Source organism: Lissotriton helveticus, chromosome 2_1 (genome assembly GCF_964261635.1).
Source record: "Lissotriton helveticus chromosome 2_1, aLisHel1.1, whole genome shotgun sequence".
NCBI classification, from domain to species: Eukaryota; Metazoa; Chordata; class Amphibia; order Caudata; family Salamandridae; genus Lissotriton; species Lissotriton helveticus.
The window spans coordinates 1,492,499,669-1,492,571,757 of NC_136059.1; positions in this window are offsets into that span (position 1 = coordinate 1,492,499,669).

Here is a 72,089-nt window from a genome sequence, read left to right on the forward strand (position 1 = left end):
TTTCTTTGTCACTACAAGTCACACCAAACAGCTTTATACGAAATTTTGCTTATGGGAGATTTTAACATACACCCCTGTGGATGGGATTGTCTCTCCAAACAAATACTGGCACCCCCGGGTGCAAGCAGTCCCCACTTTGAACACACAGTGCAGGGGATGGAGTTGGAAGAATTTCTTGCCGACTCAAATCTGTTTGAACTAGCTGGGCCCGAGGGGGAGAATAGGGCACCGACGTTCATAGGCAGAGATGCGAACACTATTAACGATTACATCTTTATCTCAGCGGGACTAGTCGATGCGGTATCTGCCCTTGAAGTCAAGGCTTCCGCCTTTAGTGACCATAATCCCCTGATTCTGACTTTAAACTTTGGGAGTAACAATGCAACCCAGGTTGAGCGTCTGGGTGGCCGCTGCGATTCCATTGTTCCTAAGGATCGGGGTAGAAGACTAAATTGGTCTAAGGTGGTCCCGGACACTTTTTTGCAGGACCTTAAAGTAAATGTTCATGCAGATCTGTTAATATGCACAGACAGCTTGGCAGCCGATACTGACATTATTAAATCTTTCACTAATATCTGCACGCAAGTTTGCCATGATCTAACACTAAGGAAGAAGCGAGCCGAAAGCGACCGCCCAAGGTGGTTTGATAGGGAATGCTCAAAGGCACATAAGGAGCTAATGGAGGCCCTTAAACAGCAGCCGAGAAATCGGGAGCGGGTGATTCAGTGCAGAAAGCTCTATAGATTAACCATTAATAATCAAAAAATGTCTATAAAAAACGAAGCATGGGACAATCTCACATCAATTAACATCTTGAGAGATAGTTCCAAATTCTGGGCTGTGATCAACCACTCCTATTTCTCTGAGGAGGAGAATTCCATCATGGATTGTGTGATACCTGAGGAAGATTGGGTCGCCCACTTTAGTAAAATATGTGAAGAGCCATTAACACCAGACAGTCTTCACTGGCTCACGGTCTCTGCTGTCCCCCTGCAGTTTAGTGAGCACGAGGTTAGCAGGGCTATCCTGGAGATGACGAAATGTAAGGCCCCGGGCCCAGATGGTGTCCCTGCAGATCTTTATAGGTCACTATTAGACATGTGGGCTAGAATACTTACCAACGTTTTTAATTCCTCCTGCTCAGCTGGGTTTCCCAAATCATGGTCTTCTTCAACCATCATTCCCATCTATAAGAAAGGTCCCGAACAGATCCGGCCTGTTACAGGCCAATATCATTGATTGACTCTGCCGTTAAAATTCTAGGCAGAGTCATACTATAGAGATTGGGGGATTTCATAAAGGAGAAGGGGGTCCTTTCAGACCTGCAGTATGGGTTTAGGGCCAGGAGAGGAACCATGGACCAGTGCCTAAACCTCCTCATGTTAGTCGGCAAATACACCAAGGCCAAGGAGGGTAATCTATACATGGCCTTCATGGACCTCTCCTCGGCATTTGACTTGGTCAACCGAACCAAGTTATGGCCCATACTGGCCAGCATGGGCATTGACCCATCACTGGTCAACTTCCTTGCGTCACTTCATACAGACTTGACAGCCTCTATTAGAACCAATCGGGAGGGCAGCTGTACTCGGCAATTCCGTTCCAAAAGGGGTGTTAGGCAGGGCCTCTTCTATTCACCCTTTATATTAATTCATTGGGCAAAGATCTGGAGGACTCAACACCCGATATTCCACGCGCGGGGGATTCCCTGGGGCCCGTAATATTATACGCGGACGACGCTGTGCTCTTATCCCGAACAGGGGTAGGGTTGCAGAAACTTCTCGATGCATTTGGAGAGTTCATGGCCTCACTCGATCTGGCGATTAACAACAAAAAATCCCATATAATGGTGGCAGGGAAGCGCTCCAAAACCCAAAAGCTGAAGACGTTTACTTGCACTGGCGAGGGGGTGACTAGGGTACCAGTTTTTACTTATTTGGGTGTTATCTTTGAAGAGGGGGGCTCTTGGACTGCCCAACTAAATGCAAAAAGCCTTGCAGTCAAGAGATCAACCTCAGCTCTAATGAGCTTTGCAAAGCGATTGGGCTCTCGTCCAATGGAGGCTCTCTTGAAAGTGTATAAGACAAAATGCTTGTCCATAGCCATGTATGGTGCTCCCTTGTGGGGCTTTTCGCCACAAGGTAAAATACAAATTGCGGAAAATACCTTCCTCAGAACATTGCTCAGAGTTCCACAATCAACACCAGTTTTCTCCCTGCACACTGAGCTAGGCATAGGCTATGTTACTGATGAGCTACAACTGGCCCCTCTGGTCTACTGGGCAAAAACCTGGTTAAACAATGACATCCCTCTGAACCACTGCATCCTTAAAGACAGCATGGAGTTAGACAAGGCGTCTAAAATCCCTTGGCTAGTATATATCAAGAACACGCTGAATAAATTGGGCAGGCCAGATCTCTACAAATACCCCAACAACATAGTTAAAGGAGACATAATATGGATCAAGGAAAACTTCCTGTCTAGGGCATATCAGGGAATGGAGGAGGAGGAACTAACTAAGCCAAAAGTAAGAGCTAACTTTTTACTCCTAACCACTCCCTCTCTAGAACCCTATTTAAAAATTGTTAGCAAACCTTTCCATCGCCACCTCCTCATTAGATTCAGGTTTAACATCATTCAATACTCCCTGGGTGATTTTCCAGTGTGGGGGGTACCTGATACAGCGAGACCATGTAGCTGTGATAACTTTTCAGAGCAGACTCTCATGCACTTTGTTATGTTCTGTGATCACTTCAAGGAGGGTAGAAGGCGGTTCTTAATTCCAATTCTAAGAGAAGCGGGTGTTTTACAAGTACGCCCAGCTTTCTTTTACTTACAATTATTAGGAACCACAAAAGTAATTTTCGGGGTTGCTAGCTTCCTGGTAGCTGCCATGCGTATTAAGACCAGGAAGCTATCCCCGAACAACCAGGTGGGGTGATTGAATATACTGTGTTCCTTTTTACCGTTTTTTACTGTTTTTTAGCACGCCCATTTTTAATAATTTTTGTATGTACTTATTATCATCACTAATGTTTAATGTTTTTTAAATTGATGAAATGTACCACTATGATTTTATTGCCTGATTCTGCTTTATGATTTTAACAATCGAATAAAGCTTGTTTTGACTTGACTATCTCTCACATCGTTTTTTTTTCTTTTTTACAGTTAAGGACGCCGCTGTGTCCACCGTGTCATATAGAACCTTACCTGAGTTTAAATGGTGAACTCTGTTGGCATAGTGAAGCCTGCTACGAGACGTAAAGCACCCTCTTTTAATCATGCCTATGGCACTAGGTGAGCAAAGAATTTATTTTCCGAAACAACAACAAATTATCTGTGAAAGGAGAGAGTGGGTAGTTTGCAGCAGCTTGACTGTGTAGAAATGTATAATTACTTGCGAGCAGTGACAACAGATAGGTCACAACAGTCTGAGGAACAGATCTACGAGCTTTTTGTGCCACTTTTTTGTTACTTTTAACATGGGAAAAATGGTGCAAGGAGCTTGTAAATCTGCATCTGACTTTTTGAAAAAAACTCTAAACTCCAGACTGTGCGAGTCAATGGGGTGCAAGAGTCTAGGTACGGAATATTAAGAACTCACATTAAATGTCACTCTTGTCAGGCGTTTCGCAACTCACTTCACAGTGATTAATCAAATGTCCTTTTGTTTGCTTCACCAAACATCCTTCAGAAGCAATCATGGCATATCAAGCAACAGCAATGGAATTGTCCGTAACTTATTGAATATACTTTGACGTGTAGAAGCAGAGTTAAATTCAAGTTGTGAACTCTGATGGCCGCAGTGTTTATACATGGTAAGCACAGTGGCCTAGATATACAATGCCTCCAATTAAATGCATTAGAAATAAATCAGCGTATTTACAATACCTTTGTGCCTCTTTTGTGTCAGTAACGCAGTAGGCACTTCCATATAGACACCACTTAAACACGGGACTACAACAGAAGTGAAATGTACCAGGCACACTGCACACGTAAAATCATAGTGTTACCTTGACTTGTAATGTTTCACCTCATTTAGTCACATGTACATAATTTTAAACTCTAATTTTCATTTTTGTTTTGCAGATTACCTATCGTACGTCTTTTGGAGTCCACATCACAATTTGTTTATAATATTGTTTTATTAAAGTTATTTTTCTAGCTGTTTATTATATTGTTATCTTTAAGTTATGTTTACAGTTATTGTTATTTTAATAAAAGTTACTTAAAAAACTATATACGTCTTTTTTTTGTGGGGGTGACGGTCCACAGTAGAAATAATATTTATAATTTGAAGTACTATGGTAAGACGTTTGAGAGTAGGGTTGAAGAGTACTGGCTGTACAATAAGTTTTATTTACTCTGGATGCTCTACAAAACAGAAAGGAAATCAAAGTAAAACAAAACAATGTGTACCAGATTTACAAACCCCTTGTGCCACTTTCGCATGCAAAGCCACCCCCCTACAAAATTAAAACTGTGTGGGCCTCAATGAAGCCCTTCATACCACGGAAACAACGACCCCCCGGAGCTTTCTATATTGTGTGAGGGGGGGCTGCGTGGCCCTTCGCCTGGTGCCCTGGAGTCCACCACCCCCAGACGGTTCCTGCAGTGTCCTGGGGGGGAAATAGCCATTACAACGCAGTCAAAACCACACGTGACCGTCACCACGAAGCCATTAGCACGCTTATGGCTTTACCACGCCTGCTTTTACGACTATGCTTTTACCACGCATGATAAAGGCATAAGCGTGGTAATGGTTTTGTGGTGACAATCATGCGTTGTAATGGCTGTGGATTATGTGCTTCAAATTAGTTTTTAGGTATTCATGTGACCAAGTCTGTTAAGATCGGAGGCCAAGGACAAACACTGTGGTGTCTATGGTAGGAAATCTCATGGCTCACAGAGAAGGTAGGCGAGGGGTTAAATAAAAATAAAAGTGGCAGGTATAAAAAAAATTACGGAGGAAAACTACTAAAATGGTGGAGGACAGAGTATGTAATCAAGGTTTGGCGCCCCAGGCAATACGTTTCAAATAAATATAGATGGAATATGATTATTAATATATTAGAAAAGTGTAGCAGCGGATGAGGCACACGGCCCCGGAGAAGAAAGCGGCAATGTAATACCTGAAATGAGGAGAGGTTTGCTTGGCGAACTTGAAGAAAAAGAAATAAACAGGGTCTCGGTATTTTCAACCTGCCGGACCGATAATCTTTTGAAGGGGGCCCTTGTCCTTGGCCCATGGAGTATACTATGCATAATCATTGGACTCGGGGGAAACCCCCCCCCAAAAAAAAACATGGAGCCATTATCTCCACTGAACCAACAAGTCCCAAAAGGCCAAATTTCTTTTATTGCCAGGTCTAGCGAGGTCCATTTTAGATGTTTCATATAGCGATGTTAACCATCCCGAGTGTGAAGGGGCCGTATTCTCCACCCAAACTTTACAGATTTGCCTCCTGGCCAGCAAAATCGCATAGAACAAAAAGGACCTTGCCTGGCCGGTTATACCTGCCTCGAAGCCAAAGATGATTAATGGCAACGTAAAAGACAACAAGATGTTTAAAATGGAATCCAAAGTCCTTTTTACTTTATCCCAGAAACTGGCAATGTATGGACAGTCTTAGGGGTGAGAGGTAGGCCCGATGTACCGCGAAGAGATGGTTTCGCCTAAGCCAGGCTGGTTTCACGATTTTATAAAGGAGGGTGAAAGAATTTACCCAAATCTCCTCACATGGGAACACTATCTCTTCCCCCCACAATTCGTCGGGAAGAACTAGGTCTCCATCAGCCTCTTTCAACAGACTCCAATACCATAGGGCCACCTCCTTGCCCCCCCTGGCCGATCTACCAACTGCTGTTCCAGGCTACAGGTCTTTCCCAATGGAACCCCTTTCCTACTCAACACTCTGGCCCAGCTTTCTAGTTGTAGGTATTTAAATTTAGAAAATCCCGGGCCGACCAATTCTCGTAATTCCTCCCAGGCCCTCAGCCTCCCACCAGCCACTAGCTCCCCCCACCTTACAAGCCCAGCATCTCTCACCGGGATAGACAGTCTATCTTGTAAGCATAATGGTAACCCAGGGGAGTCCCATATCAGTGCATAGTTAGAATAATAGGCCAGCCCTATTCTCTTCCTAATCTGAGACCAGACTATGACCAAGGATGATAAGATTTTTAATTTAACCTTTTTAAAAAACTTCTGGTCCCCAAATTTAAATCGGAATCCATCAGTTGACATGTCCGCTCCTATCAGCATAGCTTTAAATATCGTCCCAGAAGATGTACCAACTGGTGTTTTTAAAAGCATTCTTATATGGGACAGCTGAAAAGCCCATGCATAAAACTGCAGGTCCGGCAAAGCAAGCCCCCCTTTCTCCCTCCTCCTCCTCAACTTTTTCAATGCTAGTCGGGTGGATTTATAATTCCATACAAAGGAGTTAATTTCTCGCTGGCTTTTGTCCAGTGATTTGACGTCAAAGGCCAGAGGGATGGAGTTGAAAATAAAAATAAATTTAGGCAGGATAGACATCTTGATCAGGTTGACCCTTCCCAAGATTGTAAGTGGGAGGTGAGTCCATGATTTCCTTAACTTGTTGCACTCATTGTGTATACACTCCAAATTAATTCGAGCTATGTCCCTTATGTCTTGAACCACCCGTATGCCGAGGTACCTCATGGAAGTTGTCACCCCAAGATGTAAGTTGGGAATATTCCACGCCATGATCTCTGTTTTGAAGGCGTTAATCTCGTACCCCGATATACGCCCGAACTCCTCCGCCCTCTTAATTACGACAGGAAATGCTTCTTCTGGATCCGATGTAAAGATAAGGATGTCGTCCGCATATAATGTGACCCACCTCTCCCACTCCCCAAATTTAAACAATGGGATATTTTGATCTCCCCGCAGAATCTGAGCGAAAGATTTGATGTACAAATCGAAGAGGAGGGGAGTAAGCGGGCACCCCTGCCTCGTTCCCCTCGTAATTTTAAAAGGTTCGGTCACAACTCCATTTATCAACAACCTTGCCGATGGAGCGATATACATCAGAGAAATGACACGACAAAAGCCCTCGCCAAAGCCAAACTTCTTCAGAACCGCCTCCAGGTATAGCCAATCGACCCTGTCAAAGGCTTTTGTCGCGTCTAAAGTGAGTGTAGCCAGGGGGAGAGAAAAGGTTGTAGCAATATCTATAGACCCTACCAAATCATATGTTAAATCAGATAACTGCCTCCCTTTAATGAACCCCTTCTGATCTTGCTGTATGATTTCTCCAATTACAGCACCCAATCTTGCAGACATAATGAACGCAAAGATCTTCTAGTCGCTGTTTAAAAGAGAAATTGGTCTATAAGATCTGCATTCTGTTAAATCCTTCCCTGGCTTGGGGATTAGAACTATAGTCGCCTCCCCCCAAGATTTTGGGGGGCTTCCCCCTTCCTAAGTATTCTATTGAATAGGGTCATCAGGGTTGGAATGTTGGCACCACCCAGGTCTCAATATAACTCACCTGGCAGTCCATCAGGACCAGCAGCCTTCCCTTTCTTTAGTTACCCGATGGCCTTACTCACTTCAGCTTCTGTAATGGTAAACTCCAGACAACTACTCTGGACTGTTGAAAGAGTAGGCAAAGGAATGTTGCCTAGCCATGTGTCCCTTTTGGCCACGTCATTCGGGGTATCCTCCCTATAGATCGCCTCAAAGAACTCGAAGAATGCTCGCCCTATCTCCTGCTTAGAGGTCCTTGCGAGGGACTCTCCCTCCATTTTTATCTCTCTGTTATAGTTCTTGGGTGGTTCCGCTTTAACTTTCCGAGCCAGTATCCGTCCCGCCTCCTCTCCAAATTCAAAGTGCAAGATCTTACTGGCCTCCCATCTCTTCATCACCCTTTCCTGAAGTATATTCTCCAGCTGACTTTTCATTGCTCCTAATTGCTTTTGCACCTCCAGGGACCCAATAGAGTCCCCCAACTTATTCTCAAAGAGCCTCATCTCCACCTCGAGCCTATTTATCATTTCCTGATATTTTTTCCACCTATAAGAGGCTCTATTTGTGATACATCCTCTGAGAAAAGCTTTTAAAGTTTCCCAGACTGTTGCTACTGCTGAAGAGTCTAGGTTTATCTCCAGAAAATATGTTGTTTCAGATACTAAGAAACCCACTTCCTCCTCCTCCAACAGTGTAGTGCGGTCAAACAACCAGGAAGGATATTTTGCCTGAGGCTCTATTTTGAGAATAAACATTAGGGCTGAATGGTCTGACAGGTGGGACGGGAGATATTCAATGATGGTTAGTATGTCCTTAAGACTGTAACTAAATAAAGTATAATCTATTCTTGATTTGTGCTTATATTTTAAGTTATGAAAGGAAACCCCTAGTTTGTTACCGGCTCTTTCCCGACACAAATCTGCCAGGCCAAGTTGAGTCATGGCTGCGAACAGGGTCTTTCTTGATTTGGAGGGTACACTGGGTCTAGAGCTAGATGTTTTGTCTAATTTAGTGTTGAGCACGATATTGAAATCACCCAGCCAAACTACGGGATCTAGAGAAGGGATCAGATGATTACTGATGGCATCGAGGAAAGATGTATCATCCGAGTTAGGACCGTAATACCCAACCATTGTACAGATCCATCCATCCACTGAGATTCTCAGCAGTAGCCATCTCCCGCTTTGGTCCTCCTTGGAGTCCAAGATCTGAACTTTCGCAGATTTTTTAAAAATAAAAAGGATTACTCTTATGTTAGCGTTATGATCCGTGCAGTGGAATCTGTCTATCCATCTGTGCTTTTTCAATAGCCCATTCACCTCTGCCTTCAAAAGATGTGTCTCCTGCAACACAATGATCTGCGGGGGAGTCCCTAAGATATTGCATTATTCGATCTCTTCTGCTCCTCACGCGCAGACCATTGACATTCCAGGACAAGAACTGGACTGACATCAGCATTTAAATATACACCTCCACTCCATATTCCCTCCTGACTAATGTTCTGAGCAAAAATTGAGTAGCTACCCAGCTAAAATGCCAACCATTCTTGTGGAGAGCAACCTTATGAGGATTTTTTATCATTTTCCCCCTGACCCCAACCCACCCCCCACCCCTGGAAAACCCGCCCATACTTACTCCGACTGGATGTGAAGCCGTATTTGCGTCCACCGACAACTCCCCCTCTCCGCACCCCCTCATGCTGTTGAACCAAGCGGCTGACCAAAAATCCAGATGTCGGGAGACATTACCTTGTCCTACCCCGGTGCTAAAGACAGAAAAAAGCTCCCTATATCCCTCGTGTTTTAGTAACTTTGTACGTATTCATTTCCCCTTTTTTTTTTTTTTTTTGCTAACATATGTTCCCCTCCCCCCCGTACTGTGCTCAAACCTTTTCCGATTTATATATATATATAAATATATATATACTTTTTTTTCCCTTTTAGTTTTTAAACCTTGATTTTCCTTGATTTTCTATTTTTTTTCTCCCCCCTCCTTCCCACCTCCTTAATAGGGCCACATTTCGACCCTGAATACAAACATTTGTTAACGGAGGGAATAACTTTATTAATCCTCTCCCACCTTCTCTAGTATTCCACGGTTTTGTTTTGCCTTATATTCAAAATCCCAAAATCCTGAAAAAAGAGGAAGAGAGGGAAAAAGAGAAGAAATACATTGACCATGCTTAGCCTGATACTCTGCTACGTAGGCTACTACCTAGGCTGTCATTCTACCAATAGGAACAGGGTGGAGCATAAAAAATTAAGGTAGAAAATTCTAGGCTAAATCCCTCCCTGAGAGTGAATGTGATTGTTAATGGATTCCAAAAGCTCATCGGCCTCCGCTGGTGATCGAATGTTGTGCATTTTATGATTGTACATCACGCTTATGATGTTCCGTGATTTTCGACTCCGCTTCGTAGTCAGCCACCATTTTGTGGCATTCGCAATTTTGTATTGCCCTCACTCAGGCGACACTGCGAACATAGTGTTTTTGCCTTTTTCAGCTGCTCGCCTCTTCTGTTAAAGAATAACCTTTTTGTCCTTGTCTAAGAAACCGATGTCAGGGTCTGGCCGAGTTAGGTAATCCATGTCTAGACTGATTAATCCTTGTCTAACTCCACTGTTTGGGTCCCACCATTCTTCTTTACTACATTTTATTTGACTGACCTTCGCTATTCTCTCCGTGTATTCTCTTATTACATAAACTATCCTTTGAAGCATTCAAACATGTTCTACCACCTGCAAATTGAATTACGGACAGTGTTGATTAACTTGAGGGGAGGAGAGCACAAGGGGTCTGAAAGGAGGGTGTGTTTTGACATTCGATAACTTGTTTTCGAACTATTCCTATTTGTCAGTCTTGTATGTTTTGGGAGTGGGTATTGTAAATATGTATGGTATAAAAGTCTGTGCGCCACGGAATGAAGTGGCAGTCTCCTGAGAACTAACCATTGGTGTACTTCTAGGACCACTGTGCTTAGCTGCAGCTAATAAACCTGATTTTCTACGCCGAACAGAGTGTCTCGTGTCTCTGTCTGATAAGGCAGGTGAACCCGGAGATTTCAGGCGTGCCCTGCGCCGCTAGGCCCATAAGGCCAAGTTCTCCAATTGGCGTCCCAACGTGGGGCGACTTCAGTGGTAGCGGTTCAGCCCGAAGATTGTGAGGAGCTTCGCAAGAAAATTCTGGAGGATTCGCGAACCACGAGAGCGACCCCTGTATGTCGAAGTGGACCGAAGGTCTTTTTCAGCGTGGCTAATCCTTTCCAACGGCTGCTGACGACTGCTGCCCTGACTGTCACCCTGCCCTGGCCCCTGGTGATGATTGGTATCGTGAGACGTTAGACGAACACCTGTTGGCGTGAGAAAATACTTAGTTAAGTGTACGTGGGTAGCTCCCACTCTTTTTGTTTTGGGTTTTTATTCGACAAATGCATTAGTCGAAGCCGAGGGGTAAGTACGTTTGTGCTGTAATAATTGTCTTAAACCCCTTGAAGTCTGAGAATAGTCCAGTTCGTTACGAAATGCCTGGACTTAGTAAATTTAGGAAATTTTGTTGTTTTAGTTGTAATAGGGATTCCTAGCTCGAGGACTCTTGTCCAATTTCTCCGGTTGGAACTCCCACTTATGAGCTCTATTCCAAACATGGTCTTGGTCCTATTATTTTTAATGATACATGGATTCGGTATACAAAGAAAGATGGTGTTTTGCAGTGGCCACAAAATGGTAGTTTTGAGCCTAACATATTAGACAATTTAGAATCGATTTTGTTCAAAAGAAAAGCCCGGCCGGCAATGACTCTTTCCGCCTCTGGCGTAAGTAAGCCAAACAGAAAGAAATTAAACAAGCGAAAAAGGATAAGAAAGCACAGGATATGACGATCTTACAGGCTGCGCAACAGTTTAAAAATGATGAAGTTGATCAGATGTTTGACGTTTCGGAACGGCAGCATCGTATGGGAATAGATAGATGTTATCCAGTATTGACCCCTCCCATGAAAAGTAAAGATCTTGATGAAGATCCTTTTATGTCTCAGCTGTTGCGATCACCTCCACCTTATGTATTAGGTGCTAATGCACCTCCATTACAACCTATTGTTCAGCAACCTATTGCCCAACCAGTTATTCCAGTTCCTCCGCAATTGCCTCTTCCAATAATTCAGCCTCCACTTCCTTTGCCACCGACTTCTGTACCTTTGTCTCCTTCACCGCCAGTTTCTTTTACTATCAATAGTTCTTCTCCTGTCGTGCTTAATACGATGTCTCCAGTTTTACTGTCTGATTCTCCTACCGCTCGTCGACGATTAGTGGGAGACCGTTTCCGGTCTTTTGTCGCCTTTCTTCAGTGCTCTTAATTTGACTCCTGCTTCGTCCAGAAGACAATCTCGTAGTCAAATTCCAGATACTGATGAACTAGCTAGGTTAGATTCTCTTGCCCGTAATTGGATCATGAGTGGTCCGCTGTATACTGTTCAGGTTTTTTCAGGTTTTTAATGTCTTTATTTCGATAATAAAATCATAAAAGACAAATTTAAAAAACAAATACGAAACATTTCAATCATAATAGAATACATTGGGAGAAAAAAACATTAAACATGTTATTACACTGAAATCACAGCTAAAACAAGTTATTAAACCATCGGGATATACAAAGACATAATTAAACCTGGACCTAAAAATAAACTAAGTTTGCACATTTCAAAGTACCAAATTAGTAAGCTCTTGCCTAGAGCAGTTTAATGAGAGTTCCTTCTTGCCCTTATTGCCCACGCCCGGCCCAGAAATGTAGCCAAGCATACCACAACGGTTTCCGAGGTATTAGTTTTCAAAACCCATATTGCTTCTGAGGACCTTTTACAAGATAGGCGCTGGAACAGAGGTTTTAGCCATGTAATGCGAGGTTCTAAGTACTGCGGGCAAGCAAACAATAGATGACCCTCTGTTTCCTTTTGACCTGGGCACCAACAACAAGAACTTGAGGATGTTTTTCCCCAAGATGATGTAAATGAATTCAATGGTAGGGCACCTACTCGAAACTGGTGATATAGTTTCTTGTCCAGTGATCGGGTGATGATATCCCAATAAGTCTCCCGGGAAGAGTCCTGCTTAAAGCTTAGGAATCTTCCTGTTAGGCTACCAGAACTGGAAGCGATTACCAAAGATTGACGACTTGAGGCCCAAAATAGTTATTTGAATTCTTTTTTAGAGGGGAATGTGTTGGTACCTGGGGAAGCCCACAGATGATTTAGCCCCATATCTTGTAATTCTTTTTCACTGAATGAAGCCATGGGATTCTTTCTGAACCCCCCATCGCCCTCACCTCTGCTAACTCTTTTGCAAATAATGTAAGATCCGGGGAGGTCCACAAACGCCTCCAGAGAGCCACTACTCTGAATTTTGCCATATCGTTAATAGGAAGGCTTCCCATGTCATGGCAAAGGGGTATCGATGGAGAGGATTGTGGTAACCCTACCAAGTTCCGAAGGAATTTACACTGAAATTTATAGAGACTTGACAGGTCCATAAATCCCCATAAGTCAGCCCCGTAAAGTATAGCTGCATTTATTTTGGTATCATAAATTTTCATGGCAGGGATAACCCGTTTAGTTATTGATCTCTTCTGCTCACGCAAAAGACAGCCTGTCAATTGAGCAAATTTTAGCTGTTGGGCCGCGATTTGCTCTTTCCATGACAAACGGCGATCCAAAGTGACCCCCAAATAAGTCATGGTTTCAACCTGTTCCAGGTTGACCCCACTCATTTTTACGTTCCTACGTACAATGTTATTCCTGGTTAAAACCATGAACTTGGTTTTACCCACGTTTATCTGGAGATCATTATTTACACAAAACTCCTCAAAACGGTTCAAGGCCCGCTGTAGGCCTGACCGTGTCTTAGATAGGAGTAAGGTGTCGTCCGCGAAGATAAGCATGGGGAATTTAGTCCCTGCCAGAGATGGGGCATCAGTGTGGGTATCCGAGAAAAAGTTTACTACCTGATCTATAAAGAGCAGGAAGAGAGCGGGCGCGAGGACACAACCCTGGCGAACTCCACGGGTTACCAGGAAATAATCTGTATGTTGTCCTTGTCCTCCCCACCTTACCCTTGCATGGTTCTCTTCATGCATTCTAATAATTAACTCTAGTAGTTCTACCGGTAGCCCCAAATCCCTCAATACCTGCCACAATTTGCCTCTAGGTACCAAATCAAAGGCTGATTTCAGGTCAATAAATGCAGCGAAAATGGTACCACCGCCGAGCGTAACCACCTTCCAGAAGATCATACAAAATCGAAACACCTGGTCGATGGTGCTCGTCCCAGATCTAAAACCTGCCTGCATTGGAGACAATATATTTTCTGAGTCCATCCATCCCTGCACTCTGGCCAAGATCATTCGGGCAAAAACTTTTTGGAGACAGTCAATTAAGATAATCGGGCGATAGTTGCCCGGATCAGACCTGTCTCCTTTTTTATATATAGGGATGATCTCAGCCCCCTTCCTTGTTTTAGGGATGCATGCACCCTTTGCTAATGCGTTGGCTATGTTAGTTATGTATGGCACCCAGAGATCTGTGTTTGATTTAAACAAATCCGCTGGTATTTGGTCCAACCCTGGGGCTTTCCCCCGCTGAGTCAGGCCGAGGGCAAACTCTGTCTCAGTGTTAGTAAAGGTCAGAGTTTCTCCACAAGAGGGCGTTACATACAGCTTGTTCAATGTGGGAAGGGGATCAGTGCCCACCATGCAAAATAGGGACGAATAGTGTGTTATCCAGGCTTCTGGGGACACATGATTAGTTGGGGTGCGGGAATCAACATCCTTCCCCCATTTAACTATATCCCAGAATCTAGCCTGGTTGTTTGACTTAGTGGCATCTAGCAGATCGGCCCAATAACCATCCTCCCACGTCCTTTTAGCCTCCCACTGAACTCTTTTATACCGTTTCCTGGCCTCCTTTACATCACACATATTCCTAGATTTAACTTTATCGACTAGGTTACTGTGAGCCACCCTGCATTCCTTATTGTACCACTTTGCCCGAATAGCGAGTGGTCGTCCAGCTCCATTCTGACAAGGTTTTGAGAGAAGTAACTTAAGCTCATCAAAACATTGTTCATGTATGTCCAGGATTTTGTTTGGTTCTAAGGTACCCTTCCCAGTGTCATCTGTAAGCATTTTGTTTAGTGCAAGCATAACCACTTTCTCTATATTAGTCTGAAGGGATTCATCCCCTGATATGTTGGACCATTTCAGCCTTCTACGGTCATTCGATAGAATTACAACCCCTTGCCCCGTGGGAACTGGATCTTCCGTTCTTACCAAACCATCCATCCTTAATTTCAATGACAGCGGGTTATGGTCGCTCTCTGGGCGGGGGACGACTTCCATATCCACCATCAGTGACCAAAATTCCATTTTTAAAAGAATATAGTCTATACGGCTTTTCCTTAGTCCGTTGTCAAAAGTAAAATTGGCACCAAGGTCAGAGGGAGAACGTCCATTTACTGCCCTTAGCCCCCAAGTAAGACATAGTGCAGTCCAGTTCAGAGCAGCCTCCGTTGCTTTCACAGGTTTACTAGTCAGTAGGTCCGGTATATTCCATGTTACATCCTCCGCGGACCCCCAACTGTCCCCTGCAACGTAGAGCGGCTCTATGGTACAGTTCAAGTCGCCAGCTAGAAGGATTAAGGATCCTTTATTCCATCCCGCTAATTGTCTATCCAGAACATCCACAATCGGGGGACACCGACCACCAGGGAGGCCACGGGAATAGATGTTACAGATGAGCATATCTTGACAACCTTCCTTGCTCAGCTTAATGGCCAATAGGTCGGGGTTGTCCTCATAGAGTTCTGTGATTTTAAATCCCCATGCCTGTTTGACCCATGTTGACAATCCCCCTGATGCTCGCCCTTTGCTACTTTTAATTGCTGGTTTAAAAAAATTTATAAAACCAATTATATGTACAGGTTCGGTTGCCCATGTCTCTTGTAATAGCACAACATCATATTTAGTGATAAAGTCCAGCCAATCCTCCGAAACCATGCGAGCTTTTACTCCCGCAACATTCCAGGACACAATATTAAATGTTGTTGTAGATTCTGCAATATTGTTACATGGATTGGGCGAAAAGGGGGCATTTGTTGGGGTAGGCCTAGTGGGCAGGTTTCTATCCCCTATTGCTTCTACATTACTTTTTTGCAAGCATTCCCCCTGTACCATAGCCACTATTTCTGCTATTTTGTCTGGTGCGATCTTATCACCTATTTCAGATGTCAATGGAATTTGGTGTGGAGTTTGTACTTCCCTCTCATCAACAACAATAGGGCCACTCGTCAAACCGGGAGAACACCGTCAATCTACCAGCTCCAGGTCAGACAATGGTCCAAAGTGGTTGAAGAGTAGGGGGTACTGAGATGGGTGAGGTGTTCTAGGTCCTTTGTACCTCCCGTCTCTCACTCTCCACTGGCTTGGACCTGTAGGGCGATTACTATTTGTATGAGGGTAAAAATAGGAAAGGTCTAGGGATTGGACATCGGCCTGATGGGCAAATCTAGCTTTCCGTCGTATGAGATCCACAACCCATGGGTCTTTGAATGAGATCAAAATACAGTCCCCTTCCAAGTCTTTGGTACCATAACCCACCCAGTCTACTCTTCTCACATATAGAATTTCTGTTGGTGAAGATGGTGGTAGGGGACGGTTTTTATTTAACCAATATATTGCTTTGTTGCGCAATTCCCCTTGCGTCTCCTTAATACCGTCTCTTAAGGGAGCTACACCAGTTAAGACTATGGTATATTGGGCCGCTTCTGGGGGCAAATTTACTCGGGGTGTTGGGTGCATCTTTTGTTTACCCTCCAACGGTGTCCTAGAGGACTGAGGATTGGGTTTTCCCCTACTCAATGTCTGGGCTGGGGTACTGTCAGATTGCTTTGGCCTGCTATCTAACATGGGCGGATTCACTTTGTCTGGGTGAAATTTGGGTGGGTATTTTTTCCCTAGTACGTTGGTTGAGGTACCTCCATTAGCAGTGGTAGCAGTGTTGGTGGTCCTAGCACCAGCTATCAGTTTATTAATAGCTACCCCTGATGGTACGGGCTTGATTGCCTGATTCACAATTGGATTACTAGCTATTTGTGTTTTGCCTAATGTCGAATTACATGCCCCCACCACAGGACTAGGTGTGGATAGTTTTTGCAGAATGCCCATGTTGGTGTTAACCACTGTTTCCATTGCGTCAATTTTGGAGGTCATCAGCCTTGATCTCTCCAAAACTGGAAGCAGAATGGTTTTTAACATAGCCTCAATCTTGACCAACAAAATGTCGTCACTATCGAGGCAGGTTGGACAAGTATTAGAAGGCCCCAGAGAAGTGTATGATGGACAAAACACATTTGGAAAACCATGGGGTGATTGTGGGGCTGGTATTGTCCCGCTGCAATTATCGTTCAGTTTGGGCTGTTTTTGATCTTTTTCCCCCTGGGGGCTCGAAACATGTTTCCTCTTTCGGGATATCAATTTTGGGCTCATTTGAATCACCTCCGTTAAATTAGGTGGGGTAAAGTCGATGAGTTGAGGTGGGATAACCAAGTTATATTCGTCTTCCCCTGTTTTTGGGCAATCATCCCCATCCCTTGACAGATTTACACTAAGTTTCTGGACCCCGCAATCTAATGGTGAAGGTGGCATCACCCCTTCTCCATCTACATGGACTATTGCCTCTGTCTCGATGGAATAAATGCAGTTAGATGCAGCATGAGAAACAGGGCTTTTCACTAATGCTAGTCCACCTATGGAAGAGCGCTTTCCAGAAACTAAATCTAGCGACAGCCTTTTTTCTACCATTTCAATTTCTTTTTCAAGGATCCCAGTGGCTCTGGTAATGAAAGCATCTAGGGGGCCTGAAACTACACCCTTTGATGTTTGCAGCTGAACTAGACGTTCTTTCCCTGATCTCAATGTCATGATGAAATACTAATTAGAATTTTCTTCCGTGCTTTGCAAAACTATCTATAACCTTCCCCTAAGATAACAGTCAATGATAATATACCTTTAGGTCCTGCACTAGTAATGTACAATCGTGTCAGGAGGTGTTTTTAGCAGGGGTCCTGGCCCAACCCAACCTCGTTCGACCACGGACGGCCACAGACGGTCCCGCCCTTGTCCCGGGCTTCTCCCGGCGCGCTCCCGCTCGCTCCCGCGCAGCGGTGGCACTGGATACCTTTAAACAGTATTACGGCTAGCTCATGGGCTGATAGGCGGGTAGGCGTGGCCAGCGGGGAGAGCAGCCCAGGTGTGACAGATTGGGCGCGCAGGGACTCCTGGACACTGGAGTCCCTGCCTGTGCTCGCAGCCCCGCCGACGCTATCGCCTACCCCGCGCTCCTCACAAAAACAGTTCCCAGGCAGTCAGCAGCTTCTCCAGGCAAAGAGCGCTGCGGGACCACGTATACTGTTCATGATATCTTGGACACTTTCCTTCAGTGCAATGCGCCCACGCAGAGATATGTTTTTAATGTTATGTGTAATACCCTGATTAAAGGATGGGGTGATATCGGCTTAGATTTACCTCCTCAGGGTCTATCTGACATACAAGCTACCTTCGATAAAGGTCTTATTGTAGGTCCCGATGTCGAGGATACTGTTAGAACACTTATCACTTTTAGGTCTTCCTTTTTCTCTCAAACTTCTCTTGAACCGGATCCTGCGGTACGACATAAAGTGAAACATTATCCTATGCGAGAAGTTCCCCCTATCTGGAGAGAAGCAGTTCCACAAACAGGTAATGTTCCAGGTGTTCCTGCTCATTTCCAGCGTATATGGGTACATGACCCTTGGAAAAGATCTGAAGTCTTAGCGCTTAAACAGTCTCTACCGGACCCTCGTAAGAATCCTGCTGGGTATTATAAGGAGTGTTCCCAGACTGTTGATGCGTGCGTTATGAATTTGGCGGAGATTGATTTATTGATGGGTAATGTAGTTCCTCCAGCAATATGGGTTCGAATTCATAAGGAAGATCATGACCAAGCTTTGGGTGGTGATTGGGCAGCTTTAACTGGCACAGATGCGCTGCAAGTAGGTGGTGCTAAGCCCGATGCTTTGATCACTGCATTGCCTGGTAGAATAATAACTTTAATGAAAACGATGATGCCTGCCCTCTGAGTTAATTGGGACAAGTTAGCTGCGTGTAAACAGAAGAAAGATGAGAGTGTCTCTGATTTCTTTACTCATTTTGAAGAAACATTCATCGACCATAGTGGTCAGGATTTGAGTACGGAGGGTGGACAGCGATTATTTGTGGATAAATTTGTATTCAATCTACTCCCTGAATTATCGCATAAATTGAAAGATTCTGAGAGTTCGTGGGCCGTTTCTTCATCTGTCCAGATATTAGCTACTGCTCAATACTATGAGAATAGGGATAAGGAAGAAAAGGAAGAAAAGGAAAAAGCAGAGAAAAAGACTAAAGAATTGAAAATGAAGGTTCTTTTGCAGCAGGCTTATCCCCCTCGTTCTCTTCAGAATGAATTACAACAGCCTCCACAGTTTCGAAATTGTTACAGAAACCTACCTCGTTTTTCCACGAGCTTTGTTGGGTCCTAATCAATGTGCCTATTGTAAAGAGGAAGGTAATTTCAAGAATAGTTGTCCGTTTTAATTGCAGCGTAATGGTGGACTAACAGTGCCACGAGGTCATGGTGGTTTTCAGTCAGCACCCAGAGGTAGAGGGTGTGGTGTGCCATCTCAAGGACAGCGTTCCTTACCCCCACAGAATACTATGAATTATTTTGATCAGCAGAATTCTCAGTCTGCACAGTATTACAATGACGATTATTGTATTGAGAATGACAATTCTAACTTTTCCACTAGCTAGGACAGCCGTAGACAAAGCAAGGGAGTGGTATCAGTTCCAGTGGATCAGGATGGGCCTTATGTTAACGTTGTTGCATTGGGTGTTTCAGAGCCGTTTCTTTTGGATACTGGTGCAATTAGAAGTTCTATTATTCACTCCAAACTCCCTGGGGCACCTTTGTCTGGCTTAACGAATGTTTCTGTAGGATTCTCTGGCGCCCCAGTAAGCAACGTGAACAATCAGTGGCCTGCCCCTGAATAATATGAGGTCTACGACCCCAAGTGAATACTAAATATATTTAGTCAAACAGAGGGTACTCTACGGCCTTCTGTCTGTATGTGCTCATTGCTGTCACTACCTTTGGTACTAAAAACTTAAAAACCGTATATGTGTATGCATATGACCCCACGCTAATCCTATCACCTCACTAGACCTTTCTACTGTGAAAAAGGGGGAGGGAGGGTTGGCAGAGCCTCACGGGAGCAACACCCGGGGAAGGATATGACAGGCTGGTACTCGCCTGAATCCTCACTTCTCATCATCAGCTACTGCCAACCAGGAAAGAAAAGGGGATAAAGGCTGTGCAAAGAAAACAAAAAACATTGTGTGTTACAAGTGTTTAGTGTCCCAATGCGGTGTGTCAGACCTCATATACTCGAGACCTAGACCAACCCCTGTAAAAAGAGCTGAGCTAAACTGGCAGCTACAACTTTATTCTGTGCTGTTTGCCCACTCTAGTAAAAACAACTGACATGTTTCATCACCGACATTTACTTTACCGGCGACTTCATCAGGGTTTTTTTTGGGTCAGCGTGAGTCTTGCACGTCTTGATTCTCCCTTTATTGTACCTGTTGTTACACATGGAATACAAACACACATATACATATATTTACTCACTATGTCTCGGTGGAAGTACCGATTAAAAAATGAAGCTTAAAAAATTGCCATCTCTACAATTGGTTCTGATAGTGTTCATCATACCAGGTGGCCCCTTTGGTTGAGCCTACCAGGCCCCCGTAGAAGAATCTGGGACTGTCGGACCCTATTAAACCGTTAATGGGTTCCGTGTACCGCCTATAGGTCGGTATCTGTAAAGACAAACGGAAAAAGGATATGCAGTGCCTTATCAATTCGTCATTTGCAAGTCACCCTCAGGGGCCGTTCTCCCTGAACATTGTGGACTCTATGTTTATATCTTAAGGGCTGTTAGATGTCTCTGGATATAGTCTGCTCTTCGTATAAGGCATAGTCGGTCATTCTCTACTCTTGCTTTTGTTGGATTCCAGATAATGAGAGTTTGTGACCTTAAACTGTTATTTCATGCCTGACTGTCCCTGTTGCTAGTAGTGCGCGGTGACCCCCTGTCTGGTTTGGGAAGTCGCTGATGGGAACATATCATGACTGTGTCCCTCAACCCGAAGAACAACAGAACGCCCGGGTCCCATGGCGCCTGTTATTCAGGGGTTGTTTTTACTGCCTGGTTTACCCGGGCACCCCAGATGAGCACCCAGCTACTAGTTAGTATCCTCCTTACCATAAACGCACATTCGTATGGCCTCCGCTCACCCTGCGTCTGGCCCGATTCTCCCGGTGTGCGAGTTTCAAGCCTGTGCGTCTTGGTCATGTGATGGTGGCGTTCTACGCTACGTCTGCATGACGTGATTAGCGTGTACGATGTACTTGGCGGCCATCTTCGAACGGGGTGTTTTTCATCATAGTTTGTGCATATTGTTTGATTGTAACTATATTATGCATTACTCGATAATGATTACGGCCCTTGCCGATTGTATTACTACATGATGGTGATTATTATAAATTTCGACCTGCACGTAGGTTTATTACTGGAAGACCACATGGTTACACAAGGGATATTTTATGTACTTATGTTTTATGTTCTCTGTATGTGTATCTACATCACTCTCCCTGCTCGTTCTGATTATCTCATTGACTGAAGGAACCAAGGCTTCGCTATGATCAATGTCCAGGTGCCCATGATTTTGTAGCCACTGTAGGGTGTAGTGATGGACTCTTTTATTATTATGTATTGTTTCCTGTTATGGCCTGACACTGTTATATATCCTCACTAAAGCTGTTGAGTATCCTGTCCATCTGTACTAGAAATTAAATGGTTCTACAGTGGGGACCCCTACATGGCTGATATCCTATTCCATTCAATAATATCGTTCAGGCCCTGCTGGTCTGTGGCCTCTTCAAAGATCCAGCGTGCCTCTTTCCTAAGTAGTCTGCTCTCCATGTTGAACTGGTCACCCATCACTCTTTCAATCACTAGCCAACGCAGGTCCCTGGGTTGATGTTTTTGGCTAGTGAAATGTTGCACCAGTTTAGTAGTGAGTTTGGCTTCTTTAAGGGTACTAAGATGTTCCTGGATTCTGACTTTGATATTTCTAGTCGTTAGTCCAAGTAGTATAGTCCACAGGGGCACGATAGCCTGTAAATCACATTGCAGGTGTTGCAGTTACTAAACCTATTTAAATGCCAGATCTTACCATTGGCTCTGGTGATCGACTTTGTTTTCGTGGTGAGGGCACTGGTTGCACATCCCCCACATGGGTAATTACCCGGCGGAATGCTCGAGTCTGTCACCCTTACTTGTGGACGTGTGTGGACCAACCGGTCCTTCAGACTGGAAGATCGCTTGAAAGCGAATCTCGGTTGTGGCATTTGCATAGAGTTGGTACTCAGTAAATGCCAGTGTTTTCTAATTATTTGGCGGATCTTTGTTGAGTGGGGCCCAAAGGTGGTAACTACCGGGATACACTCCTGCTGTTCTTTGATCTGTCGGTCAAGGAGGGCTTCCCTCTGGGTGTTAAGTGCCCGCTTTTTGGCTTGCTTCACTATTTTTTGTGGGTAGGCTCTTACGGTAAGTTTGTTCGCCAGTTCTTCAGTCTGCTCCAGGAAACTTTCTGCTGATGTGCAGTTTCTCCGGTATCTCATAAATTGCCCCACCGGGAGATTATCCCGCAGGGCCCTGGGATGAAACGACTTGTAGTGCAACAGAGAGTTTTTGTCCGTAGATTTCTGATGGACTGTTGTTATAAGTTTGTTATCACTGGCCTGTATGTCCAGGTCTAGATATGTTGCTTTTTGCCGGTCTACATTCCATGTGAATCTAAGGCACCGGTCGAGACTGTTCAACCATATGAGAAACTGGTCCAGCACATCTGCGGGGCCCCTCCAGATACACAGAATGTCATCTATATACCTCTTCCAGAGGACAATGTTCCCCTGGAAGAGATTAGATGCATGGTAGATGTAGTTAGTCTCGAATTGGCCGACATAGATGCATGCCAGGCTGGGGGCAAAAGTAGCCCCCATCGAGGTCCCTGAGGTCTGCAGGTACAGCTGGTCTTTGTAAGCAAAGAAATTGCATGTCAGTGCAATCTCAATGCACTGCAACACAAAAATCAGTGCAGTGTCATAAAACCACTCACATTCCTCCAGTGCGCGAGCTGCAGCCACCAGCGTCGCCTCCTGGGGTATGCTCGTGTATAATGACTCGATGTCAATCGTCACTAAAAATTGCTCTTCAGGGTCATATGTTACTGTTTGTAGGTGCCTCAGAATGTCGGTGGTATCCTGCACATAGGATGGTTGTGTAACCACACACTCACGTAGGAAGAAATCTGAAAACTGCGAGAGCGGCTCAAGTATAGAATTAAAGCCTGAAACTATCGGCCGTCCAGGAGAGGGCCGTTGTGCTTTGTGAATTTTAGGCACAATGTAAAATGCTGGTACCCTGGGTGATGGATTTATCAGGAACTCAGCTTCCTTTGCTGTTAGCCATTTCATTTCCCTAGCAGTTGCTACCATGGTTTGAATAATGGTTTGCAGCTCCGCTGTGGGATCTCTGGTGAGTGGATTGTAATGTTCTCTGACTCCTAAGAGTCTGTGTATCTCATTCTCATAATCAGTGGTGTTCATCACCACCACCGCCCCGCCCTTGTCGGCCGGTTTGATGGTGATGGAACTATTATCCTGTAAGGATTTGACAGCCGTCCAGTCAGCTTTAGACATATTGCTATGTTTCGGGGTATGTTGTTTTTGTTCCAGGTCTGCGATGTCTTTCAAGACTTTTTGCTCAAACACCGCCACTTCCGGACCCACTTGCTGGTTAAGGGGCGTGAAGTTGGACGGTCGCCGTAAATCTGTACAGAAAGCCATGTCGGTAAATGTCTTTTCTTTCCCTTCGAAGAATTTCCGAAGTTTTATTTTCCGCATTACGCCATTGAGCTCACCCCTTAGTTGGAAACTATCATGTTTGGGTGTGGGAACATAGCCCAGGCCTTTATTCAGTACTGCATTTTCTTCGGCGTGAGTGGGTAATCTGATAGATTCACCACAATGTTGTGATTTGAATTTATATTGGCGTTCGTCCCATGCTTCGGGTGATTCTAGGGGAATACATTTGTTGATTTGCATTGGGGATGTGGCGAGCCCGACCCTTGCCCCTGCCTCTCGTGTTGGCCCCTCTCCGGTCTGGTTGATGTTGACCTAAAAAAGCCCCGAAGAGCGCTCCCAGGTCCTGATCTGAATTGCCTTGGGGGTTCAACCTAACTCGGGCATTCCCTTGTGGGGGTTGTGCATTTTGTTCATCCTCCTCACTACTTGTGTTGTCAAACACCCAATTGTTTGGCGTTCTCCTGGCTGGGTATATCCCGCCCCTCCCACGTTGGGGCGCTGGGTTTTGATTGCCTGTCTATGGTAATATTGATCCTCTGTGTATGGGAATGCCCACTCATGGCTGAATTTATCAAGGTTGCGTCTTAAACCCTTTATCTTCTGGTTTACCATATATGTTTGGTATTCTCCCAAGTCATTTTGGATCTTAGATAATTGCCCCAGTTAGCAACCCCGTTTCATGTCCCTTACCCATTTCTATTGGTCCGATTTGGAAGCCCATCTCATTTTAACGACTGGTTGCGGTGAGAATTTGTTCGGCTTGGATTTATTGAAACGTCTTTATGCAACATTGTATTGTTCCCCTTCTGGTGTACATCTTACAATGGGAGATACATTAATTTCTCCTATGTATTTGTCTAAAGATCAACTACCACTTGAATTGCGTTCACTTCCTGCTACGCTTTGGGCTACGGGTCCGAATGATGTTGGTTTGCTCAGAATACCACCTTACGTGATTACTGTCAAGCTAAATGTTCAGTTGCCAAGTATTCCTCAATACAAGATTTCTAGCGATGGTGAAAGAGCTCTGTTGGCTATTGTGCATGATTTAGTTCAGAAAGGTGTAATTGAAGAAACTATATGAAAAGTTTGCAACAGTCCTGTTTTGCCTGTTCTTAAACGTACCGATCCTTCTACGCCACCTGTGTATCGTTTTGTGATTGATCTTCTCGAGGTCAACGAAATTGTTGTCCCTCAGTTTCCTGTTGTCCCTGACATTACTGCTTTGCTCACAATGGTACCTGCTTCGGCTGCCTGGTTTTCAGTTATCGATCTTAAGAACGCTTTCTTTAGTATTCCTATTGCTGTGGAAAGTAGAGCCAGCTACCACAAGTTCACGTACAAGTAATTTCTTTCACAAGCACAAGAGAAAAAAAGAAGAAGACTGGTGTACTCTCTGACTCTCTGACTATGAAGTGAGTCCATAGTGCTCCTAGTAGAATTCCTGAAACTTCCACTTATGTTACAGGCCTACAAAGATGGTGGAAAGATACATGCCAAAATGTTATACTGTGCTTGCAAGTTGCTAGTGTTACTGTGAGACAACTTTCTGTTGAATTTTTTTGTGTTAATGTTAAGGAGTATTGGTTACAGTATTTTTCTTTCTTTCTTCATATAGATGCTCCACAAAAGCTCACCAGGAAGGAGATGGCTGTCCGGGCCAGGGCCCGGACGCGGGAGGCCATTTGTGCTGAATATCAGTGGCCGTGAGCTCAAGAGCAGGAGGAGGAGGCGGCAACAACTGCATCCTCCTCCAGTGCCCCCGGGGCCACCAGCCAGCAGCCTCCCGTTGTACGGTGCCGTGTTCCGACAGCCTCCCGCCTCCGCTGCGCAGCAGCAAGTAAAACACCAGATGCCCCCCTCCAGAGCCTGGATGGCACGTCAGCGCCATCTACACAGGAGAGTGCACTACCTGGAGCGCACGGTGGAGAAGCTGAAGCGCCAGCTCCAGGACCTCCGCAAAGAGATGCGGGACCACCTGTCCACAGGACACCGCCGGAAGTGACAGTCACTTGCCCCTTTTTTAAAGACTGTTGGGGGTGGGAATTGGGCATTGGTACTTTTTGAGGGACATTCATATGGTCATTTGTTGGGGTTAGGGAGGGGGTGTGTTGGGTCTTTTGAATAGTTTATTTTTGTTAGGGAAAATATAATTATTTATTTTACATACTTCAACATAGTGTACGCATTCATATTATTTTGTGGGGTGGTGGGCGGGGGTTACTACACGTTTGGTTTCCGTAAACTTACCAGCATGAATTATCTAAAATGTCCAAAAATGTACAAAAGTGCAACTATCAGAGTTAGTGAATTCAATTGGCCTACTAGTACTTTACTAGTACTACTGTCAGTGTCTCCTCTCCTCCGAGTCCTACCCCATTATTTTACCTCCCCAAAATGCTTATCTTACCTGTGATTTGTGTTTGAGAATAGAGCTAGGCACAGCGCTGGCTGCATGGCAAATGGTGATTACGATTGCCCATGAAATCCATCCAGGACAGAAATTCCATTGTTGTGGTGGTAATAGGAGTGGTACCACCCTAGCAGTAGCAGCAGATGAAAGAAAAAGGAAATGAGACATTGAGTGGCCTGAGAGGAGTATTAGAAGGAACAGTATATTTCTAGCCTAAGCAATGCTGAAGATAAGTATGGAAAAAAAATATTAGCATGGATGATTATGGCTACAACAAGAACAGTGACACAGCAGCGTAACATTTCTTGACATGTAGGAGGATGCTGTTGACGATGGATCCAATCGATGGTGGGCATGAGATTCAGAATTGATTTAAAATACTCATTGGTGTTTTTGTAAGCAGAATTACAATATCCTAGGATTCATCTAGCTGCCTTAAAATTGATTTGAGGAGGTTGCTTGCACCTTATCCTCCCCAGCAAGTGTGTGGAATTATTATTGTCATTTAGTCACACCTCAATGAAAACCACACAGCCCGGGGGAAGAGGGTTAGGGTTTGAAAATTGGATGGGAATGTTTTTTTTGGGGAAAGTTTTAATTCGGTAATTTTGGCCGTTACCGACCGGTATTGGGCGACCAACATCTAGCCCTTAGTTTTTAACAATTTTCGCAGTAAAAGTCTTAGTTTTCTTACCAGAACTTTGTTTCTTTTTATTAACACATTGTTCTTCAGGTAAATCTTGTAGATGACTTCTCTTTAAATAAACTGCTTTCTTGCGTTATTTCCTCTTTTCAGTTTTTGTACTCATGATGACTTTTTTCAATGTTGATCAAAAGAATCTATTATAAAAAATATATATCACTTTAGAAAAATAAATATATAAAATACACTATTATATTGCTTATAAGAAGAGAGGGGAGAGTATCACAACAAACGTGGGAGTATGCAAATAAAAGGAGTTACAACAAGAGAAAGAGGACTATGAGACAACGAGAAATTTAAATAGAAAAAAGAATATTAGCAAACACTGAAGTATAAGGGGATAAAGAGACTATGAAAAGACTGGAAAGTATGAAGAGATAAGAAGGAGTATGAGGAGAAAGGTGGCAGTATGACGAGAGAAGGTAGAGTATAAGAAGAAAGAGACAGACTGTGAGGAGACAGGGGAGTAGTATAATAAGAGAGACAAGGACTATATACAGAAAACAAGGAATATGTGGAAACAGGCACTAGTATAGGGACAAAAAAAATATAAGGAAAGAGGGGTGAATATAACAAGAGACAGAAGAGTACCAGAAGAGAGCAGGGATAATGTGAGAAAAAGTGGTGCATAAGAAGAAAAAGGGTGTACAAAAACAGAGGATACACTATGAGGAGAAAAGAAGGAGTATAAACAGATGGTAGATTATGAAGAGTGAAAAGAGTATGACGAAAGAGGGAAGAGTATGACGAAAGAGGGAAGAGTATGACAAGACAAACAAATATAAAGAGAGAGGTCAGTATGAAAAGACGGGAGTATGAGGAAAGTGCTGCAAAGTATACACAGGGAGTCAAGGAGGAGTAAGAGAAGAGAACAGGCAATATGAACAGAAACGAGAAGTATAAAGAGAGACAAGACAAAATGAAAACAGAAAAAAAATATGAAGAGAGACAGGAGAAGACGAACACAAAGAGAAGGAGTATAGGACAAAAGGGAATTTAAGTAAAAGGGAATAGTATGAGGAGACAGGGAGAAGTAAGAGAAAAGAGGGAGTATAATGACAGGAGTGAGAATGATGAGAGGAATATGACAATAAGAAAAGAGAAGAATATCAGGACAGAGATGGGAGTCTAAGAAAAGAGAGGAGAAGTGTGAGCAGAGAGAGGAGAGTATGAGAAGAGAAACAAAAATAAGAGAAAAGAATGTGAAGTATGTGCAAAGAAGAGCGAGAATAAGAAGAAAGGGAGAATATACGGAAAAAAGAGTAAAGAAGGAATATAAAGAGAGAGAGAGAGAGACAAAAATGTGGAGAAAAGAGAAATATAAGAGAAGACTGAGTGTATAAGGAGAGAGAGTGTACTATGAGGAGACAGTAAAAACTATGATGACAGGGATGAATATTAAGACAGGAGAGATTATGAAGAGTAGGGGAACTATGCAAAAAGAAAGGCAAATATGAAGAGATAAGAGAAGTATAAGAAGAGAGGGAAATATAAGAAAAAGGAGGTAGTATGATAAGAGAGGAAGGAGTAAGAGGATAGAAGAGGGAGTATGATAAGTGAGTTTAGAAAATATGAAAAAAGGGGCAAATATAATTCCTTAATGTACACAGAGACACAGTGTGATATTAGACAAAAAATTATGACACCATGCATAATACTATTTACTACTATATCCTAGGGAGGATTAAGAAGACATAGGAGGGAGTATAAAAAGAAGGGGACAATTAGGAGACAGAGGAGACAATGAGGACAGAGGGGGACTGAGAGGACAGGAGGAACTATGAGAACAAGCAGCACTATGAGGAAAGACAAGTGAAAATAAGGAAAGAGGGGAAATATCAGAAGAGAGAGGACAGTATAGGCAGAGAGAGTTAGACTGTGAGGAGAGACAGGGGAGATTATGGAAAAAGGTGCAAATATAATTCCTTAATTTACACAGATGCGCAGTGTGATTCTAGACAAAAAAGTTAAAACCATACGTTTTACCAAAACACATTTACCATACTAAAACATTTAAGTGACTGAACACATTCCATGTATATAATCACTACATTTCACTTGACAATCCTGACTTATTTTGCAAATACATTTCCAATTTGCTACATTATTTTTTTGCCAACATTGCATCCAAAAATGAGACACAATAGAACAAGAAAGAGGCCCAAGGGGCTTGTAAACCTGCCCAAAAGTGTATGCAGCCGTCTATGTATACTGACTACAAAATTGTAGATTTGAAACACAAGCCTAATTCTAAACAAGGAACACTATTAAGTATTCAACAACTAAAAAAGTGACTGCACACATTCTACATTTTTTAGCACTGCACTTTATTGCACAAAGGTGACTAACTAAGCACATTAACTTACCAAATGATTTCATCACAATAGTTATCCAAATGCAGACAAACTCAGAATATGATTCTACAAACCTTACAAGGATAAACACATTACTCTTACTAAAAATAAAATGCACCACATACAGTTCCTTACAAGTTATCAACTCACCTTTGAAACTGATTGGTAGATTAAGAAGAATGCCACTCACACAGCAGATAGTCTTACAGAGAATCTCTCTGCTTCAGTGCTTGCAGCAGAACCAAGAAATGGCACATTTTCCCTCTCAATTTACACATATATACACATTAATACCAAATCAAATTCCTTCACACAATAATTCAAAACCAAACCCACATTTCTATTGGTTCAACATTTCAAACATTTCAAACTGACATAACTTTCCACCCTACCCCCAACAGATCATGCAAAGGTCAACTTCTCCTCAATAACTTTAGACTATGGATAAGTACTTACTTATAAGTACTAATAAAGAGAAAAGGTTTCATTAGAACCAACCAACACATAAACACATAAACTTGATTGATATCTGTAAAATATATTTTTTTTAATTGATGTTTTCTTTCTTAGGTACGCTTACTGGAAGACTTACAGACTTTTCACCGTATGTCATACGTACGTGCATGGTATGCGCACGGTGAATCTATCGTAGAAAAAAAATATTTGTCATGAGTGATGTAATATGTGACGTCATCAGCAGTGCATTGCACGCGCAAGTTATAGTGAGTCCAACTAACTATAACGTGGGAATTTCAATGGTTTTATGCGAGTAAAATTTCCAGCTGACTATAACTGGTGTGAAACCTATGGTTTTTTCAGTGAATTTAATAGGTTTTTTAAATGCTAATTCCTAACTATAACTGGTGTGAAACCTATGATTTTTTCAGTGAATTTCATAGGTTTTTTAAATGCTAATTCCTAACTATAAATGGTGTGAAACCTATGGTTTTTTCAGTGAATTTCAAAGGTTTTGTAAATGCTAATTCCTAACTATATATAGGGCCTCAAACCTATGAAATGTAATATTTTTTATAATGAATACTATATTGTATATTTATATAATACTATATATTTTTTTTTTGCCGTGGAGCGCTCCCGGGGCGCGTACCGTGGAACGTCCCTTTACCGCTATTGCCGCGAACGAAAACATCCTTGTGACGTATCCCGTATCCGCGTCCGCGTGATACGTACGGCGTAAGCGCGCCCGGAAGCACCCACGCGCATACGAACGCGCTACGTAAGCGCCCTGGGACGCGCCCCGGGGCGCGCCCAAACATCATCGTGACGTATCGCATAGCCGCGTCCGCGTGATATGCACGGCGTAAGCGCACCCGGAAGCACTCGAGCGCATACGATCGCGCAACGTAAGCATCCGACGCGCTTACGCGACGCGTAGCGTAAGCGCGTCGGGTCATGTGACCTGAAAATAACACTTTTTATTGGTGCAGAACAGTTTTAGTTTCCAAATGATGAAAGCCCGGGTCATGTGACCTGAAAATAACACTTTTTATTGGTCCAGGACATTTTATTTTTCCAAATGATGAAAGCCCCCACCTTTTTTCCCTATTCTGACTTTGTCCTTTGACTGAGGAAGACCTGTTTGGAGATCTGTGACTAATATTTTGTACTTTAAAATGGCTACAGTAGCAGCAGCAGCTGGAGCATCTGCACCACCACCACCACCACCAAGAGGACCACCACAACATCACATTGGTGGTCAAGAAGAAGAAGAGGAGGAGGAGGAGGAGGAGGGGAGTAGGACATTCCTGCCAGAAGACAATACCCCATATAGGCCAAAGCAGCACATTGTATGGGAGTTTTTTTTCATCCCACAGGGCAAGAAGAAAGTGAAAGCGCCAAAGGTGACTTGCCAAATCTGTGGCTCTGAACTTTCAAGGGGGAAACCTAATAAGAAATATTCATTTGGCAATAACACCATGATTCGGCACATGCAGCGCAAGCATCCCAACAACTATGCTGCGGCAGAGGTGAGAGAACTGGCTATTAACCCTCCCCAATCTTGACCCAGCACCTCCAAAAGAAAGCAACCCACTCCATCGGGACCAGAGACAAGGGAGATGGTCCCAAACATACAACCACAGTTTGGTGAATTCAAGATCACTTGTATTTTTTGTGGTAAGACCATCACCTATGGTGAGCAGAGCATAAAGATCATCAACCGTGCTGGTGACAACCACAATTGCCCCAAAAAAACATATTTTTTTCCTTATTTGTTTTTCTCCAGTTGAGCCGTTTACAGTTTCCTGTTTTTTGTTTCTCCCCATAAAAATAACCATAAAAATATAAAATAATTCATAAAAGCCAAAACAAGTACAAAATGTTCAAAAAGACATTTAAAAAAATATAAAACAACAAAAAGAAGAATAAAAACAGTTCTTTTTAGAACTACCTCCAATTTATAAAAAAAGGCTACATTTTTTAAAAAATCTGTCATTCTTTTTTCCCCATGGTATGCTCCCCGGTACGCTCCTCGGTGCGCGTACCGGTCGCTCCCCCCGCGCAATCGAAAAAAAAATGTATTTTTGTCCCGCGGGGCCCTTTTATAGCCCCTACATCAAACCTAGGGGGTCAGGGGGAGTCTACTCTGCCCCCTTATGGTCATTTCCCCCTTCATTTTTGCAACCTCTAGTGTCTCGATCCTACCGAGACACAAGATGGCAGCCGCTCCGGACTGTTTGGAATGTTTACAGACACCCGAGAGCCAATCAGCTTTCCGCACCCGAACTCACGTAGCGCGCTGGTACGCGCCCCGGTGCGCGTACCGGGGAGCGCTTATAGATATATATATTTTTTTGAACCAAATTTATTCAAAATCCTCTGGAGCACATATCTTGAGACATAGCAAAGGCACATCGGGCTACCAGTCCCTACAATTTTGCCAAGTTTCGTGGCATTCCATTCAGCCGTTCGGGCTAAAAGTGAGTCCAACCGCCCTATGGAAATTAACATGGGGAAAACACGTTTTGGGACCCCCCCTTTTATCTCAGCCTCCGCTTGACGAATCCCCCCCAAACTTTCAGGGAAGGAGCGGAGCTGGCCATTTTCTTGGAGAAATTCAGCCAATTCCGTCCATCAACGCCAACGTTATTCCCAATAGAATGTTGCAGATTTCCTATGGAAAGTAGATCCTAACTATAACTACCTACTGGCGACCGGTGAAATTCTGCCATTATAGTGTAACTTGCGCCCCTGCAGAGCACTGCTGATGACGTCACATATTACAACATTCGTGACATTGTCAGTGACATCACTGATGACATCACTGATGACATCTTAAATGACATCACTGATTACATCAATGATGAAGCAACAGAAGTGCAAGAAGTGCAAGAAGAGGGAAGAGGGGTGGAGAGAGAGGCACGAGGTGTACAGAGAAAAGCAAGTCAGGAGCAGAAAGAAACAAAGAAGTGAAGAAGGATGGAACAGAGGTGCAGAACGGAGCCAAAAAGGTGCAGAAAGACATAAGAGGGGTACAGACAAAGGCAGGAGAGGGGCAGAAAGAAAGAAGGAAAGGTGCAGAAAGAAGCAAATGATATGCAGAAAGAGGCATCAGACATGCAGAAAGAGGCAAGGGAGATGCTGAACATAGAAGAGATTTTCAAAAGGGGCAAGAAAAGTGCAGAGAAAGAAAGAAATGTGCAGAAAGAATCAACAGCAATGCAGAAAAATGCAAGAGAGGCTCAGAGAGAGAGAGCGCAGACGGAAAGAAGAGTGACTTGCACACCATTAGTACAAACTTAACACCCACATTTAGCAATAAGTAACAGGTGACCATTCTAGGTTTGCAAAGGGCCTTCCAACACGTTGTAACACTTGTCGCTGCATTTTTGGTAACGTTTGAGCCATTGGAATTAGAAACAAGGTTTTTTTGTTCAAATCTACAGATTAGGGAGCAGATGATATTAGGTGGCTAATGTGGAAAATGTATATTTATGCGAAAGTCGGTGCAGACAAACAGTTGCATTATTCCAGCGGCCCTGCTCATACCTCTGACTAGGTCCAGAATTTCTCCTAAGTGATTCCTTCTTTTTTTTGTATCATTGAGTTCATAGTTGAGCTTCTATGGAAATGAGGAAGACTAAACCTGGCATTATCACTCCACAACACAGACAACCATACAACATAATTGCTCTCCATAACACATCACCCCACTCTACATAATTCCTATAAAATAAATTCCACATACTTTCTATCCACATAATTTCACTGCACAACTGACCACATAATTCCACAACACACAACGTACATTCCTTACACTCCGAAAAACATCAAAAAAGTTTACATTTACATTGCCAATAGCTCTTTTTTTCAGTTTAAGAAAGTTTTTTATTTAGTTTAAACAAAGTTCAATACAAAGATAATAAAATAGTACATTAGAACCAAGTGAAACACATGTGAGGCAAAGAAAAGCTATAAAATAACGGTTCATCTGTAAAAGAAGAAATGAAATGATAGAGATATAAATGAGAAAAGGAAAAGAAGCGGAGAGATGGGAAAGAAGAGAGGAAGAAAAACCAGAGGACATAAAGGCCCAGCATTCAGACAGAAGGGGATGATGAAAGATAGTTGGAAAAGGGGAGCCAAAGAAGATCATATTTAACTTTAGAGGAGACAGAAGAGGAGGAAGCAATAGCAATCCTATGTTCATCACATATGAAGTTCCACCAAGTAAGAACAGATAATTTGGAATTATCCTTCCAACAAGATAAAATTACTTTAAACGCAATAGCAATGAATAGATCCAGTAATCTAGCACTAGAAGGAGCAATATCAATATCAACTGAATCAGATCCTAAAAACACATTCAAGAATGATAAGGGAACATAACAATGAAATATGCGCATGCAAATATCCCAAACAGAGTTCCAAAAAGCTAAAACAGAGGGACATTCATATAATTGATGTTTGAGTGTACCTGTGAGTGAAGAACATGACCAACACAGAGGAGTAGATGAGGGTGAAAACTTGGCAATGCTAAGAGGAGTGAGAATAGATCTATGATAAATAAAATATAATGATTGAGTAATGCGGGCTGCAACAGATGTCTTAAACAATTTGCTCCATATACAATTCCATTCATCAACAGAAAGGGAAACGGACAAATCAGATTCCCAAGCAAGCTCAGTAGCTGACTTAGACCGTTCCAGAACATTTCCAGTACTTGTAGTAGAAAGATCTGCCCTTATATTTGAGGAATTTGTTGTACCAGACACAAGATGACAAAAAACATTGGAGTGGAGATAAATCTTTAGCGAATATGTCATGCAATCGAGTTTGTGAATATTTTGAAACCGTATGCTTAGATAAAAACGAACAGTTTGACATAAAAACAGTGTGTTGAAATGAAAAACCTTGTAACAATGATCGTTCAAAGGTAATCCATTTAGGAATCGGGGAATTATGAAAGTCAAACGCTAAAGAAAAGGATTGCTTAATGAGGATGGCAGAGTGGTAGAGCTTAAAATGAGGGAAACGAACCCCGCCTTCCATTTTAGGACGAATGAGTTTATGTAAGGCAATGCGAGGGTGTTTGTTGTTCCACAAAAATTTGGAGCAAATGGAGTTTAAACGAGTAAAATAAACATTCGAAATTTTCATGGGGAGCATTGATACAGTATATAATATGTGAGGCGTAATCATCATTTTGATAGTATGGAGTCTACCCCACCAAGATAAAAATAAGGGGGACCAACTTTGAAGGAGGGATTGAATTTTCTGAGTGAGGGATGCAAATGTAGCTTTGAGAGTTTCAAAAAGGGATGATGAAAAACAAATGCCAAGGTATTTGATTTTGGAGGGACACCATGCAAAGTCAGTGGAGGCAAACATGTATTGGTAGCAAGTAGAGTTTAACGGTAGCACTTCAGTTTTAGATAAGTTGAGTTTATACCAAGAGACTGAGGAGTAAAGGAGGACTTCGGTCAGAAAATGGGGGAGTGACGTAACAGGATTAGTTATGTAGACTAAGATGTCATCTGCATAAGCAGATAATTTAGTTTCAACAGAGGAAAGTTTGAAGCCAGTTATTTGGGGATTAGAACGGATTCGTTCAAGAAAGGGTTCAAGGCAAAGTATAAACAATAACGGGGATAAGGGGAAACCTTGTCTCGTTCCTCTACATAGGGGAAAGAACCTAGAAAATTGGTTATTAACAAAAATACTGGCACAGGGAGCTGAGTACAGGAGTTTAACCAAGGAGATAAAAGAGGGACCAAAACCAAACCACTGCAAGGTGTGGAACATAAATTGCCAATTAATACGGTCAAAAGCTTTCTCCGCATCTAGGGATAAGGCAGCTAGAGGTGCTTTGAAGTGTTTACTATGGGAAATGACATTAGCGAACATACGGGCATTGTCAGCAGCAAGTCTGCCTTTACCAAAACCAACTTGGTCCGTTTTAATTAAAAGTGGGATAATAGAATCAAGACGGGAGGCGAGGATTTTAGCAAAACTTTTACAGTCATAATTGATCAAGGAAATAGGGCGGTAGTTTTTACATTGGGAATGATCCTTACCAGGTTTGGGAATTATGACGATGAGTGCATCCAAGAAAGATCCTGAGGCCTTAGCGTCAGCAATGAAGGAATTAAATAGTTGTAGTAATTTAAGCACAAAAGTAGCATGGAGGGCAGAGTAAAACTCAATTGGCAAACCATCAGGACCTGGAGCTTTTGATTTTTTTAGGGAGTTGATGGCCAGAAGTATCTCTTGAGAGGTAATATCCGTTTCTAATTGACCAAATTCATCAGGGAGTGTAGGAGGAGGGGGGAGACTCTAAAAAAAAGAGGATACATTTTGATCAGTGGGGTGTGTATAATCAGTATAAAGATTGTGATAGTAGGTATGAAAAACCTCTGCAATATCTTCATCGGAGGTAATTAGTGCGTTTGTAGAATCATTCAGGATAGGGCCCACAGTTTTACATTCAGATTTAATTTTTAGGTAATTTGCCAACATTTTACCAGCCTTATTCTGACCTCCATGAAACTTAGATTTGATTTTCAACAAAGTATTACATGCTTCAGTTGTAGCTATTTTATTCAGTTCAGATTTCACTTTAACTAGATTAAGGAGGGCATCAGAGTCTTTAGATAAGAAGTACAAATGCTCCAGTTTTTTAATGGAAGTGAGTTGCTCCTTATATTTAGATGTATTAAGTTTCTTTTTTTTAGAGCCATACGAGATTGTGAAAGCCCTCAGGGTAGCTTTGAAGGCATCCCAATTATTAGGAACCGATGTGTCCGTCGGAACATTAAAAGTGAAGAATTTGGCTATAAAATTATGAACCTCCTTCATATAGGCAGCATCTGACAGAAGGAACGTGTTTCCAGCGACTAAATTTGGAAGAGGTGAGGGTAAGGTCAAGGGTTGCAAAGACGGGGGCATGGTCCGAGATAAAAATAGAACCAATTTCAGATTTGTGCAGTGCGGGGAGGAGAGACTTACTAACTAAAATATAATCAATCCTAGATCTAGTATGGTGTACATTCGAATAAAACGTATATTCCAAAGTATCAGGATTACAAGTTTTCCATACATCGTATAGAGGACGGGAAGAGATAGCAGATTGGAAACATTTATGAGTTTTGTCAGGACGAAATTTAGTTGAAGAGAGTCTGTCAGAAAAGGGATCCAACCATTGGTTAAAGTCACCAGAAATGACAATATTGGGACAGTCAATAGAGGAAGTAAGAACTTTAACATCATTCCAAAATTCAGGAGCAGGGCGGGTAGGACCATAAATGTTCAGAAAAACTAGCGTTTTGTTTTGGATCACAACTTTAGCCATAACCCATCGACCTTCAGTATCAACCTTTGAGGAGAGAATTTGGACACATAAACCTTTGTGAAATAGAATTGCAACACCCCCCTTGTTGTTGACAGCAGGAGAATACACAACTTGACCCACCCATTGTCTCTTGAATTTAGAAGATTCTGAATAAAAACAACCTGTGAATTAAGCTTGGATAAATGTGACAATACCTTCTGACATTTGACAGGGTGACCCAAACCACGAACGTTCCACGTAACAAGATTACACATGATGGGAGGTGAGGAAGGAGATGAACATCTGGGGCGAACACATTGCAGGAGAACTACTAAAATAAAAGAGATAAGCAACACAAATATTACAAATACAAATAATGTCCGAGAAAAGCACAGTGACGTGAAAAAATATGCCAAAAAGCATCAAGGACGAACTAGCAAGGAACAGAAAACTGAGATCAAGAAATATAACAGTCAAAAAAGAATGAAAAGGGAAAGAGAAGATGGAAAAAAATAAGTATTGGTAGAACAGGAAAAGAGAGACTAGGAGGAGGAAAGAAAAGAGATAGAAGAAAGAAGAGGAATAAGTACACAAATCAAGGCAAGAATGCCAGATCTGAGAGGAAAGAGAACACCAAGACATCTGGAGCGAGGAGACGCCGAGGGAGAAACAGACCCCCCCAAAACGTCAGGAGAGAAGTAGAGAGAAACCAAGAACAGCACTACATAGAGAAGAAAAACATGTTGAGGCTAGAAACAGCACAATAATTCAGCAGAGGATGGGACGAAAAAGAGAAATAACAGAAGCAGAAGGTAGGCCCCCCACATTCAATTAGCTAAGCCCAGGGAGCTGGCAGTCCCCAAGCGCCCCCAAGACGTCCAAGTCTGTCCAAATCCTCTGCAAAGGATTTGGATGGACTTAGACCACAATCCTTTGATGTGAGTTTAAGGTGTCGGCTGACACCTCCAGGAATAAGGACATACTAAATCAATGTGATACATCTATTAATTTGCATATATAAAAGTATAATTAAAAAAGGAATTTCCTTTCTGAAATAAGTTGTTATTCTCCCTCGGTGTGTTGTTTTACTATATGATGAATAAAATAATTTTTTGAAACGTATTAAGCACGGTACATCTATAATACTTGTTTCCCGACAGAACCATTGTTTTTTTCCTTAGCATACCTACCCAGGTTCTGATGGTTACTGTGTTACCCCATTATCCTTAATGTTTTTTTTTTAAATAGGGCCAGCGGATTAGGCTCCCTTGAGCCAGTAATGGCCAAAGGAAGGGGGGGCCATGCGGCCCCCTTCCTGTACTTACAACTTTATTTATAAATATAATGAGCCCAGGCCCTGGGAGATAGGGTCCACTGGGGCTAGAAGTGGCCCAGGGAAGAAGGGCCATGAGGCCCCCCTCCCATAACATAAATAAAATTAAAAATTAAAAAACAGGCCATGCCCCAGAGGATATAGTTCCCGGGGCTGAAATCGACTTCGGTAGGGGAACCGCGAGGCACCTTTCATGTTTTTTTTAAAGTTAAAAAAATAGCTCAAGCCCTGGGGGATGCCTTCCCATGGCCCAACAAATACTAAAAGAAGGGAGGCCACACAGCCCCCCTTCTAAAAATATTTTAAAAAAGGATAAGCCGGTAGCTCACAGGAGGTCCTGCCCCTCCATGCTCCACTCTGCAAACTCGCCTCCTGGCTCGTTCTAAGTTGGGGTATGAAGTCACAAAGATCCTTAGGGGTCAACTAACCCACCAGCTACCTACAGTAATCCCCACACAGCTAGATTGCTGAGAGGTGGTTTGAGGCCACGCCGCTTTTTACACCAATCTACAAATGCTCCTCTTGGATCACTGCTGGTGGGGCGATGAGATCCTCTTGTGTCCTGAGTACCTCAGGACTAAAGTGGTCTTCATCCTCCGAGCAGCAGTGTGCCAGGAGGTGAGTTTGCAGAGTGGTGTAAAAAGGGGGCATGGCCTTGGACCACCTCTCAGCAATTCAGCTGTGTGGGGTCTACTAGAGATAACAGGAGTGCTAGTTGGCTCACAGGGACCCTCAGGAGGCAAGGGACTTCATCCCCAACAAAGAGTGTGCCAGGAGGTGTGTTTGCAGAGTGTTGGAGAAAGGGGGCATGGCCTGTGTCCACCTCTCACCAATCCCACTATGTGGGGCTTTGTGGAAGTAAGAGCTAGGCTAATTGGCCCCTAGGGACCTCCAGCAGTGAAGGGCACTTCAATTCCCATCCAAGAGCATGCCAGGGAGCCCGTTTGCAGAGTGGTGGTCAAAGGGGGCATGGCCTGCTATGAGAACTCAGCAATTCCGCTGTGTGGGACTTACTGGAGGTAATAGGCGGGCTAGTTGGCCCCAAGGATGTCCTTGGGGGCCAACTACCCCTCTTGTTACCTCCAGCAAGACTTCCTGGCAGACTTTGGGAAGGGGGATTATGTTCACTTTACTCCTGAGGGACTTTGGGATCCAAGAAGCCCTCCTGGTCCCTCCTGTAAGTCCTACACAGCGGAATTCCTGAGCGCTGGTCGGAAGCCCAGGACCCTTTCTCCACCACTCTGCAAACGTGACTACTAGTTCAAGAAGCTTTTGCAATGTAATAGGTTTCGCATTTGCAAGAATTAGAGCTATTCGGTGTTTTAAATGTAAACGTTTTACTAATGTTTTTTAGAGTGGAGTGGATGTACGTTATGTGTAGTGGAATTATGTGATATGTTGTGCAGTGAAATTATGTGGATAGAAAGTATTTGATATTTACTGTATACGAATTATGTAGAGTGGGATTATGTGTTATGGAGAGTAATTATGTAGTATAGTCGTCTGTGTTGTGAAATGGTAACCTTAGGTTTAGTCTTCCTCGTTTCCATAGAAGCTAAACTATGAACTCAGTGAGACAAAAGAAGAAGGAATCACTGAGGAGCATTTGTGGACCTAGTAGGAATTATGAACAGGGACTGTTTGGCTGCACCGACTTTCGCACAATTATACATTTTCTGCATTTGCCACATAATCCATTATCTGCTCCCTAATCTGCCGATTTGAACAAAAAAAGCCTTGTTTCTCGCTCAAACGTTACCAAAAATGCTGCAACAAGTGTTACAGCAGGGCGGAATGCCCTTTTCAAACCTAGAATGGTATTGTAAATATGGGTGTGAAATTGGTACTGATGGTGTGCAAGCATCTCTTGCTTCTTTCTGAGCCCCTCTTTCCTCTTTCTGCATTTCTGTTGCTTCTTTCTGCATATTTCTTTCTTTTTCTGCACATCTTTTCTACCTTCTGCGTCTCTCTTGCCTCCTTCTGCACCTGTGTTGCCACTGTCTGCACCTCACTTGCTTCTTTCTGTACCCTTCTTGCATCTTTCTGCACCCATCTTCCCACTTTCTGCACCTCTCATGCCTCTTTCTGAACTCATTTTACCTTTTTCTGCACCCCTTTTGCCTCTTTCTGTATCTCTGTTCCTTCTATCCACACATCTTTTGTTTCTTTCTGCACCTCTCTTGGTTTTTTCTGTACCCCTCTTGCCTCTTTCTCCACCACTCTTCCCCCTTTCTGCATGGCTGTTGCTTCTTTCTGCACTTCTCTTGCCTCTTTCTCTACCCCTTTACCCTATTTTTGCACTTCTGTTGCTTCTGTCTGCACTTATCTTGCTTCTTTCTGCACCTCACTTGCCTCTTTCTGCACCCCAGTTGCTTCTTTCTGCACCCAGTTTGCCTGTTTATGCACTCCTTGTCCCTCTTTGTGCAACTCTCCTGCCTTTTTACACACCTCTCTTCCCACTTTCTGCACCACTCCTGCCTCTTTCTGTTCCCCCTTCCTTCTTTGTGTACCTCTCTTACCCCTTTCTGCACCCCCTTGCCTCTTTTGACACCTCTGTTGGATGTTTCTGCACCTCTTTTGCTTCATTCTGCACTTAACTTGCCACTTTCTGCTACTCTGTTGGTTCTTTCTTCACTGTTCTTGCTTCTTTCTGCACCTCTGTTCCAAATGTCTGCATTCCTCTTCACTTTTACTGCATCCCTTTCCCTCTTTCTGTACCTCTCTTGCCTTAGACTGCCCACCTGGTCCCTCTTTCTGCTCCCATTTTGCCTATTTCTGTAACCCTCTTGCCTCTTTCTGCAGTTCTCTTGCCTCCTTCTGCACCTCACGTGCCTCTATTTGCATCTCTGATGTTTCTTTTGCACTGTTCTTGTTTCATTCTGCACCTCTCTAGGATATTTCTGCACCCCTCTAACCTCTTTCTGCACCCTTGTTACCTGTTTCTGCACCTCTCTCACCTTTATCTGTACCCCTGTTCCCTTTTTTGCCTGTTTCTGCAACTCTCTTACCTCTTTCTGCAGTGCTCTTCCCTCCTTCTGCACCTCTGTTGCTACTTTCTGCACTTCTCTTGCCTCTTTCTGCACTCCTGTTGCTTCATTTTGCACTTCCCATGCTTCTTTATGCCATGTCTTGCTTCTTTCTGAACCCCTGTTGTTTCTTTCTGCACTGATCTTCCTTCTTTCTGCACCTCTCAAGCCTCTTTCTGTACCTCTCTTGCCTCTTTCTGTACCTCACTTGCTTCTTTCTGTCTCCCTCTTGACTCTTTCTGTACCTGTCTTGCCACTTTCTTAATCTCTCTTGCCTCTTTCTACTCCTCACTTGCTTCTGCAACCCTCTTGCTTCTTTTTACACCTCTGTTGCTTCTTTCAGCAATTCTCCTGCTTCTTTCTGCACTTCTCTTCCTTCTTTTTGCCCCCTCCCGCTTCTTTCTGCATCCTTTGTACCTCTTTCAGCACTCCTGTTGCTTCTTTCAGCACTTCTCTTCCTTCTTTCTGCACCTTCATGCCTCTTTCTGCACCTTTCTTCCATTTTCCTGCACATCTCTTGGGTCTTTCTGCACTGCTCTTGCCTCTTTCTGCACCCCTCTTGCCTCTTTCTGCACCCCTCTAGCCTCTTTCTGCACCTCTCTTTTCTCTTTCTGTACCTCTCTTGTCTCTTTCTGTACCCCGTTCCCTCTTTCTGCACCTTTCCTGCTGGTTTCTGTACCTCTCTGGCCTCTTTCCTACCTCTGTTGCTTTTTTCTGCACTTCTCCTGCTCTTTCTGTACCGTTAGCGCCTCTTTCAGCACTTCTGTTGCTTCTTTCTGCACTTCTCTTCCTTTGCTATGCATCCCTCCTGCCTCTTAATGTAGTTCTCTTGCCTCTTTGTGCACTTCTCTGACCTTTTTCTGCACCCATTGCTTCTTTTTGCACCTTTGTTAGTTCTTTCTGCACTGCTCTTGCTTCTTTCCTCACCTCGCTTGCCTCTTTCTGCACTTCTTTTGCTTCTTTCTACACCTCGTTGCTTCTTTCAGCAAATCTATTGCCTCTTTCTGCACTTCTCTTCCTTCTTTCTGCAACCCTCCTGTACTTTCTCTACCTCTCTTGCTTCTTTGTGTACCTCTCTTGCATCTTTTAGCACCTCACTTGCTTCTTTCTGCACCTCCCTTGCCTCTTTAAGCACCTCTGTTGCTTCTTTCTGCACTTCTCTTGCCGAGTACTTCCTATAAAAAGTAAGCAGGATCTGTGCATTTAGACAACATACACTGTAGGATTGATGTCAGACGAACTCTGATCACCCCCATCGGGTACGTTGGCCTTCTTATACCAACTAGCTTACAGTGCCACTAGAATCTCCTCTTACCATGGAGAGAATATTTCTTGGCTACCATTGAACATGACAACTCTGATCCCATGACCAAGAATCCCTCTAGGAATTAGTCAACCCCATATCTGAAGTGAGAGACTGTGCCCCCCATCCTGGTCTCGAGTTGGACACCCCGAGAAGGATGTTAGACCACTGTGAGATGGAGTGTCTGCATGCAGGAATCTTAGCCTCTGTGGTCAATGTGTTGGCCGGGAAGTCTCGGTCTCCTCTGTTTTATCTTAGCAAGATGTGATGTATATATATACCCATTGGTCTCCCCTGGGGTCCTTACTTGCTGTATTACTGGGTCGGCCTAAAGATGACGTTGGGCATGAACTTTGTACATAGATTTTATACAGGAGATGGTAGGGTCCTGCTGTGCTTCTAAAAATCCTCATGCATGATTTCAAACTAGGGAAAACCTGCGTTCTGACTGCAGTGTAATATCTAGGTAAAAGGCCAGTCCCTGTAAACCGTGACAAGTGTAATGTATGTAGAGAATATAGGTGAGGGGTAATGAGATTACCAAGGCCTATGTTATGATACATATATGGACTATAACACTCTTGCCTCTTTTTGCACCTCTGAGTTAGAGGTAATTTTAATCCTCCGGCCCTATTATGTACTAGGGCCTTACAGGGGAGGTAATGCGAATCAAAGGGTACCCAAACCCATAGTGTATCCTAGTGTATGTATGCATTTTCACTGTATTCTAAGTGTCTTTCAGCATGGCACCTGCTCCGGACCTGGTTAGTCAAAGTCAGGTAACACCAGTACCAGTCAGCAAAAAGTTGGAGGCATAGGATGACAACCTCTTTCTGCACTTCTGTTGGTTTTTTATACATATGTCTTGCCTCTTTCTGTACTTTTCTTCATATTTCTAGACTTCTGTTGCCTTTTTCTGCATTTCTCTTGCTTCTTTCTGCGTCTTTCTTCCTCTTTCTGCACATGTCCTACCTCTGTAGGCATAGTTAGAAATTAGCATTTAAAAAACCTTTGAAATTCACTGAAAAAAAACATAGGTTTCAGGGACGTTATAGTTAGAAATTAGCATTTAAAAAACCTTTAAAATTCACTGAAAAATCCATAGGATTCAGGGACATTATAGATTGAACATAGTATTTAAAAACCATAGAAATTCCCTGAAAAAACAACTGGTTTCAGGGACGTTGTAGTTAGCTTGCCATTTCACTTGTACAAAACCAGAGAAGGTTGTCTGTTATAGTTAGTTGAGCTGAGTATAACTCGCGCCCCCACAATGCAGTGCTGATGAAATCACATATTACATCACTCAGGGCATAGTCGGTGACATCACTCCTGACATCACTGATGGCACCTCAAATGACATCACGCATGACATCACTGATTACATTATCCATGTGATCCTCTGCTGCACCTCCTTACAGCCTAATATAACCATTGATATACCCACTGTCAAATACAGACTGCCATTCTCGAAACCATGGACACACCAATGCCAGTTACTACATACCCACTCACTGTCTCCTAGGTCTACACACACATCCACTCACCTACTGATACAGTCACTCATACATGCAATCACTCATCAATACAGCCACTATCATATGCACTCATACAACTATACAGACACTGACACACTGCCACTCACCCATAGAGTTACCTACACAGTTAGTTGGTCATACAAAGAATCAATCACACTCCCATTTACTCACCTATACAGTTATACATACACCACCTCATTTATTCACACAGATACTAACACATACTTACTCTCTTATACAATCACTGACTCAAACACACACTCATCCACACAGCTACTCTCACAATCACTCACTCTCACACATATACTGTCGGCCAGGATATATTCACATGGGGTATATCCATCAGGAAACCATCTGAAGAGGTTTATAAACAGACCCTTTAAAAGGATTCAACAGTGCATCCTTTGGTGTAGATGTATCAAGAGACATGGGTATACATACCCAAAAACAACAATTGATGGACAGAATGCAGAACAATGTCATACATTCACCCCAGTACAGAGATCTGGGCCTAAATCCATCATTTTTTTGGGCACTCCACACCACCCCACGTCAGACATGGCCATATGCAAATCAGCCTTGACCCTGTGCCTCATGGGAACAGTCCAGCCCGAACTGCCAAGCCATGTCTTTCCTGGACCGGAATCAAGCATCCAAGGACCGGTTTCGGGCTATCAGCCTTCATCAGCCTGGATAGCTTGACTCCAGTGGTGTGGAGAGCATGGGACTCACGTCTGAGCGTACCCTTCCCACTCGGGGTGACAAATGCAAAAACAACAATTGATGGACAGAATGCAGAACAATGTCATACATTCACCCCAGTACAGAGATCTGGGCCTAAATCCATCGTTTTCTTGCACTCCACACCACTCCAGGTCAGACATGGCCATATGCAAATCAGCCTTGACCCTGTGCCTCATGGGAACAGTCCAGCCCGAACTGCCAAGCCATGTCTTTCCTGGACCGGAATCAAGCATCCAAGGACCGGTTTCTGGCTATCAGCCTTCATCAGCCTGGATAGCTTGACTCTAGTGGTGTGGAGAGCATGGGACTCACGTCTGAGCATACCCATCCCACTCGGGGTGACAAATGCAAAAACAACAATTGATGGACTGAATGCAGAACAATGTCATACATTCACCCCTGTACAGAGATCTGGGCTTAAATCCATTGTTTTTTTGCACTCCACACCACCCCAGGTCAGACATGGCCATATGCAAATCAGCCTTGACCCTGTGCCTCATGGGAACAGTCCAGCCCGAACTGCCAAGCCAGGTCTTTCCTGGACCGGAATCAAGCATCCAAGGACCGGTTTCTGGCTATCAGCCTTCATCAGAGTGGATAGCTTGACTCCAGTGGTGTGGAGAGCATGGGACTCACGTCTGAGCATACCCATCCCACTCGGGGTGACAAATGCAAAAACAACAATTGATGGACAGAATGCAGAACAATGTCATACATTCACCCCAGTACAGAGATCTGGGCCTAAATCCATAGTTTTTTTGCACTCCACACCACCCCAGGTCAGACATGGCCATATGCAAATCAGCCTTGACCCTATGCCTCATGGGAACAGTCCAGCCCGAACTGCCAAGCCATGTCTTTCCTGGACCAGAATCAAGCATCCAAGGACCGGTTTCTGGCTATCAGCCTTCATAAGCCTGGATAGCTTGACTCCAGTGGTGTGGAGAGCATGGGACTCATGTCTGAGCATACCCATCCCACTCGGGGTGACAAATGCCAAAACAACAATTGATGGACAGAATGCAGAACAATGTCATACATTCACCCCAGTACAGAGATCTGGGCCAAAATCCCTTGTTTTTTCGCACTCCACACCACCCCAGGTCAAACATGGCCATATGCAAATCAGTCATGACCCTGTGCCTCATGGGAACAGTCCAGCCCGAACTGCCAAGCTATGTCTTTCCTGGACCGGAACCAAGCATCCAAGGACCGGTTTCTGGCTATCAATCTTCATCAGCCTGGATAGCTTGACTCCAGTGGTGTGGAGAGCATGGGACTCACATCTGAGCAAACCCATCCCACTCGGGGTGACAAATGCAAAAACAACAATTGATAGACAGAATGCAGAACAATGTCATACATTCACCCCAGTACAGAGATCTGGGCCAAAATCCATCTTTTTTTGCACTCCACACCACCCCAGGTCAGACATGGCCATATGCAAATCAGCCATGACCCTGTGCCTCATGGGAACAGTCCAGCCCGAACTGCCAAGCCATGTCTTTCCTGGACCGGAATCAAGCATCCAAGGACCGGTTTCGGGCTATCAGCCTTCATCAGCCTGGATAGCTTGACTCTAGTGGTGTGGAAAGCATGGGACTCACGTCTGAGCATACCCATACCACTCAGGGTGACAAATGCAAAAACAACAATTGATGGACAGAATGCAGAACAATGTCATACATTCACCCCAGTACAGAGATCTGGGCCTAAATCCATCGTTTTTTTGCACTCCACACCACCCCAGGTCAGACATGGCCATATGCAAATCAGCCTTGACCCTGTGCTTCATGGGAACAGTCCAGCCCGAACTGCCAAGCCATGTCTTTCCTGGACCGGAATCAAGCATCCAAGGACCGGTTTCTGGCTACCAGCCGTCATCAGCCTGGATAGCTTGACTCCAGTGGTGTGGAGAGCATGGGACTCACGTCTGAGCATACCCATACCACTCGGGGTGACAAATGCAAAAACAACAATTGATGGACAGAATGCAGAACAATGTCATACATTCACCCCAGTACAGAGATTTGGGCCTAAATCCATTGTTTTTTTGCACTCCACACCACCCCAGGTCAGACACGGCCATATGCAAATCAGCCTTGACCCTGTGCCTCATGAGAACAGTCCAGCCCGAACTGCCAAGCCATGTCTTTCCTGGACCGGAATCAAGCATCCAAGGACCGGTTTCTGGCTATCAGCCGTCATCAGCCAGGATAGCTTGACTCCAGTGGTGTGGAGAGCATGGGATTCACGTCTGAGCATACCCATACCACTCGGGGTGACAAATGCAAAAACAACAATTGATGGACAGAATGCATAACAATGTCATACATTCACCCCAGTACAGAGCTCTCGAATGGGCACTTTCAAGGGATATCGCCACAGACTTGCGGAGGCATGCATTCACACACACAATTGTGAGGGTTGCAGCACAAAACCCTCTTGGAGAGGTACATCAATAGGCTTTCCAGAGGGATACAGCGTCAGACCCTGTGATGGGAGAGCTCTACAAACCAGGTGAGGTTGTTCATCAACAGGCGGGATATACTGACAAACCCAGGGAAGGGAACATCATAGATCTAAAAAAATACATTACAAAATACACACATTTTTCAGATGCATCCTTGGATGAATAGGTTTAGAGGCACCCGATGTGGGATATATCAAAAGTGGGGGGCTATGAATAGATCGTGCGAATGCAGTCATGCTATGAAGAGATATAGCGACAGACAACCTGTCAAAAGGGAGATTGATTGACACTTTAGATGTAAATCTACAAGCCATGCGAGGGATACAATGACAGCCTGTGTGATATTCCCAGTGAGCGATGCATTTATTTATTTATTTAAAACTTGTAATGCGCAACAGCTACCCGCAGTGGGTTTCCCGGCGCAAGGGATAGACTAAAGAAGAAAAAGAACAACGACACTGCTGAGTATTAACAACAAGAACTGCAAGGGATAATTAAAAATGCAAGGTCTTCAGTTTTTTACGGAAGCAGAGCATGTTAGTCTCAGTCTTCAGGGCAACAGGCAGTGCGTTCCAATATTTGGGGCCTAGATGAGAGAAAGATCTTCCCCCCATCTTCACCAGTTTGAATCTGGGAATGACATAGTCACAATTGGCCGATGATCTTAAGGTACGGCTGGGCCTGTAGGGTTGGACTAGACTCTGGAGGTACAGTGGGGCAGAGCCCTGTTTAATTTTAAAAAGGTAACATAAGGCTTTAAATTTGATACGGCTCGAAACCTTGAGCCAGTGAAGATCACGAAGAGCCTGGGAGGCCGAGGATCTCCTCGGGATGTTGCAGAGGAGGCGGGCTGATGAATTTTGTACGACCTGTAGTTTGTTAATAGTCGCAACATCCGCACCAAGGTAAAGGACGTTACCATAGTCCAGGCGAGATGTTACTAACGCATGGACTACCGTTCTCCTGGTGGCGTGAGGCAGCATCCAAAGAATTTTCTGGAGCCATCTTAGAGTGGTGAAACAGATGGCCGCCACCTTGGTGGCCTGTTGCCTCATAGACAATCTGTCGTCTATGAGGAATCCCAGGTTGCGTACCACCGGGACCGGTTGAGGGATGGGACCCATAGCACTGAGCCAATGTTGCGGACCCCAAAGATCTTTCTGCTTCCCCAGGATGACAATCTCGGTTTTGTCACCGTTTAGCTTGAGGAGATGCCTCTGCATCCACTCAGCCACAAGTGACAGACCGGTTTTCAAACCAGACACATTGTTGGCTTCGGTGCTGGAGAGGGAAAAGACAATTTGCGTGTCATCGGCGTATGAAAAAATGGTCTGCCCGGCGACCTCTGCGATGGTAGCGAGAGGTTTGATGTAAATATTAAACAGCAACGGGATGAGAATGGGCCCCTGAGGGACATCATACGCAGAAGGACAGATCACAGATGCAGCTTTCGGAGAAAAAACCTGGAAAGTGCGCTCACTTAAAAAGGAGGCAAACCAGGCAAGTGCGGGGCCAGCTATTCCAAGGGACCGGAGAGAGTTCAGTAAGATGGAGTGAGACACGGTATCGAACGCCGCGCTCAAATCCAAAAGGATGAGAGCAGAAGTTTCTCCGCGATCGATACCGTGCCGAAGCCTCTCCGTTACCCCTAGTAGTGCAGTCTCTGTGGAATGGTGAGCACGAAAACCGGACTGAGAGGGGTGTAAAAAGCCCTGATTTTCAATTAAATGAGTGAGCTGCGTATTAACTTGCCACTTTCTGCTACTCTGTTGGTTCTTTCTTCACTGTTCTTGCTTCTTTCTGCACCTCTGTTCCAAATGTCTGCATTCCTCTTCACTTTTACTGCATCCCTTTCCCTCTTTCTGTACCTCTCTTGCCTTAGACTGCCCACCTGGTCCCTCTTTCTGCTCCCATTTTGCCTATTTCTGTAACCCTCTTGCCTCTTTCTGCAGTTCTCTTGCCTCCTTCTGCACCTCACGTGCCTCTATTTGCATCTCTGATGTTTCTTTTGCACTGTTCTTGTTTCATTCTGCACCTCTCTAGGATATTTCTGCACCCCTCTAACCTCTTTCTGCACCCTTGTTACCTGTTTCTGCACCTCTCTCACCTTTATCTGTACCCCTGTTCCCTTTTTTGCCTGTTTCTGCAACTCTCTTACTTCTTTCTGCAGTGCTCTTCCCTCCTTCTGCACCTCTGTTGCTACTTTCTGCACTTCTCTTGCCTCTTTCTGCACTCCTGTTGCTTCATTTTGCACTTCCCATGCTTCTTTATGCCATGTCTTGCTTCTTTCTGAACCCCTGTTGTTTCTTTCTGCACTGATCTTCCTTCTTTCTGCACCTCTCACGCCTCTTTCTGTACCTCTCTTGCCTCTTTCTGTACCTCACTTGCTTCTTTCTGTCTCCCTCTTGACTCTTTCTGTACCTGTCTTGCCACTTTCTTAATCTCTCTTGCCTCTTTCTACTCCTCACTTGCTTCTGCAACCCTCTTGCTTCTTTTTACACCTCTGTTGCTTCTTTCAGCAATTCTCCTGCTTCTTTCTGCACTTCTCTTCCTTCTTTTTGCCCCCTCCCGCTTCTTTCTGCATCCTTTGTACCTCTTTCAGCACTCCTGTTGCTTCTTTCAGCACTTCTCTTCCTTCTTTCTGCACCCTCATGCCTCTTTCTGCACCTTTCTTCCATTTTCCTGCACATCTCTTGGGTCTTTCTGCACTGCTCTTGCCTCTTTCTGCACCCCTCTTGCCTCTTTCTGCACCCCTCTAGCCTCTTTCTGCACCTCTCTTTTCTCTTTCTGTACCTCTCTTGTCTCTTTCTGTACCCCGTTCCCTCTGGTTTCTGTACCTCTCTGGCCTCTTTCCTACCTCTGTTGCTTTTTTCTGCACTTCTCCTGCTCTTTCTGTACCGTTAGCGCCTCTTTCAGCACTTCTGTTGCTTCTTTCTGCACTTCTCTTCCTTTGTTATGCATCCCTCCTGCCTCTTAATGTAGTTCTCTTGCCTCTTTGTGCACTTCTCTGACCTTTTTCTGCACCCATTGCTTCTTTTTGCACCTTTGTTAGTTCTTTCTGCACTGCTCTTGCTTCTTTCCTCACCTCGCTTGCCTCTTTCTGCACTTCTTTTGCTTCTTTCTACACCTCGTTGCTTCTTTCAGCAAATCTATTGCCTCTTTCTGCACTTCTCTTCCTTCTTTCTGCAACCCTCCTGTACTTTCTCTACCTCTCTTGCTTCTTTGTGTACCTCTCTTGCATCTTTTAGCACCTCACTTGCTTCTTTCTGCACCTCCCTTGCCTCTTTAAGCACCTCTGTTGCTTCTTTCTGCACTTCTCTTGCCGAGTACTTCCTATAAAAAGTAAGCAGGATCTGTGCATTTAGACAACATACACTGTAGGATTGATGTCAGACGAACTCTGATCACCCCCATCGGGTACGTTGGCCTTCTTATACCAACTAGCTTACAGTGCCACTAGAATCTCCTCTTACCATGGAGAGAATATTTCTTGGCTACCATTGAACATGACAACTCTGATCCCATGACCAAGAATCCCTCTAGGAATTAGTCAACCCCATATCTGAAGTGAGAGACTGTGGCCCCCATCCTGGTCTCGAGTTGGACACCCCGAGAAGGATGTTAGACCACTGTGAGATGGAGTGTCTGCATGCAGGAATCTTAGCCTCTGTGGTCAATGTGTTGGCCGGGAAGTCTCGGTCTCCTCTGTTTTATCTTAGCAAGATGTGATGTATATATATACCCATTGGTCTCCCCAGGGGTCCTTACTTGCTGTATTACTGGGTCGGCCTAAAGATGACGTTGGGCATGAACTTTGTACATAGATTTTATACAGGAGATGGTAGGGTCCTGCTGTGCTTCTAAAAATCCTCATGCATGATTTCAAACTAGGGAAAACCTGCGTTCTGACTGCAGTGTAATATCTAGGTAAAAGGCCAGTCCCTGTAAACCGTGACAAGTGTAATGTATGTAGAGAATATAGGTGAGGGGTAATGAGATTACCAAGGCCTATGTTATGATACATATATGGACTATAACACTCTTGCCTCTTTTTGCACCTCTGAGTTAGAGGTAATTTTAATCCTCCGGCCCTATTATGTACTAGGGCCTTACAGGGGAGGTAATGCGAATCAAAGGGTACCCAAACCCATAGTGTATCCTAGTGTATGTATGCATTTTCACTGTATTCTAAGTGTCTTTCAGCATGGCACCTGCTCCGGACCTGGTTAGTCAAAGTCAGGTAACACCAGTACCAGTCAGCAAAAAGTTGGAGGCATAGGATGACAACCTCTTTCTGCACTTCTGTTGGTTTTTTATACATATGTCTTGCCTCTTTCTGTACTTTTCTTCATATTTCTAGACTTCTGTTGCCTTTTTCTGCATTTCTCTTGCTTCTTTCTGCGTCTTTCTTCCTCTTTCTGCACATGTCCTACCTCTGTAGGCATAGTTAGAAATTAGCATTTAAAAAACCTTTGAAATTCACTGGAAAAAAAACATAGGTTTCTGGAATGTTATAGTTAGAAATTAGCATTTAAAAAACCTTTGAAATTCACTGAAAAAAACATAGGTTTCAGGGACGTTATAGTTAGAAATTAGCATTTAAAAAACCTTTAAAATTCACTGAAAAATCCATAGGATTCAGGGACATTATAGATTGAACATAGTATTTAAAAACCATAGAAATTCCCTGAAAAAACAACTGGTTTCAGGGACGTTGTAGTTAGCTTGCCATTTCACTTGTACAAAACCAGAGAAGGTTGTCTGTTATAGTTAGTTGAGCTGAGTATAACTCGCGCCCCCACAATGCAGTGCTGATGAAATCACATATTACATCACTCAGGGCATAGTCGGTGACATCACTCCTGACATCACTGATGGCACCTCAAATGACATCACGCATGACATCACTGATTACATTATCCATGTGATCCTCTGCTGCACCTCCTTACAGCCTAATATAACCATTGATATACCCACTGTCAAATACAGACTGCCATTCTCGAAACCATGGACACACCAATGCCAGTTACTACATACCCACTCACTGTCTCCTAGGTCTACACACACATCCACTCACCTACTGATACAGTCACTCATACATGCAATCACTCATCAATACAGCCACTATCATATGCACTCATACAACTATACAGACACTGACACACTGCCACTCACCCATAGAGTTACCTACACAGTTAGTTGGTCATACAAAGAATCAATCACACTCCCATTTACTCACCTATACAGTTATACATACACCACCTCATTTATTCACACAGATACTAACACATACTTACTCTCTTATACAATCACTGGCTCAAACACACACTCATCCACACAGCTACTCTCACAATCACTCACTCTCACACATATACTGTCGGCCAGGATATATTCACATGGGGTATATCCATCAGGAAACCATCTGAAGAGGTTTATAAACAGACCCTTTAAAAGGATTCAACAGTGCATCCTTTGGTGTAGATGTATCAAGAGACATGGGTATACATACCCAAAAACAACAATTGATGGACAGAATGCAGAACAATGTCATACGTTCACCCCAGTACAGAGATCTGGGCCTAAATCCATCATTTTTTTGGGCACTCCACACCACCCCACGTCAGACATGGCCATATGCAAATCAGCCTTGACCCTGTGCCTCATGGGAACAGTCCAGCCCGAACTGCCAAGCCATGTCTTTCCTGGACCGGAATCAAGCATCCAAGGACCGGTTTCGGGCTATCAGCCTTCATCAGCCTGGATAGCTTGACTCCAGTGGTGTGGAGAGCATGGGACTCACGTCTGAGCGTACCCTTCCCACTCGGGGTGACAAATGCAAAAACAACAATTGATGGACAGAATGCAGAACAATGTCATACATTCACCCCAGTACAGAGATCTGGGCCTAAATCCATCTTTTTCTTGCACTCCACACCACTCCAGGTCAGACATGGCCATATGCAAATCAGCCTTGACCCTGTGCCTCATGGGAACAGTCCAGCCCGAACTGCCAAGCCATGTCTTTCCTGGACCGGAATCAAGCATCCAAGGACCGGTTTCTGGCTATCAGCCTTCATCAGCCTGGATAGCTTGACTCTAGTGGTGTGGAGAGCATGGGACTCACGTCTGAGCATACCCATCCCACTCGGGGTGACAAATGCAAAAACAACAATTGATGGACTGAATGCAGAACAATGTCATACATTCACCCCTGTACAGAGATCTGGGCTTAAATCCATTGTTTTTTTGCACTCCACACCACCCCAGGTCAGACATGGCCATATGCAAATCAGCCTTGACCCTGTGCCTCATGGGAACAGTCCAGCCCGAACTGCCAAGCCAGGTCTTTCCTGGACCGGAATCAAGCATCCAAGGACCGGTTTCTGGCTATCAGCCTTCATCAGAGTGGATAGCTTGACTCCAGTGGTGTGGAGAGCATGGGACTCACGTCTGAGCATACCCATCCCACTCGGGGTGACAAATGCAAAAACAACAATTGATGGACAGAATGCAGAACAATGTCATACATTCACCCCAGTACAGAGATCTGGGCCTAAATCCATAGTTTTTTTGCACTCCACACCACCCCAGGTCAGACATGGCCATATGCAAATCAGCCTTGACCCTATGCCTCATGGGAACAGTCCAGCCCGAACTGCCAAGCCATGTCTTTCCTGGACCAGAATCAAGCATCCAAGGACCGGTTTCTGGCTATCAGCCTTCATAAGCCTGGATAGCTTGACTCCAGTGGTGTGGAGAGCATGGGACTCATGTCTGAGCATACCCATCCCACTCGGGGTGACAAATGCCAAAACAACAATTGATGGACAGAATGCAGAACAATGTCATACATTCACCCCAGTACAGAGATCTGGGCCAAAATCCCTTGTTTTTTCGCACTCCACACCACCCCAGGTCAAACATGGCCATATGCAAATCAGTCATGACCCTGTGCCTCATGGGAACAGTCCAGCCCGAACTGCCAAGCTATGTCTTTCCTGGACCAGAACCAAGCATCCAAGGACCGGTTTCTGGCTATCATCCTTCATCAGCCTGGATAGCTTGACTCCAGTGGTGTGGAGAGCATGGGACTCACATCTGAGCAAACCCATCCCACTCGGGGTGACAAATGCAAAAACAACAATTGATAGACAGAATGCAGAACAATGTCATACATTCACCCCAGTACAGAGATCTGGGCCAAAATCCATCTTTTTTTGCACTTCACACCACCCCAGGTCAGACATGGCCATATGCAAATCAGCCATGACCCTGTGCCTCGTGGGAACAGTCCAGCCCGAACTGCCAAGCCATGTCTTTCCTGGACCGGAATCAAGCATCCAAGGACCGGTTTCGGGCTATCAGCCTTCATCAGCCTGGATAGCTTGACTCTAGTGGTGTGGAAAGCATGGGACTCACGTCTGAGCATACCCATACCACTCAGGGTGACAAATGCAAAAACAACAATTGATGGACAGAATGCAGAACAATGTCATACATTCACCCCAGTACAGAGATCTGGGCCTAAATCCATCTTTTTTTTGCACTCCACACCACCCCAGGTCAGACATGGCCATATGCAAATCAGCCTTGACCCTGTGCTTCATGGGAACAGTCCAGCCCGAACTGCCAAGCCATGTCTTTCCTGGACCGGAATCAAGCATCCAAGGACCGGTTTCTGGCTACCAGCCGTCATCAGCCTGGATAGCTTGACTCCAGTGGTGTGGAGAGCATGGGACTCACGTCTGAGCATACCCATACCACTCGGGGTGACAAATGCAAAAACAACAATTGATGGACAGAATGCAGAACAATGTCATACATTCACCCCAGTACAGAGATTTGGGCCTAAATCCATTGTTTTTTTGCACTCCACACCACCCCAGGTCAGACACGGCCATATGCAAATCAGCCTTGACCCTGTGCCTCATGAGAACAGTCCAGCCCGAACTGCCAAGCCATGTCTTTCCTGGATCGGAATCAAGCATCCAAGGACCGGTTTCTGGCTATCAGCCGTCATCAGCCAGGATAGCTTGACTCCAGTGGTGTGGAGAGCATGGGATTCACGTCTGAGCATACCCATACCACTCGGGGTGACAAATGCAAAAACAACAATTGATGGACAGAATGCATAACAATGTCATACATTCACCCCAGTACAGAGCTCTCGAATGGGCACTTTCAAGGGATATCGCCACAGACTTGCGGAGGCATGCATTCACACACACAATTGTGAGGGTTGCAGCACAAAACCCTCTTGGAGAGGTACATCAATAGGCTTTCCAGAGGGATACAGCGTCAGACCCTGTGATGGGAGAGCTCTACAAACCAGGTGAGGTTGTTCATCAACAGGCGGGATATACTGACAAACCCAGGAAAGGGAACATCATAGATCTAAAAAAATACATTACAAAATACACACATTTTTCAGATGCATCCTTGGATGAATAGGTTTAGAGGCACCCGATGTGGGATATATCAAAAGTGGGGGGCTATGAATAGATCGTGCGAATGCAGTCATGCTATGAAGAGATATAGCGACAGACAACCTGTCAAAAGGGAGATTGATTGACACTTTAGATGTAAATCTACAAGCCATGCGAGGGATACAATGACAGCCTGTGTGATATTCCCAGTGAGCGATGCATTTATTTATTTATTTAAAACTTGTAATGCGCAACAGCTACCCGCAGTGGGTTTCCCGGCGCAAGGGATAGACTAAAGAAGAAAAAGAACAATGACACTGCTGAGTATTAACAACAAGAACTGCAAGGGATAATTAAAAATGCAAGGTCTTCAGTTTTTTACGGAAGCAGAGCATGTTAGTCTCAGTCTTCAGGGCAACAGGCAGTGCGTTCCAATATTTGGGGCCTAGATGAGAGAAAGATCTTCCCCCCATCTTCACCAGTTTGAATCTGGGAATGACATAGTCACAATTGGCCGATGATCTTAAGGTACGGCTGGGCCTGTAGGGTTGGACTAGACTCTGGAGGTACAGTGGGGCAGAGCCCTGTTTAATTTTAAAAAGGTAACATAAGGCTTTAAATTTGATACGGCTCGAAACCTTGAGCCAGTGAAGATCACGAAGAGCCTGGGAGGCCGAGGATCTCCTCGGGATGTTGCAGAGGAGGCGGGCTGATGAATTTTGTACGACCTGTAGTTTGTTAATAGTCGCAACATCCGCACCAAGGTAAAGGACGTTACCATAGTCCAGGCGAGATGTTACTAACGCATGGACTACCGTTCTCCTGGTGGCGTGAGGCAGCATCCAAAGAATTTTCTGGAGCCATCTTAGAGTGGTGAAACAGATGGCCGCCACCTTGGTGGCCTGTTGCCTCATAGACAATCTGTCGTCTATGAGGAATCCCAGGTTGCGTACCACCGGGACCGGTTGAGGGATGGGACCCATAGCACTGAGCCAATGTTGCGGACCCCAAAGATCTTTCTGCTTCCCCAGGATGACAATCTCGGTTTTGTCACCGTTTAGCTTGAGGAGATGCCTCTGCATCCACTCAGCCACAAGTGACAGACCGGTTTTCAAACCAGACACATTGTTGGCTTCGGTGCTGGAGAGGGAAAAGACAATTTGCGTGTCATCGGCGTATGAAAAAATGGTCTGCCCGGCGACCTCTGCGATGGTAGCGAGAGGTTTGATGTAAATATTAAACAGCAACGGGATGAGAATGGGCCCCTGAGGGACACCATACGCAGAAGGACAGATCACAGATGCAGCTTTCGGAGAAAAAACCTGGAAAGTGCGCTCACTTAAAAAGGAGGCAAACCAGGCAAGTGCGGGGCCAGCTATTCCAAGGGACCGGAGAGAGTTCAGTAAGATGGAGTGAGACACGGTATCGAACGCCACGCTCAAATCCAAAAGGATGAGAGCAGAAGTTTCTCCGCGATCGATACCGTGCCGAAGCCTCTCCGTTACCCCTAGTAGTGCAGTCTCGGTGGAATGGTGAGCACGAAAACCGGACTGAGAGGGGTGTAAAAAGCCCTGATTTTCAATTAAATGAGTGAGCTGCGTATTAACATGCCTCTCCAGTACCTTCGAAAAATTAGGCAGCAAGGAGATAGGTCTGAAATTAGAGAGGTTTGATATGTCCGCACAGGCCTTTTTCAGAAGTGGGACCAGCATCGCGTGTTTCCAGTCCTGCGGCACAAGAGACTCACTCAAAGAAGCGTTTAAGAGTCTCATTAGAGGGCGCCGACATTCAAGGTCAAGCAGTTTTAGGATCTTTGCAGGCACCAGATCACGCGGAGAGCCAGATCTAACACTGTTCAGGCAAGCAAGGAACGAGTCATCATCAAACGGAAGCCAGTTAGTTATCATTGCCTTCGAGAACGGGGGTGCGTTCACAACCGTGTGCCCCGGTTGAGATTGATTTGCTATGATGGGGAGACTCATGGAGTTATTAATACGCTCGACTTTAGCGATGAAGAATTCTGCAATGGAATTGCACTGAGCTTCCTCCAAAACCGGGGGAATCGGTATGGTGTCTGCTCCTGTCAGTTTTTTAACTACTGCAAATAGAGTGCGGGGACAGTTCTGAGCTTATGCCACTGTGTTTACCGTGTACGCAGCTCTTGCATCTTTGTACCTGGAGTGATATTCCTTCAGTGCTTCTTTATAAACGATCTTCCGGGAAGCCGAATAGGTACGCCTCCATTTTCTTTCTAAAGCCTTGCAATTAGTTCTCAGGGCCTTTAGATCGGCCGAGAACCATGGGGCCGGACAACGATGAAATTTAGATAGTCTCGGAGTAGAGGGAAGCACGATATTTACGGCGTTCGTGAGCCAAGATGTTATCGCCATGTTCAATTCTTTGAGTGGGGCCTCATCATTCAGGGGGCGGGTATCGAAGATATACTGGTTAAACTTCGAGATGTCAAGTTTACCCCACCTATGGATTAGTTCACCCTTGCCCTGTCTATTCAGAATAGGTTGTTTAATGTCGGATAGGGCGAAATGGACTGCAAAATGGTCAGTCCACTCCAGAGGACGGGCACTCTGTGAGCAATCAAAGGAAAGGTTGGAAAGAATCGGATCCAATTGACGCCCAGCAGAGTGAGTAGGGCCCGAATTACACAGCATGAGGCTCAAGACCTCTAAGTCGTTTAGAAAACTCTTACTGATGGCGCATGATGGGTCTTCAAGATGTAAATTTAAATCTCCAAGAATTGTGATGTTTGCGGCCCTAAGGAGTAGGGGGGCTAAAGAATCGGCGAGCGAGGATGTCCAGGTGTGAGCATTGCCGGGGGGGGCGATATATTAGGACGCCAGATAAAGTGAATTGGGGATTGATTGCGAGTTTAAAGAGCGCCGCCTCACATCCAGAAAGGGGGAAGGCCTCAAGTATGCAAAAATAGCAAGACTTGAAGATTATTGCAATGCCCCCACCCTTTCCGGGGTCTCTGTCCTGTCTCAATATAACATAGTTATTAGGGACGGCAATCGCAATGTCAGGGCTGGAGCTGCCATGGAGCCAAGTCTCCGTAAGAAACAGGGCGTCTGGCTGCTCAGCGACCAAAAAATCTAAAATATTTGATTTGTGTTTGGGAAGGGACCGACAATTAATACTCCAAAACTGGAGGATAAGGTGTCTAGAGGAAGATATATTTGTCCTTCTTCTTCCTTGCGTTCGAACCGGTTTCATGGCCTTACAGGTAGACATTTTGCCTATGCGAAATTTACAACCTTCGCAGTTGAAGTTGTGGGTCGGTAAGGAACATAAGGCATTGGCAGCCTCTATGAAGAGATATACCAATAGGCCCTGTGAGGGAATGTGTCAACAAGAACTCTGTGAATGGTGATTAACACAAGCTTGATGGAATACGCTATTAGACCCTATAAAGAAACTTTATGATTACACCACCAAACACTGGATGTGTCAACAAAGCCGGTGAATGGCTGTCTCAGTGGACCATGTTGCCTTGCAGAGAGGGGTCTGACAAGGAATGTAGCAGTAATTTGTGCCCACAAATTATTATTTTTCTGATTAATGCGCAGGGTTAGTTACATATATTCAGCATGTTTTGATTAACACTACACGCTCCTCGAACAGTAATACTGGAGGAATTCCTCTAAATATAGCAACACTATATTTTGTTGCAAGACACCAACTGGATAGCTTAAAAAAGGGCATCATGTCAGTTGCAGTTTTGCACATATTTTTTTTCTAATCTCGTCGCGTTGAGGTTTGATGTTTTACTGGATATTTGACTATAATTTATTCTAGCTACTTTTTCTTGCCTACCCGGAAAGATAGCACACAGCGTACCTGTGATTAGCATGTGTGCGTGCAGGTGGGGTCTAACTTCCCCCCCTGAAGTATTATGTGCAGTCTTACATGGTGCTTGTCCAAAATACCCAGCACAATTTCATATTAACAATGTTATGTAAAATTATATTCCTTTATGCTGGTTTCCCCTGAACACCAATTCAATGAATGAGCTGCCCTCTTGTACTTGTGATGGAACATAGGCGCTTATATCAGGAGTTGTGCTATGGGACTTTGATCTGAGAAAGGTAGCTTTAATCCTTATTCTGGCCGACGTACCAAGAATGTTTTACTCTCCACTATGTACTTCTGACTGTAAGAATGCAATTTCGGGTGGATCTGAGGTCACATTGGAGTCAAAGAATGGGTGTATATGTTTTTGATTGCAACTGAAATAGGGAGATGATTTGCCTGCTTTATAAAGAGGGAATAATAGTGGGGGTCAAGTTGTGGGATAACTTGGTTACATGTGAATTTGAACATTGTTTACACATACATTTGCACATTAACTGACTTTAACCTGGATTCTTTTTTACAGAATTTGGTTTTGCTATGTATGTTTTAATTGCCATGTATGTACTTTTATTCATCGGAAATGAAGCTAAACAAGTCTTTGATTCGAACGGTAGTTTCTCTTGTATTTTCTGAACTTTTTTCCAGTAGAGATGATTAGTTTTTGGCAAAGTGAATGGTATATGGAACTTCCCTATGAAATGTCTCTTGATTTGACCCCAACCTGAAACCTTGTACTATTTCCAGAATCTATGCATCTTGTACGAGCGGCTGCATTTGTGAAAACAACCCAGCTAACGTGCCCCTTTGAGCATTACTCCAGTACAAATCATTCTCAAATTAGGTGATATAATTGGATTGTCTGATGAAATATTAGCACCAAAGATATTGCCAAAAAATATAGAGGACACCAATTTCAACTTTAAATACTTTGTCTGAAAAGTAGTCAAAAATACTAACAACCAAAATCAATAGGATCACAATATTGTCAAAAAATGTGTATGTCAAATTTGAAGCATTATGCAACTATATTAACTTTAAAATATATATTAACTCTAAAAATAAAATTGCATTTAAAACGATATACTTTAAAAAATATATAACATAATATACTCACAAACGTTGAGACTTCTTAAATGAAATGGCCCCCAAACAATTGACCCTGAGAGGTAGCACCTACATTGTTCAGCACAAGTTCCCCCAAATTGACATCCATCTTTAACGGGAACTCTGTTCTCCTCTCTGCCATAATAGTGCATTTTGCATTGCTCAAAAACAGACTGCTCTTTGGAACCCATCTTTTTGAGACCTCAGGGTTGATTAGGTGTACTGACACTTTAGCTTCTTTCACAAAGTCTAGTATCTAGTATCTTTACTGGCAGCCCACAAAAGTAGGAGTATCCTTAAATTAAGGAATTTCTATGTTAGCTTTCCATTAGTTTCTCACAAAATACAGTTTTCACAGACAAAAGCCCAATAACGCTCTTTAATGATTCTAGCTTCGGACTTTTGATTGCGAATAACGTTATGCCAAATATTTTCAATGCTGAGCTTCAGAAGCCAATTGCGTACAAAGTTAAACCAAGAGGATCGTTGAACATTACTAAGGATTATAAGGGGCATATTTACAAGACCTTAAAGCCGCCGTAACGTCCCTTTTTTGGATGTTATGGCAGCTTTTTTTTATTGCCTTATTCAAAAAGGGCCGCTAACTGCAGTTATTGGCATTTTTCCATCGTAAACATTAATTTTCACAACCACCACTTCTGTTAGCGGGACTTAACAAAAATGAGATGCAAGGTGGGCGTTCCCATGCAAAAACTGCCACTAACCCCACTTTGCTATATTTACAATGAATTTTACGTTTGGCGATAATCCCTCAAAACTCCTGCTAAGACCATTTAGGTGCAGTTTTTTAAGACCAGAGAATAGCTGTTCTTGAAATTCAAAGGTTTTGGTGATGGACAGCGCTGCAAGAAATGTTGCTGCGCTGCCCTGCTACAGAACAAGGGGCAGGAATGTGCACTATCAATAAGATAAGGTGCATTCCAGGGCCCCATTCATGAAAAGTGTTGCATTGCTGTGACAAAAAAAGCGCGGCAGCACTTTTCACCGCGCCCTTCTTACAACACCAAGGATGCGCCGTATTCACTGTTCGGCGCTCCATGTCGCAATTAATGACAGATACATCTGGATTCCTGATGTATCTGTCAGCGCTAAAGTCACGCATTGCTGCTGTAGTGTCACAAGCGTGATGCAACTCCAGCAATGCATGGGGCCAGCCTATCCCTGTGGCACTGCATCACCCTTACACCTGCTTTGAGGTACGTGTAAGGTTCTGACGCAGTGGCATCCTAGAATTGTCGCAGTCAAATCTGATGAATTTCACTCCGCCACTCCTATGAGGCTTTGTTGCGTTGGAACACCTACCCTGCTTAATAATCATACCAAGGTCAAGCACATGCACAGATGCATCACTTTGCACATATGACTCTATATGGTGCAAGATTTACGATGTAAGTATGTCACAAATATGACACACCAGCGGGGTCAAACTGTCAGAAGGGGCTCATGAATAAGCCTCCCTGTCTTTTTCCTCTATGCTGCAACACAATGGCTGCCGTGCACCAACACAAGCACCCTTGTGCCATAAGGGTGACTGTGTTGTGGATTCGATTGATGTTGTAGCTCCATCTCTTCTCAAGATATCTGCCGGTGGAGCTGGACTAGTGGAGGGTGGAAGAGAACCAGTTGGCAATTTTTGAGTGTGGTTTGCCTGATCTTTCCTTCAGGGCTGCCAGGGTATCGGAGCAGTTGGAGATCCATCGGTGGAGGTTTTTGCACTTCTGTAATGGCATCTGTAAGTGGTGGTGGAATGGTGGTGCTGAGAGAGATGACGAGAAGTTCTTCAGTAGCCTTGATCCAGCTGAGTCGGGGGGGGGGGAAATTATGGCGATAGTGTATAGTGGGAATGGTGAATGCGTGATGTTAACAGTGACGATTGTCCGGGAGAGTTCTGTGGTCTGGCTGTAGTTGAAGTTTCCGTTGGTGGAGAAGATGGGCTCGAGTGTGTGTCAGGCTATTTTGGTTGGTGTGGTTACTAGCTACTTCAGTCTAATGCTGGTGAGATTCCCGCTGGTGTTCTGATTGCCGGGGTTTTCCAGCTGGAAGTTGAGGTCTCCTAGTAGGATGTAGTCATTGGATGGGAGAGCCTGGGGTGCAATGAGGTCTACAATGGCTTCGATGAATTTGAGTTTATTGCCCGGGGGAACAATAGATGAAGTTGCCATAGAGGGTGGTGTTGGGGTCGGTCCAGATCTGGAAGTGGAGGTGTTCCATGTTCACCGTTGGGTCATTACAGTGCGTGGTCAGCCAAAGTGTGCCTTTATAGACGACAGCAATGCCTCCTCCTGGGCGGTCGGGGGGTACTAGCGAGTGATTTTTTTAGCCGTTGTGGATGGTGTTTTCGATGTCTGGCCTGGAGTAGAGGTTGGTCCAGGTTTCCATGAAGAAGGCGATGTCTGAAGAGGTGACATTGACGAGGTCCCAGATGTCTGTAGTGTGTTTGTGGAGGGACAGCATGTTGAGGAGGATGGCGAGCACTTGATGTGCACAAACTCTGCAACCTTTGTTACCTTGTTCATCCCCTGCCGCTGCCAGTCTCCCTCCCGCCGCCGCCTTCCATTCGCGACCGCTGTGTGGAGGGGGACCACAATCCCCAGCATCCAGTGTGGCGGAAGCAGGAGCCGCTAACGAGATTCTCGTGCCTGAAGGCGCTTAAAGCCAATCACACCTCCGGTGGAGCGGGCGAGCACTTGTTGGGCACAAACTCTGCAACCTTTGTTACCTTGTTCCTCCCCTGCCGCTGCCAGTCTCCCCCCCGCCGCCGCCTTCCATCCGCGGCCGCTGTGTGGAGGGGGACCACAATCCCCAGCATCCAGTGCCGCAGAAGCCGGAGCCGCTAACGGGATTCTCACGCCTGGAGGCACTTAAAGCCAATCACAACTCAGATGGAGCAGGCGACCACTTGTTGGGCACAAACTCTGCAACCTTTGTTACCATGTTCCTTACCTGCCGCTGCCAGTCTCCACCCCGCCTCCGCCTTCCATCCGCGGCCGCTGTGTGGAGGGGGACCACAATCCCCAGCATCCAGTGCAGCGGAAGCGGGAGCCGCTAATGGGATTCTCGCGCCTGGAGGCGCTTAAAGCCAATCACACCTCCAGTGGAGCGGGCGAGCACTTGTTGGGCACAAACTCTGCAACCTTTGTTACCTTGTTCCTCCCCTGCCGCTGCCAGTCTCCCTCCCGCCGCCGCCTTCCATCCGTGGCAGCTGTGTGGAGGGGGACCACAATCCCCAGCATCCAGTGCTGCGGAAGCGGGAGCCGCTAACAGGATTTTCGTGCCTGGAGGCGCTTAAAGCCAATCACACCTCCGGTGGAGCGGGCGAGCACTTGTTGGGCACAAACTCTGCAACCTTTGTTACCTTGTTCCTCCCCTGCCGCTGCCAGTCTCACTCCCATCGCCGCCTTCCATCCGTGGCTGCTGTGTGGAGGGGGACCACAACCCCCAGCATTCAGTGCGGCGGAAGCGGGAGCCGCTAACGGCATTCTCGTGCCTGGAGGCTCTTAAAGCCAATCACACCTCCGGTGGAGCGGGCGAGCACTTGTTGGGCACAAACTCTGCAACCTTTGTTACCTTGTTCCTCCCCTGCCGCTGCCAGTCTTCCTCCCGCCGCTACCTTCCATCCGTGGCCGATGTGTGGAGGGGGACCACAATCCCACGCATCCAGTGCGGCGGAAGTGGGAGCCGCTAATGGGATACTCATGCCTGGAGGCGCTTAAAGCCAATCACACCTCCGGTGGAGCGGGCGAGCACTTGTTGGGCACAAACTCTGCAACCTTTGTTACCTTGTTCCTCCCCTGCCGCTGCCAGTCTCCCTCCCGCCGCCGCCTTCCATCCGCGGCCGTTGTGTGAAGGGGGACCACAATCCCCAGCATCCAGTGCGGCGGAAGCGGGAGCCGCTAACGGTATTCTCACGCCTGGAGGCGCTTAAAGCCAATCACACCTCCGGTGGAGTGGGCGAGCACTTGTTGGGCACAAACTCTGCAACCTTTGTTACCTTGTTACCCCCTGAAGCTGCCAGTCTCCCTCCCGCCGCCGCCTTCCATCCGCGGCCACTGTGTGGAGGGGGACCACAATCCCCAGCATCCAGTGCGGCAGAAGCAGGAGCCGCTAACAGGATTCTCGCGCCTGGAGGCGCTTAAAGCCAATCACACCTCCTGTGGAGCAGGTGAGCACTTGTTGGGCACAAACTCTGCAACCTTTGCTGCAACCTTTGTTACCTTGTTCCTTCCCTGCCGCTGCCAGTCTCCCTCCCGCCACCGCCTTCCATCCGCGGCCGCTGTGTGGAGGGGGACCACGATTCCCAGCATCCAGTGCGGCGAAAGTGGGAGCCGCTAACGGGATTCTCGCGCCTGGAGGCGCTTAAAGCCAATCACACCTCCAGTGGAGCGGGCGAGCACTTGTTGGGTACAAACTCTGCAACCTGTGTTACCTTGTTCCTCCCCTGCCGCTGCCAGTCTCCCTCCCGCTGCCGCCTTCCATCCGCGGCCGCTATGTGGAGGGGGACCACGATTCCCAGCATCCAGTGCGGCGAAAGTGGGAGCCGCTAACGGGATTCTCGCGCCTGGAGGCGCTTAAAGCCAATCACACCTCCAGTGGAGCGGGCGAGCACTTGTTGGGTACAAACTCTGCAACCTGTGTTACCTTGTTCCTCCCCTGCCGCTGCCAGTCTCCCTCCCGCTGCCGCCTTCCATCCACGGCCGCTGTGTGGAGGGGGACCACAATCCCCAGCATCCAGTGCGGCGGAAGCGGGAGCCTCTAACGGCATTCTCGTGCCTGGAGGCTCTTAAAGCCAATCACACCTCCGGTGGAGCGGGCGAGCACTTGTTGGGCACAAACTCTGCAACCTTTGTTACCTTGTTCCTTCCCTGCCGCTGCCAGTCTTCCTCCCGCCGCTACCTTCCATCCGCGGCCGATGTGTGGAGGGGGACCACAATCCCACGCATCCAGTGCGGCGGAAGCGGGAGCCGCTAATGGGATACTCACGCCTGGAGGCGCTTAAAGCCAATCACACCTCCGGTGGAGCGGGCGAGCACTTGTTGGGCACAAACTCTGCAACCTTTGTTACCTTGTTCCTCCCCTGCCGCTGCCAGTCTCCCTCCCGCCGCCGCCTTCTATCCGCGGCCGCTGTGTGGAGGGGGACCACAATCCCCAGCATCCAGTGCGGCGGAAGCGGGAGCCGCTAACGAGATTCTCGAGCCTGGAGGTGCTCAAAGCCAATCACACCTCTGGTGGAGCTGGCAAGCACTTGTTGGGCACAAACTCTGTAATCTTTGTTACCTTGTTCCTCCCCTGCCGCTGCCAGTCTCCCTCCCGCCGCCGCCTTCCATCAGCGGCCACTGTGTGGAGGGGGACAACAATCCCCAGCATCCAGTGCGGCGGAAGCGGGAGCCGCTAACGGTATTCTCGCGCCTGGAGGCGCTTAAAGCCAATCACACCTCCGGTGGAGCGGGCGAGCACTTATTGGGCACAAACTCTGCAACCTTTGTTACCTTGTTACCCCCCTGTCGCTGCCAGTCTCCCTCCCGCCGCCGCCTTCCATCCGCGGCCACTTTGTGGAGGGGGATCACAATCCCCAGCATCCAGTGCGGCAGAAGCGGGAGCCGCTAACGGGATTCTCGTGCCTGGAGGCGCTTAAAGCCAATCACACCTCCGGTGGAGCAGGTGAGCACTTGTTGGGCACAAACTCTGCAACCTTTGCTGCAACCTTTGTTACCTTGTTTCTTCCCTGCCGCTGCCAGTCTCCCTCCCGCCACCGCCTTCCATCCGCGGCCACTGTGTGGAGGGGGACCACGATTCCCAGCATCCAGTGCGGCGAAAGTGGGAGCCGCTAACGGGATTCTCGCGCCTGGAGGCACTTAAAGCCAATCACACCTTCGGTGGAGCGGGCGAGCACTTGTTGGGCACAAACTCTGCAACCTTTGTTACCTTGTTCCTCCCCTGCCGCTGATGAAGGGTTAAAATCACGCTCTACCATCTGATCACCAGAAAAAGCATCTCTCAGCTGTCTTAGTAGCAAAATATCACATATGGCCCTGCCAGAGAGAACCTGAAATATGCTTTAAAACCCTCTATTTTTGCTATACATGATCAACATATTAAATCCCCATAACTCCCTGAATCCTGGGGTTATAGGCCCAAGGCTGAGGCCAAGAACACATGCCTTTGCCTAACAAAATGCACTAGGCCACAATAATGTTAAAAATGCATTCCTCTGCTGCACTAAAAAAAATAACATGGTAAATTGGCTTAATGTGAAGTAGTAATTATCCACAACGGCCAACGCCCACACACGTACACCAGGCTCAGCTGACGCAGAGGCAGATTGACACATCTCAGGGACTTTCCACTGAAGTCTTGTTTTGAAATAAGCCACAAGCTTCTTACAAAACTAACGCCTAAAAACATAAGTTTCCTGTCACCATAAATTTTTTAGAAATATGTACCGAACAAGATGTTCTAGCCCATAGTGTACAGAACAAGATGTTCTAGCCCATAATGTACAGAACAAAATGTTCTCGCATGGCCAACCAACTGTTAGGACACCTGACCGGCCCCCACACTGTCCTGGGACAAATGTGGTGAAAGCCACCTGCGTCACAAAATACGTCAGGACAGTGTTAGTTCCCTATTTTGAGGTATAAGGGATCTACCATCACATTTTGAAGGCAGAACTTTCCAAGCTGACTTTTTGGGCTGTTCTCCAGTCGACTGAACTTTCTGATTTAGGAACCTGCAAAACCTGCTCTTCCAGGTGATGCCTTCCTGAATGAGATAGTAGCTTAAGCTCTCTTAATTATCTCAAATTTGCTAACTGCTTTTTTTCATCCATACCCAATTCCTTGCAATAGTCATAGGTATCTTTTAGCATTAGATAAATATTAGATCTGCTAGGGTTCTTTCCCCTAGGCAGGTGCTTCTAGGCACTAGGCCTGATAGGAATGTACTTTGAATAATTTAAGCTGGGATTGTAGTGTGCCTTTTAAGAATCTAAACCACTGTTATTTTATCCTTGCTAAAATGTTTAAACCTGTAATGATAGTTCTCGGCGGAGTCATTGTATGAAGGCAACGTACTTCCTCGAACAGTTAGAAGCTTTCGTAAACGTTTCCTGCTTACACAGAAAGTCATCTTTTAATAGATAGCCACTTCTGTTTGCATCGCAATAACTTTATGAAATAATTGATTCCTAGCATACTTCTAGTTGCACCTTTTCTGGCAGAGTGAAGCCAGAGTTTTTAAGAGTAACTTCTAGCATTATGGCTTATTGATATACATATGTTTGTGATAAATAAAAAATGCCACTCCAACGTGACCAGCCGTCTTCTCACGTCATTTCCCTTCCTTCTAGCAGTTCCTGATTGCGACGATTATCCAGACCACAGTAAACGTGACCACACCCTAAAAAGAGGCTCGGGAAGGCCTCTTCTACCTTCCACCCTCCATCAGCTGGCGTACCACGAAGTTGATCCTGCCAAGATTCTGCCGACATTGGGATTCGGAGTGCATCAGCGCATTGTGCCACGGGGTCCAGTCTCCTCTGCTGACCAAGGGGTGAGTCAAGGATTTTTTAAGTTTTTCCCTTGAATTGCCCTTGAGGTCTGATTGGAGGGGGCAGGTTCCCTGGGGCCTTTCTGCTGCCTCTGGCCCTAACTGTCGGCACTCTGTCTGGCCAGGAATAATACCCTCAACCCCCCCATTCTCTATCTGTGTGTGGTCACACTTTGTAGTTTTGTTCGCAAATACCAGTTATAATTTACAGTACCCGTTTCTCGCATGTGGTTCAGTGTTTCCTGTGGTTTCAAAAATTTGCCTTTCAACTCCGGTACTTTGTGGCGTTCTCCTGTTGGCCTTCCCCCTGTCGGTTCTAAAGACCGAAGGGGTTGAGACAGTTTTGTGGTGTACTCCTATGGTTATATATTTACGCACCCTCAGCATCCTGTTACTGCATGGGTCGGTTTTGGTTTTCCGACTAAACTTAGTCTTTGGGTCCTACGCATGCATGGCATTGAGGTGGAATTCCTCGATAAATTCTAGGTTTAGACTCCCTCAGCAGCTCAAGGATTGTATGGGGTCCAGGGTTTTAATTCCTGGACAGATGATTTGATGTGCCTATACTCAGTGTGATTTCCTTGCACAATAACTGCCTTACACTCCGGTTTCGTTTCCATTTTCCATTTCATTACAATGTCATTTCGTCTTCATTGAGCTGTACTATATATAGACATCATTTAAGGTTTTTTTCTCATGCTTTCAAAATTAAACTATGTCCTTTAGGCACCTGGCCTCTCCCAAATTCATTTCTCTTCTTCTTTCTTCTCCTGGTTTGTTTCTGCAAGGATTGGGTATTCTAGTTCACGGACTAGGCATTGTTGTATCTCTGACACTTTCCATTGTCGGAAGGACGGCAAGGCAAGACTTACTGCCTTTGTCAGCTTGCAATTCGCGCGCACAAAAACAGGAAGGGCTCTGTGCTCTGTGTCAACAATATCCTGCCACGGTGGCTCACTTCGCCGCATGGCACTTCACACCACACGATATTAAACACCGGTCTCCCACAGCCCCCATCTGCTGAACACCACACCCCTCTTTCTCTCTCCTTCGCTACTTTTCCGTACATCTCTAACATTTCTCTCTCTCTCCAGCTCGTCCCCCAGACCCCCTCTCCTCTGCGCTGTGCAGCAGCAAACGTCCTACTTCCCTTTTCTGGCTTCTGTGAACAAAGCCTCACCCGGGGCTCCATTTCCTGCTTTCACATACTGACACATGCACACATTTTCACTGCTACATTTTCACCTATGACATTTACTGACTGCATCATGTTTTTGTTCGTTTAAATTAGCATTTTTTCCTCCATCTAAAAATACCTTTTTCATTGTTTTTGCTTTCTGTCTCCTGTTTATGTGTGTGCTTCATGGTTATGTCTGATGCTTCCAGGTCATCAATATCACAGCTTGTGCTCACGGTACCGTTGCTGCTTCTGTGCAGTTCTTTATGTCAAAAGGCTCTGCAGCTGTGCTCGTGATATCGGCCACAGTGCCCTCCTTGCCCCGCCCTTCTCTCCAAGCCCTCTCGAGGCCTGGGGTGCATCCTCACTGACACTCCCCGTAGTACACTCTTGCTAGGTAGTCTCGCCTTCTCATCTACAAACTGACTACACGTGCCTTGCCCTTCCCGCACTTCCACTAAATTCTTTTGCCTCTCATTTGTGCCTGCAAACTGATTGCCAAAAGAGGAGGGGTGAGAACTGTATTCCATCCTGGCACTTGCCTCCCTGTTGCTACCCCCCACACCGGTCATGCTCCACCTCTCCTTATTTCCGTAATGTCCAGCAACCCCCCCACATATCCTTCATTGCACTATTCAGTTCTCTCACGGCAGGCCTGAATTAATTCACAATACCGCTACCAATGTATTTACTTCCCTTGATGACGAACTCCGCACTAAACTCGCAGGCGCTTGGGCAATTTTAGGAATTACCCCTACGCCAGGCACCCAGCTTAACATATCTACTCAATCTCTTGACATCTTCCCAGACATATTTCTTACCCCACCATCTCCAGGCACTATAGACCCTCAGCTGCTGTATACAGAAGAGGCCTCTGATTCTTCTACCCTGTCTGCCCCCCACTCTCTTCTCCTTGGATACCCAGCCTATCCAAACAACCCTGCTACCTCCCCCATTCTCATCACTGACGACGAGTCTTCAGTAGACTCCATACAGTCAGGTGCAGCATCTGAAGTAGCATTCATCCCACCGCCAGAAGGGAAAGGACCAGACGCACCCCCGACATCCGCCTCCAACTCATACACATATCACACACACTTTCAAAACGATACATCACCCCTTTTAAGAGCACTACTGTACGAATACCCATAACATACCGTGGGCCCTGCATTCTGCCACACCTGCAGAACCCAGTCCACTGTTCCAACTTCACATAAGGGGATGAGTAATCATACCACTTGTGGAAAAGTAAATTTTGCCATGTTCTGTGTCCCTACGCGTCCTCCATCATATGTTATATGTGCATGATTAATATGCATATGTTATTCCCCATGTTTGATTAAAGACGCAATTACAGTTGTGTCCACCTCTAGTATGCCAGTTTCCAGTTCTCGTGAATACCACGAATATCAGGCCTATGTAAAGCTACGTTGCCACGTTTCTCAGTGTGCACGTTAGTCCATTGTAAAGTCCCCGTTTCTAGGCCACAAAAGGGCCCGGACACCAGATTCAGCTCCTGTCTCCTGTCTCCTGAAGCCTCGCGGAGGAGTGATACAGCCCCCACCTGTATCCTCGACCCTTCACTTACTTCCTGCCTCGCAGTGCCCGGCTCCGCTTGGCTCTGCCTCTGAGTCTGCCAAGACTATGTTATGATTCCAGTTATCAGTTCAGCCCTCTTCCTCTGCATTCCTAAAGCTACTGAACTGCATCAATAGTTTCCGTCATTGTCTAGCCTTTACGGCCCCATGTTAGAGAAATACTGTATTAATGGTCATTTAATATTCTTCATCACGCACTACATGTAGAATAATGCATGGTCCAGTCTTAGTGTCTGTTAGCCTTTCCCCTCCTGACTTCTAGTTTATATCAACATGTTCCCTAAACATCAGATACTAGATACTGTTTAGGTACATGTCGCCCTGACTCTCCAGACTTCAGTCTCTGCTCCTAGCACAGAGTTCGAAGCCCCCAGCTTCTCCTAGTGATACGTCATTGCCAGTTTGCGCGCACCATCAGGTTAGAGGTCCCGGCTCCTCAGGTAGCCCCCTCCATGGTTTCCGCCCCATTCATGACATATTCTGTTACGTTTGCATCACATGTCTATGTATACGCCCTGTTACACCTCTTTTCACCCTTATCTTTCGCGACTGCTACGCGTCACGCCTATTGCTCCACCCACCGCTACGCCTATTGCAATGTAATGCTATGTGTTTGCGTTATGTATATATGCTCATGTACTGTTATTAAAAGTTAGACGCCGTCATTCCCGATCCTGTCCCCGGCAGCTGCCATCCTATTCCCGTGCAGGTCGTCCTGTTCCTGTCCTTATGCTGTATTAAACCTGCAAAACTCCTACTACCTCGAATCTTGACTCTTATTTATTGAGCTATCTGTTATTCATTTATTCATTCAAAAATAGGGTATTATTTATTTATTTACCACATAATGGCGCCCGAATAGGGACTTGCCCTTTCCCCACGCGTCGGTGAAGCCACGCCGACCCCCTGACCCTCTGCAGTCGTGACGGAACTCTTCTGCGCACCGGCAGATATTTCTGCTTCAAGTATCCCTCAGGCCCACGGAGGAGACGGAGGAGGCGGTCCAGCATCCAGACGAGACGGTGGAGGAACGCGGCGAGTCCCGACCAGAGCCCAAGCCGAGAGTCCAAGGTCCGAGGTATCCGGAGGTCCACCCGTAACTAAAGTCCGAAGTTCGTCGTCCGTCG